Here is a 72,089-nt window from a genome sequence, read left to right as displayed (position 1 = left end):
CCCAAACTGTTCCCACAAGGTTTGGAGCATGAAATTGTCCAAAATGTATTGGTATTCTGACAGAGGAAAATTTAGCAGCATGGAAATTTCATAACTGGACATGTTGCACAGGTGGAATTCTATCATGGAAAGCGCCGAGCTTCTGAAAGCAATCCAAATCTTTTACAAATATGAAGGTGCTTGATTTTATACACCTGTAGCCATGGAAGTGCTTGAAAGACCTGAGTCCAATGATTTGGATGGGTGAGTGAACATTTTTGGCAATATGGTGTGCACACTTTACAAAGAAAACAAAGGGTCTTCAAATTTTAAGACACTGAATTGTACACCAAGCTAATGAGAGTAATGCTGGCAGCTCTTAATTCTGAAATGGCTCAAATAACAACTGCTCAAGATTGTAAAAAATCTTAATTTCACAAGTTGGCTGAATAAAAATGAACATTTTGTTTAATTTAGTGAAAAATATTAAATTAGAGACAAAAGAGACAAACAAAAATGAACTGAACTGAGCAGAACATTATCTGTATGACCACTTTTCCTGCTGCTTCAGACCAAACTTATATAAACACCAAGTAAAAAGCATCAAGAGCAAAATAAGCATTCCTTGAATCTTCAAAAGAAAAGGAGAGAGGGAGCTGTGTTTTAGTGCACAACAGGATTAAAGTCGGCATAAATGCTGAGCATATTTCAGGCTTTGATATGAGAGGTGAATTAAAACTTCAAGAGTACGAAAGTGGAAGTAAAACTCTCACCCTACTGCTGTGGGTAGCTTTTCATGTTTGTTCCTGTATTTGAGGTTTTGCTGAGACTAAAAAGAAAGTTTCCCAACCTTCCAAATCATTTTCTATAGCTGCCCTCTACAGACCTCTGAAACCAGCTTCAGCATCTGAAGATTACAGTAAACACACCCTCCCTTTGAACACCTCAAAATATTACCCACAATATTTTCAGTGAACTCAAAAATGTGTGTGTGTGGGGGGCAGTGTTGGTCAAGTTACTTGAAAAAAGTAATCAGTAACTAATTACCGATTACTTCCCCAAAAAAGTAATCCCGTTACTTTACTGATTACTTATTTTCAAAAGTAATTAATTACTTAGTTACTTAGTTACTTTTTAAAAACACGATTTACAACCTGAATAGGTGATAAAGCGATAGATCTTTCAGCCCAATTCTACTTTTTCTACATAATCCATCATACAAAATGTAATCAAATGAAAAAGTCTCTTTTTAAAACTTGTTTTATTAGTTTTAACCTTTTAACTTTATGCATCAAGCAAAACTTTAATTATATGCAACATTCTCTGACTGGAAGAAATTTGTTTAATATTTAAACCTATTTTCTGCACATTCTAGCACATAATTTTTTTTGTGTGTGTTTACACTCAGTCTTTCAAATAGATGCAAGTAAAACACAGCAGAAAATAAATAACATCAAAGACTAGCGGTCCTGTTGCTCTATTTTCACCTGTAAAGCAGGAGTAGGGTAGGTGGAGGTTTACCCTGGTGCAGGTGTGCCGCAGCGGTCAGTGGAAGAATCCGTGAGTTTCTCTGTGAATTTCCCATTACTTTGTAGCACACTCGGTGCTTGTTTAGGAGTTTTTTTTTCTGCTGTAAAAAGAAGTTTTCTTCCCACGTACAACGGACACTAATGTTTTTGTCACTTTTTATGGAATCAAACTTAAAATAAGGTCAGTACTTCCATGCTACTCATTTTAATTGAATGACTGTTACTTTACTCAGTTGTGTAATTCAGTGAGTCAATGAAACGCTGCGTTGATGCTGATGCAGCAAACCCAGAGCAGCTCCGCACTCCACCTTTTCTTACTCTTCGTCTTTGCCTCCCATTAAAGCAACATGATGAAATCACAATATCTTGATCTCCGTATAAATGAGAACATGGTGTGCTCAGCAAGTGTCCTTCCCAACATGAATCCCGACTTTTATCTTTAAAAAACTTTTGTGTTGTTCGCCCACACCACACACTCCCAGCACCCACATCTTTTATACGAACCAGCAGAGTCCTCTATCCCAAAGCACATTTTTAATACATCAAAAACATCAGAGGCACTCCTGCGGGTGACATTATATCCATAACTACCTGTGCAACAGAGGAAAAAGTTTTTAAAGTCTTTTTCCTCCTTAGTGGGTATAAGAAACAATGTGGTCCAATTCTCTAGATACAATCAAAGAGTTCTGCTTTTAGAGCAGGCAGATGAACAAATGCACTCAGACAGAGGATTTGGGACTCCTCTGCCTTTGTGTGAAATATTACAGACCTGATTGGAAGTGACACAGCTATAATTCAGCAGTGTGAGAGGAACCATAATTCAGTGAGAAGAACACACACACACATGCATGCACGCACACACACACTCACAGAGACCATATGGGCACTTCTAAGGTACAGATAATTTTCTCCTGTTTTATTCAGTATATCTTTATACAGCAAAATCACTTTAAAATCACTTTACAGCCTTCTGGCAGGATGATAAAGAATGGAAATAAGAAATAATAAACGGCAAATATTAAAGGCAAACAAAAACATTAGATGATGGATGGACTCTTAGATGACGTTTGGTGATGAATTGGACTAAAGCGAAAGAGGACTAGTGTGTTTTACCCTTTAAGCGCATTTAGATTCTTTTTTTTGTTTGTTTGTTTGCTTTTTTAAATTTTTTGTTAGAGCTATGAAACACACAGTTGATCTTAAAGTACATTGTTATTAAACTGGACTATATGGAAAAAAATCTTTTGTGGCAAATTGCTGGATTGACGACCCAAATGCAGACACATAGAGGGAGACTGACTAACCAAAAGCTAACTGTTTATTAAAGCTGATGCTAATGTCAGAATCCAAAATGCATACTGTTAAATCCCAAAGGCATCAAACAGAAAGAACAGGTGCTGAGACAAAGACTGAAGGGAAGACAACAGTATTTATACACAAAAAAAGTAATCAGGGAATTGAAGGGTAAAAAGACGCCAAGACCATTAGACAGGATGGGTAAGTAAAATTAAACATAACACAATACAAACAAATAACTTCAAAATAAAACAGCAAGTGAGAAAAGTAACCACAAGGGGTAGTGAAGACACACAAATGAACTACACATAAAGGAGCCGACACAGGAAGATGAGGCAGGATACAGCGCAGGAACTTTCTATAACTAGAACTGAAAACTCAAAATGCTAGAAATAACTGAGAATTCAACACCAAACATCAGATACAGCTGGGAATGAAAGACTCACAATAATATCAATAACCTAAAACTTAAAAAGAATAACTCACAAAAGCAGAACAAAGCCCACGGCTATGCAGTCTGCCTTTATAAATGTTTGTAAAAGAATGGCTTGTTGTAAAGGGCTCACTGTGTCCAGGTTTGGTAGTGTAACAGGACACCACCATCTCACCAAGAAGTTCTGAAATTCTTTTCCTCAGTGATATTCTACTATCAGCTGTAAGTGGTATTATAGCAAAGTGGAAGCATTTGGGATCCATGGCAACTCAACCATGAATAGACCACATAATGATAAGGTGCATATTGGGTAAAAGTTGCCACTCTGCTGACACACTAATGCAGAGTCCCAAAAGTTCCTCTGACATCAAGATCAGCACAAAAACCGTGTACCAGGAACTTCGTGGCAAGGGTTTCCATGACTCATGGTCTTGTAGGTGTGACGTGCAAGTGCGCCAGTGTGTTTGTCGATCTAGTGTATGTTGTGATTCAGGACATTTTTACAACCTTTTGGATGGACTTGCTATTATGAAACAAAGGCACTTTATGTGCATTCAGGGATCTACTTTTTCTTCATTATAGTAATACAGAAAAAGACCGACACCATGCTAATGTTCTTCTAATCTCCTTGGATTAATTGGCTTGTGAAATAGGCCAGGCCTTACTGAGTTTATGGATTATGTTGAAAGGAACATAAAATAATGATTTTCTGTGAGTATAAATATAATAATAGTATAAATTCCTGAACACAAACACATGTACACATGCACGCGTAAACCCACACACACACACACACACAGTGGACTAAAGCTCTCACGGAAGCCGCTCTGCAGAACGTTTAGTTTGTGAGTGAAATGTATTTCCCCGGAGTGTACATTTTAGATGTAGTTGGGGGAAATTTCTTTAATTACTGCAACCCTGAAGCAGTCTAACCAAAGCTTGAGAGGTTGTATGACTAAAGCAGGAGCAATAATTCAACGTAATATACTCTGCAAAGGAGTTAAATTGACACAGGGGATGATTTGTTTCATCCAGCTTGAGCTAGATTTGCCTGTAATTTTATTAAACTTGAATCTTGCTTCCGAATTTCGGTAGTGTCAAGGTTTAATTTTGTTGCATTGTGATGTAATAGCCTGATCCCAGAACAGCACACGTCACTATCAAGCACCTGAAAACACCTGTCCCCTTCTGTTCCGGGTTTTTTCTTTCCTCTAATCACTGTCTGAAGATGGAAACTTAAAAGCACAAGTTGCAAAGCTTGGTTATTTTAAATCACATGTGGAGGCAGTTAAATCATATTATAATAATGAATCCTTTTATCTCGATGACTCGGATAAAAGATTAAGTAGATACATATACCGTAGCTATTCGGTAGAGTAGGAAGTAGAGCGGAGAACAATTAGACTCTCACTGAGCATGTTCTTCCTTGTCATAAAATAGACTGACTTTATTATTCTGGGTTCTTTTACATTCTCACTTGCCATTTGAAATACAACTCACAATTGTCACAAATGCTAAAGCTTTCACTTAAAGCGTTTGCCTCTACTTCGTAAACCATCCAGCCAGTTATTACTCAGACTCTAATTTCCTGCCCCTCCTTCATACTTATTCCCCTGTACGTCACTCTTCTTTTCTTGTGCTGAAACAAAAACTGGCTATTAGCTCTTATCGTCTCATTCTGCAGACAATAGCTGCACTGAAATGAGTTCATGGTTCATGGTAGCTGTGCTTTTAATCACAACCCTGGACATTAGCCATTAGGGGAACCAACAGCTGTGCTTACACCCACCGAGCTCACAATAAAACCCAGATGGCTATTATGGGAGGTTCATTTGGCGAGGCTGAGGTTACTAATAAGGTTCTCTTATTAACATGGGGGATCAAAACAGGGCATTAGCCGGGATATGGAAGATAGTTTCCCTATCATTTTGACAAGCAGGATTATCCGGCCTTCAGCAGACACCCAAGAAGACACACAGGCGCTGAGTGTTGTAATTATCTTAGGGCTTTTGCCTGTCACATGTTCTCCTTATAGCAAAGACAACAGTGAAAACATGGTATTACATACAGCTTATTAGGTGTCCTATGACAATTTCATTTTTGTAAGTATTTCTCAAGCAAACTTTTATATTGGATGCTTACATTATTTTATTTTGCACACATAAACAAAGTTATTTCATAAAACCTAAAAAAATACCAGGGTCAAAATTGTTAGCCCCTCTGATGCTAATAGTAAATTGTGTATCCGTTTTGCTGGAGGACAGCCTGTAGTTGTTTGTTATAGTCTCACACTCATCTCCTGATCGATCCCAGCCCATTCTTCTTCTGTGACTCTATCAAGTTCCTCCAGATTTGATGTTTTTTTGGCATTGACCTTGGTCTTTAGTTCACCACACAGATTTTTAATGGGATATAATTCATCATTGGGGTTGCTGTCGTGTTGGAAGATGAACCGATGGCTCAGACCCAGTTTTGCTGCTGACTGCTGGAGGTTTTCTTTCATAATCTTTATAACATTCTCAGTTCCAGACACACTGATGCATCCCTAGAGTGTAATCCTCCCACCACTGTGGGTGTGGGTTGTCACCTCTCCAGTTTCATCTGATCTAACCAAAGGACATAGATCCAGGATGCATAATCTCACTCCAGGTTGACCTTAGTTTACTTCAGTCTGGCTTGGAGGTGTCCCTTCTCCAAAAAGTGTTTTTCTTGGTCTACAACCTTTTAGTTTGTTCCTGTTCAGCATTCCAGTGACTGTCTGCTTTGAGATAACAATTCCCAACATGGCTAAGTCATTCACTGGTGTCCTGGCAGTTATTTTGGGAGTGTTTAAACACGTGTCTCAGGCTACGTCCACACTAATGCGCTTTCGTTTGAAAACACATCATTTTCTCTCTGTTTCGGCCTCCTGTCCTCATTGAGACGGCGTTTTCCTCTAAGGAAAATGATGTGTTTTTCAAAACGCTCTCAAAAACGAATACATTTAAAGACTGTGCTTTTGCGTCGCAGTGTGGACAGTGAAAACGGAGACTCTGGAAAACGATGAGGCATGTTAGTCATATGATGCAGTCATGTGACCAATTAAACAAAGATAGCGGAGGGCATTATACAGCAGTTGTTTGCTCTCAATTTTGACAGCCCTATTAAAGATTAATATCACTTTGTACATGCTTCAGATGGCTTTTCTTCAAATTCTTTAATTCATCCGTTTCAATGTGGACGCGGAGCGTTTTCAGACGGAAACTCAGTTTTCAAATCTATCCAGGCTAGTGTGGACGTAGCCTCAGTAGTTTCTGTCCACTGTCTTTGCAGTCTTACACTTCCTATCTGTGCCAGGTTTGTCCTCATCTGTACGTATAACATCATTATATTAAGACACAACATTTCCTCAATTTAGCTTTCTAAATAGCACAAGACCTCTGAAGGTGCCCAGTTGCATCAGGCATCAAGATTCTATACTGAGTCATATAACGCTATATTGAGTGATATGTGAGATGGGGCCTGAAAAGATAGGACATAGATATTGGTCTTGGTGAAAAGGAGCTCTGCCTGAGGTTGCAGTAATGTTTAGGTGGTTACAAAGTGGAGCAGGATCCAGGTTTACTGAGAGAAAATGGTACATACCATTCTTCTTCGCTGGTTTTCTTCTTTCCATAGTGCATCTTGCTCTCATCTGTTACTCAGGTAAACAACTATGTTCCTGATCAAACCATTGTCCCTACTTGTGCTACCCATGTCCTACCTGGAATACTCCAGTACTTTAGGTCACGTCACGTTCTGGATACCTTGAAAGTCATATGTCAGAATGAGTTAGTGAGGAAAAACAGGATTTGTTTTTTTTGTTCTTAGTGGTGAATAGCCATTCAGGTATCCCTGGCAATACAGCATGATACTTATTTTGTTGCTCGGAGTTGTTGGCCTTTTTAAATGTGAAATTTGAGTTGAGGGAGTCTTCCAGATTCAAACTGACTGCAAACTCTGAAATTCCGACTTAGACTTTACATTTTTTTTCCCTAGTCAAAGGTGTGTAGACTCTTAAGCTGCATGTATTTCAACTGTTGACTCATGCCACTGCAGCAAAATAAGGTTTTTCACTTCACCTGCAAAAGGTTGTTGATTCCAGCTAGAGATACAAAGGAAGAGCATCTGTTGTGCAGCTCCAAATGAAAACATGCAAAGCTACGTCCCGTGGCAAAGAAATACCTGAAAGCAGCTTTCTTGTCTCGTTTTATTGTTGTGGCCAACTATCACCTGACCACCTGATTGTTACAATGTTTCCCATCCAATGTTTTATAGAAATGAAATATATTTATCTTAAAACTATGTTAGAAAAGTGCTGTGTCTCAGTTTTGGTTAGGAATACAGTTATGCTAGTTGTTCTTTCTTTTCCAGTTTTTATGCTAACCTCAAGAGCTGCTGATATTGAACCAAGAGTGATATTGATCTTTCATTTTGCCAAGGGAGCAAAACAACCTTTTTTCTCGCCGAAACTGACAGTTGTAGCCAGGAGAGGTTTTAGTCAAAACATATAAAAAAAAGGTTTAAAGAAAAGTGTAGTAAAGCTAATTATCGCTTTCCTTGCACTTTTAACTGAAAATTGATTTTCAAAACGGAACTAAGACTTGTGATGGAGGGCTGAATGCCCAAGAAGATAAAAAAAGATTTTCCCTTTCAACTTCTTATCTCCAGATCCAACTTTATTGAACTTTGCAGTTCTGCTCTCTGGCTCTCAGGAGTTGCATTGCAGTATCAAGCCTCTTGCTTTTTATCACCTTATGTTGAAACTGAACAAGTGTTAGAAGTTACGAGACCACAAAGCAAACATACACAAAGGATTACTTGAACACAAACAGGGATTACCCATCGAGGTCTTTATGTATCTGACCTTTGACCCTGATTATCATCTGTCAACATGTGGGAGAGTGCACTAGGAGAAATTGTGATGGGAGTAGTTGTTGACTGCATTGCACTAACAATTCGTCGTTGCATGGACAGACTCACTGTCTCTCTCTCTCCTTTCAGAGAGCCCCCAAAAAAAAGAATGATTATTGATTCAGTGCAAACAAACAATATAAAAATTGATGTAGGGAAAGTGAGTCTGGTTTTGTCACTCATTGATTTGCTTTTCAATGCAGGTCCCCGACTAGTAGCTGTAGTGTGTGTGTGTGTGTGTGTGTGTGTGGCAATGAAACAGGAGGTGCTGGACAAACAACAACAACTAGAAGACTGCTGTAAATCACTAAAATAAATATGAGAGGAAATTGATCAAAGCCATGAGACAGCAGTAAGTAAATACATTTCCTACTGTATTAATTGATGCTTTCTTCCTCAAGTTTGTATTTTTTTTTTTTTAAGTCCTTCTTGCCATGCCCTCAAGATCTGAGAAATCTCAGACAGAGCACGATGCATAATTAAGCATAAAAATGGCACATTACTCATGGAAAATTCACAAAAAGCTTTTTTTCTTCTCGCCTGATGTGAGCGCTTCAAAACTTCATCTCACATCAGCCTCATTTTCAAGTCAAATGTAACGCCTCATTGTCCCTTTGTGAGCACCTTGGTTTAAACTCTGCAAACCCACTTTGGTTTTTCTGCCATCGAGTATTGAAAAAAAATTTAAAAAGCGTGTTCTAGTGCTCATTAAAAAAGTAATTTTTTTTTTTATCACCTAACGTGACATGGTGCTTATTCTAATTATGCTGGGCCAGCTCAAAATGACCAAAAATTGGAGTGAAGGACTTAAAATTGGGAGCCTTAGTTCATGAATAAGCCATCATAGCTCAACAGGTAATTCTGCCATTAAAATAAAACAAATACCAAATGTAATTGTCGCACATGAGGGTGAGGTGGCACAGATGTGTTATATGTACTTAAATTAAAAATACTGCAAAAAAATAAACTTAATGATGTTACCTCCATTCAGATGGTCTTTCAAATTTTTATCTTTATTTCGGAGATTGGAAACAAAGTGTACCGGGGTGATGTGAGCCATTGTGATTTAGTGAACCCCGGACCCATTAGTTGATCTAAAATCTTACCTTTAGCTCTCTTGGGAAGCCCTAACATTTGAGGCAAAGTGTTTATTCAAATTTTATTTTATTTTGGGGGTTGAATTTCCATGCAGGAAATAGAAACAACCAATCAAGTGTTCATGCATAAAAACAATCCCTGACTGGGTCTCTTAGGTGTTCTTGTCTCTCCATGTTTTCCTTCTTTCTTCTTGCACTGTTTAATCTGGCATTAAACAATTTGTCTCCCAGATGTTATCTGGTTTCAGCATTAGTTGGCTGCACTGTAGGATTATGTTTATTAATGGAGATATCACAGGAGAAATCTGCACTGAGCACCCTGAGCGGTGCAGTAACATATTGATTTTTGTGTCCAAACCGAAATGTGTGTGCCTGAAACCTTTTCACAAAGGAAACCAAACCGAGGAAATTTTCTTATGAAGCAAACCACTGCCACCAAGTGGGAAAATGTTTTACATGCACGCTTTGGTGGATGTAGATCAGAGCTGTTGTTAAATGAAGGTGGCAGAAAACACATGATTATCCTGTGTGGCACGGCTCAGTTTTGAGTAAGAAAATGAAATCATAATGACTATCTGGTAATTTCTAAAAGTCATCAGGGTTGCAAAATTTTCAGTAATAACTCACTTTTTTACTTCCTTTCTTGAAGGGTCAAATGTCAGATTGCGTCTGAGTTCACATCACCATTCTTGTCAGAGAATAATTGGCAGAAAACTGGAAGCCTAAAGAGTCTCACAGGCCTGTTTTGTTTACTGATAAACCTGGCATCCTTGAGATGCCTCTCTGCTTTATCGCTCTGTCTTTCTGAGGCAACTGCAGTATGCTAATCCTTGAAGACTTCAGCTCCCACCTGCCAGCCCTCATTATTTTCATGCTATTTTTGAGATAAACAATGCAGAGTAGCTTAGTGCCAGCGAGATTTCCCTCCATCATACAGTAATGAAGATAGAGATGGCAAACAGGCCCAAAGGCAAAGAAAGAGACTTCATCAAATATTTGCTTATACCAAGGTCGGTTACTTTGAGTCTGCAGGAAGCCGATCACATTACTATATAAAATGAAAAACTTTTCAAATGTTTATGTTTAAGCTGAATTGCACATGTATTATATTCACCAGCTTCTGATTAGTGCTACATTCTGAATCATTTATTACAGATGCAGAATAAGGTTTGGAATCCACAGGCCCAGACGTCATCACCCACATCACTAAGGCTGTAAACGGCAACAATGGCAAGAACAGTTTTTTGTTTAGATTTCATGTAGGGGAGACTGGGGATAGTTGTAACGTGGGTCAGTTGTAACACTTCCAATTTCTCCAATCAGGGCTAAGTTTCAAATGATGTGATTCATCCTGTACATGCCCAATTCAGTTCTGCTATCACATGTGAAAAATCAGCACATTTTGTCAAACAAAGACAATTTAACACGAAAAAAAGTAATTTGTATGCCAAAAAGTAAGTTTTTCTACTTTATTTCAATTTCTAATAGCATTATCTGCTTTGCAGTTAAACTCATCAAACTTAAATTGTGTTATTTGTATGCCTATGGGGATATATTCTGTGTAGGTCTTTAGTGCTAATGTTAGCTAGTTCATGGCTATAGGAGTCTGGGTCAGTTGTAACAGCAACAGTCTGGGTTAGTTGTAACAATAATGCAGATGTTACAACTTATCACACTATTACTTTAACTTATATTAAACAAGTTGGGGATATGACATCAGCAGAGAGAGGTTCACTGGTCACCTTTGTATATGCGGTTAATGCCATTGGCGACACAATTCCTCCACTGTTTGTGTTCCCACACATACATTATGCAGACCACTGTGTCAGAGATGGACCAGTAAGAAGTACTGGTAGTGGAAATAAATCAGGATGGGTGCAAGAAACAGATTTCCTCATCTTTCTGAAGCACTTTGCAAACCACACCAAGGTAAGCCATGATGAAATGTAATGGAATTGTGATGCTGGTGCACAACTACATTTTTTCAGCTTCAATGTTATGTTCAAAAGTTGGTGCAAGAGTTGTAGGTTATAATGCCCACTGAGCCAATGAGGCCAAACTCAAGGAAGACCAACCAAAATTAATGAAATATTCAGTTGCAGAAAATTCCATAATTTGTCTTTTTTGGGGGGGTTAGAATATGTTCAAAAGCTAGAATTCTGCATTCTGTCACACACACACATAGCTACATAAATGGCTCTAAGTGCATTCATGTGTTGAATAAAAAAAGATTACATGTCAATATTTTGTCAGTACCCTTATTTCATTGTGTTACATTTCACCCCAGGATATGTTACAACTAACCCAGACTATGGGGTTAATTGTAACATTTCACTCTTTGTGTTTGAGACCATACCATGCAATGGGTAATTGTGCTGCAGAGAAAATAGCTGCACTATTTAATAGCAGAGACATGTAAATACTTTGCATTACAGTTTGAATCCACTACCTTAAAAGAGCTCCAATTTACAGACAGAAATGTCAAAAATGTTACAACTATCCCCAGTTTTTATAAAGCCTTGTTAAGCAAAACAAATTGTTTTGATTCCAGACTTGATGTCCAACCACAGGGCAAGTAAAAAGAAGAAACATTACGCTGGAAACTACCTATTTACAATAACTTGTGAATTTCTACTTGTAGTAAAATTGCAGTGTGGCATCAGCTATTCATTACAAGGGGTTAAATGCTGATCTTTAAACACAAAAAGCTACACAGCTTCTTCCTTTTCATTACCTCCATCCCTCCCCCAAACTCTTGGATCTCTTGGTCTGATCTCCAACACTTTTATCCGCATGCATACAATTACCCCCTTCCCCCCCTTTCGCCCTCACACTTATGACCATTAACATGAGCACAATAGCTAAAACAGAGAGGAGGCGGCAAGCAGAAACCACAAAACCAGTCTCAAAGCTCATTGTTATGCTTTAGCCACTGGCTCGGTTTGACCTGCTCGTCTGCGGTTATATAAAGGGATTTCGTTCTTTATTTTTGCCTTGCTTATGTTTTGCACAGCATGCAATTTGTTAATATGAATATACTGCCCATGCCTCACTTCCTCTGGGTCATGACGCACTGTGGAATGAACAATTTCACCTGTTAAATGGTCCAATTCATTCTACCAGACAATCAAATCAGGATTCAGTTGATGGAGTACAAGATTAGATATGCTCAGAAAGGGGTTGTTGGTATCCATCCAAAAACATGGAAGGATGACCAAGTTATTTAGAAAAAGTAGAGGTATTCAACTATTTCCCAATCTTCCATGTGTTTGCAGTAAACAAGGGGTGGTTTTAATGCTTTGCACCAGGTAACCCGTGTTCATGAGCTGACATAACGCACTGCACTTCTTAGGATCATATGCAGTTAAAAGAAGCAAAACCTGTGCTGAGAAGAAAAAAAAACAAAAACATGCCAGCATTCTTAACTGTACACTTTTCAGACGTAACGAAAAACAAATGCTCAGGTCAAATTTAGACAAAATTTATTATGGGGAATACATAGGGTGCACAATACAAAAGAGTAGCTTATGAAAAGACAAATCTTCACAGATATTTCACTGATGTAGGTAGTTCTAAAATTGTGTGCACAATGACACGTCTTCATACATTCAATTTTTAGCTTGTTTTTTCCCCACAAAATTAGATTCAGTTAAAAACAAAAACAAAACAAAACAAAAAAAAAGAACAATAAAATAATAAAATACTCCGAAGTACATACTCAGAGTGTGTATCACATTCTCATTGCTATGGATGTCAGATACTGCCACAAATCACTGGTGTGCCAAAAATATGCACAAGATGTCAAGAGAAAAGTTTCACCCTAAATGGAAACCTCCTCCGATTTGGTCTGTTAAACATGATTTTTTAGCATACAGGAACCTTTTTTAAGGTGGCCATTTAATCTAAGAATGTCAAGATCATTTCCTCGAAATCTAACCCAGCAGTTAAATGGAGTGGAAAAGGAGTCAAGGTCTTCTGGTTGACAAACCAGTGCTGATTTACACCACTGTCACTCCTGCCTCCAATGATGCATGGAGGCAGGAGGTGAAAAGGACACCATGTGGATATTTCTGCAGCATCACTGGCCTATTAATAACATGGCAGTAACTGACATGCTGGGAGATGGAACTAGATGGTTTAATGGCTCAAGTAATACATCCAACAGTGTAATGGTACTATGAGCTACTAAGTTCCTAAACAAAAGTCAAGCCAGCATGTCGAAATCTTAAGATCATTTAAAAACTACCTAAATTGTCAGCTCACCAATTCGCTCGCTAATTTGTATTACAAAAAAAAACAAAAAAAAACAACAAAACAACAACAACCTGAAAGGAAAATGCAACCCTGTTTTATTCATAACAAAAAGTAATCTTATCTGAAAACTAACACTGTTGTTTACATTCAAAGAAATAAAAAAAATTTAAAAAATTTAAAAAAAATCATTAAATCCCCAGGCCAATTACAGTGAAAGACATACACTTAAGCATTAAGAATTAAAGAAAATAAAAAGTTAAAGAAAGTAAAATAAGGACACCCGAATTATACAGTGGGGATGGGGATTAAAGGAGAATGTAGGAGACGCGGGTTCAAACAAAATGACACAAAACAAAAGCTTTGAACTGCCTTTTGCCTGGGGGGGTAACATGCAGGGTTTAAATGTTTCTTTTCACACATGTACATGTGCAAATGTCCAGGAGGGAGGAATGACCTACTGGGGTGGTACTGGGGGGGGGGGGGGGGGGGGGAGGAAAGGACACAATGCATTTAAATGCTAAGCCCATGTATACAGTCTTTTAGAACATAAGGCAACAATGTGTAGGTAGTTTGTTTACAACAAAACGCTGAGCTATGAACGTGACATAGACTAGCAGAGCTTTCATTTTGCTCCTGAATGCCAATTTTTTAAGTGGCATAAAAGCTTTTAAGTGTGAATTAGTGACACCCCGTGATGCAAGGCTCGCTTCCACATGTAGTAGGTCGAGCGAGGGGTGAACGGGAAGTAGGACCTGAATTCTTTAAATGTGGGGAAGGATTTCTCCTCAAAGCGCTGCTGTAGGAAGAGCTTGGCCTTTGCCTTGAAGTTGGCCAGAGTCACAACATCCATCGGAAACATCGGCTCACCTACTGGTGCCTTTCTGTGAAGGATGTGGGTGGGGACAAAGGGGGTCATGGTGGGCCTTTCTAGAAATTTAGGGGTCTCAACAAATGGGGCTACATGCTGACTCTCCACCCTGCTTTCAGTGGTCTGGTTTTCTGTATCTGTGCTCTCCAGCGTCTTGAGGACATTGGCCTCTGTGTTCTGGGTGACCATTTTCTTTTTGTGGTTCTGGCTACTACGCCACAGCCAGTAGAGGCAAGTTGACATGGAGGGGAATTTCATCTTAAACTTTGCCAGCGACCATTTGGCCTTCTGGACGTGCAACTTTGCAGCTTCTCTGAGCTGTTTTTTGCTCATATATGCAAGCCTGTAACTTCTGTGATTTTGTCTGTAGATTCTCATCCTTGGCTGGCTGATATTGCGCAGCTCTGGTGACAGACTTTTAGGGCTTTGACTCTTGTCTGAGCTATCCTCACTGCTGCCAGTGCTGCCTTTGTACCCTCTGTTGAACAGCATGGCTTCTCTTCTCCAGTTGTAGTAGGTTGATCTTGAGATTCCTGGAAAATTTCTTTTAAAGATTCTGAAGGGCAAGGATGTGTTCATGGCAATGCAATTTTGCAGGCAGCGCTTAGCTTCCTGCATATGTGCCACATTGTGAGCACGTTCTGCATCCAGCTTGCCAAGGTTGAGGCCAAACATACCGGCAACGCTATCATTAGGATCCAGCTCATCCTGCTTTGCATCAGGTGATGACCAGGCTTCCTGCTCTGTGCTATCTCCTGAACTTGTCTCCCCAGTCGAAGAGGTGGTGGAGAATTTTCCTCCAGATTTTATGAGCTCGTGCTTCCAGTTGTAATAGGATGACCTAGAGATCTCGGGGAAGAACTGTTTAAACAGGTGCAAAGGGATGAGCTTGCCTGATAAGTAGCAAGCTTGCAAGAAATGTTTAGCCTCATACCTGGCGGCAGACTTTTTGCAGTGTTCCTGCGTCTGCCTCTTCCAACGATAGAAGGTCCTCTTGGTGATGTTGTACTTGTCTTTCAGACTGGGATAAGAAAGCTGGGGGTCCGGAATTTGCTCGTCACTTTTAATGGCTGACACACTCTGTGTGCTGTTAGGGCTTTCAGATGTAAGCTCATTTGTGCGGACTAATGCCACAAAATGATTGGGTCTGAATGATGATTCGGACTGCAACTCACCAGACCACATAACGTGGATGGTTTGGGGCTCAAAGTCTTTTGGGCAGGTCCTCGGGCGTATGATTCTGTTAAAATAGGGCCTGATTTTCAGATTGAACATGGGGTAGATGGAGTAGATGTTGAACTGAAGAACTGATGACAGGGCATACACATGCCACATGTTAGCATAGGTGCCAGGGAAGCAGGAAGCTTTAACATCTGCATCAAAGATGGCCTCCAATACTGTTCCAGGCAGGTTTACCATGTCCTCAGACTCTTCAGCACACAGACTGAAGCGAACAGCCTGCAGCATCATTTTAGAATCTATCATCCCAGACAAGTAGTAGCTCTTCCACAGCGCCATCTCCACTGTGGTTCGTACCTGTGAGGGACAACAACAGGGACAAAGAAAATTTTTGTTGTTGTGCTTCTGTTCACCAATTTTAAAATTCAAGTGTAGACTTTCAACTTTAATTCATGGGGCCATTTTGCATTAACTGCTGATGAATTGCAATTACAATTTCTATACGTAGTCCCCATTTTCACAGGCTCAAAACTATTTGGATAAAAGAACTGACAAGTAGTCAAAGGAGCTTGCAAAGAAAAGCGCCTGGACTTCTTTAAGTTACTTGAAGACGTTTCACCTCTCATCCGAGAAGCTTCTTCAGTTCTAAGGTCAAATGGTGGGGAGTCCCAGATATAAACCTAGTGGGAGTGTCCCCCCACAGAGGGACAAAAGGACCTCTAATCGCCTGAGCCAAGGTGTGGAACTGGGTGTGGGTCCCAATCAGCCAAAGTTTTGACCTTAGAACTGAAGAAGCTTCTCGGATGAGAGGTGAAACGTCTTCAAGTAACTTAAAGAAGTCCAGGCGCTTTTCTTTGCAAGCTCCTTTGACTACGATGACCTGGATGACTGAGAACCTTCACAGACGAACTGACAAGTACTTTGATGGCCATGTGAGTTTTTTTGCTTGTTATTTCATGACAAATGGCAGATATAATTTTGGAAGTATTTTTCATTTTGACTGTAATTTTAAATATGACACCCAAACGACATGTCAGTACAAGTGAGAGAGGCTAGTTTTGGGCTGAAGGAAAATAAAAGGAGTGGCCAAATCAACAATCTGGTCTATTCTTTACGAGAATAAATGTACTGGTCGGCTCAGAAACACCAAAAGGCCTAAAGCCTGTATTATACACAGTTACGGACATTGTTAGCTGGGGACCCAGCAACCAAGCAGTCATTCACGTTATACTTCTTTGAAGTCCTGGGTTCATGCATAGTTGGAAGACTGTTATGTAAATTCTCCACTGACGAGTCTGTGCAATTATAAAAAATAGGCAGGCACGCAGACATCCACATAGACCATTGCTCTAACTGTCTGATGACAAAATGAAAATGAATGTATGAATGAAAAGTATGATCTAGGGGTGGGCGATATAAACGATATACGATAGAAACGATATAAATTTGGCCAACGATAGAGATTTTGACTATATCGCTCTATCGCGATAGCGCATGTTGATGATGTCATCAAGCTGTGCCTGTTTTGGTCGAAAGCATCGCAGAGGCTAAAACCATTATCATCTGCAAATTATGGCGAGCCACAGTCATAGCAAAGAGATGAAGCACTTTTGAAATATGGGGAAAGCCGGAAACTGCCCTTCCTCCACTTCCGTAACATTGATTCATTAATGTTGAATTCTCTTAACTCTTCGCGTTCGTTTGACTTTGGGACCTGAAGCGGACGGAGTTTTGGACCCAGATTACTCCGCGAAGCTTTTCACTAAGGCAGCCGTAATGCTCTGACAATCCATCAAGCAGTGCGACTTACCAAAGTTGTACTAAAACATTTTTTAACAGATTTCTGCAGCCCAAATTGGTTCGAGGTCAGTAAGCACAACCAGAATTCATACATAAGGCACACTCTCGATTTTTGAGAAAAGGAAAGGATTTTTAGTGTGCCTTATAGTGCAAAAAATACGTTATACAGAAGAAAAGAATATATCGTGATATATATCATTACCGCACATGCTTCAAATTATATCGCGATATGAATTTTAGGCCATATCGCCCAGCCCTAGTATGATCCCCACCTAAAAGAACCTGCATGGCGTCAACTTGCTAACGGAGATTTGATTTGTTAATCCTGATATTAGAGAACTTTTTTTGCATGAAGCAAGCCTTAAGGTTTGGTCACATATCCTGGTCACTCACTCTGAACCTTAAACGAAACCCCAAACTGCTTAGATTATATCCTTTAAAAAAAAATGTCAAGACATTTAAGGACCACTCGTTTCTTATGAAGCTTCTGATATGATCCATGCCAAATGAACTCATTCTCAGTTTGGAATAAAAGCTATACTTCTTTAGAGTTCTCTCACTGCGTGGACATTAGGACTGCTAGCAGTCAATAGCCTTACACTGAAGCACCTGAGACACTGATTAACAGTCATTTCTCCTGCTGCACAGATTAAATATTCTTTTCACAGTTGGCATCATATGATTGAGAGCATTTCTGAGTGAGGATGATTGTGGTTCTTACTCCAGGATGTTTAAGAATTTAAGAAGTGGTCTTTTAAATACAGACTGCACTCACAGTCGATTTGTTCTGACAGCATTTTATATTGAAATGATTTCACAATGAAAATTAGTTGCTAAATGCAGACGAGACTAAAGTTTGAGAGTACAAAAGATCTGAAAATGTTATGCTGACATTGATGCAATGCTGACACCTTTGCAAGTGCAAGTGGAAAACATGATTAGTGGGGGGGGGGGGGGGGGAGAATGCCATTTGCAATTTTTTTTATAAAGATCAGTAAAATTGTAGGTTTTCATCTTCAAACTTTTTTGAGATATCCATGCTCATTTTCATATTTCAATCTGAAAAGAAAGAGGCCTGAGAGTAGGTGGACAGGTCTTTTAAAAAATATATCTAGAAATGTATTTGACATATCATTGTATATGTCAAAATTTTAAATACAAAATTTCTGGCAAATTGGTGGTTGTTTTAACAGAGATGTTCTAAAAATATGATGATTTGAGATGGAATAACCTGATCCCCATTCGCTGATAATGTTGATGATTTTTTATCATGCATTCAATATATGACTGAAGTGCACAATTTCAAGTGGTTTTATAAGAAAAATTGGAGTACATTCCTTGGAATTACAGCCATTTTTATATATAGTCCCCCATTTTTAAAGGCTCAAAATTGATTGGACACTTGACTGGCAAGCAGTTTCATGGCCAGGTAATGTCTTTTTAATTGTTATTTCAATTGAGGGGACATAATAACTGAAAATTGATTCAAAGTGTTAAATTACATTTTACAGATTTTCACTGTAATTTTAAATTTGACATTCAAAGACATGTCAGGGCAAGTGAACAAGCACACCAGTCAGCTCTGCAACACACACACACACAAAAAAAAATATCCCAATGATCACAGAAGGCAACTAAAAGTACAAGATGAGAGAATTATTTGAGTGTTAAGAAAAACCAGGTTGAGCATTTCTAATGAAATCAAGAACACTCTTAAGGAGCTTGCTACATCATTTTAAAAGTATATAAAAGAGATACATTAATGTCAATATGAAAGGTTTACGATGAGGTGCAAAGCACTGGTTACACTGAAGAACAAAGGGGCCATATTAGACTAAAACAATCAAAAACAAAAAACTCCCATTATATGTCAGACACAGTGGCAGTGTTATGGCCTGGGAGTGTACAGCTGGGAGTGTAACGGAGTCACTACAGGATCACCTCTGAAGTGTACAAAGCTGATCAGAGTGCTTCAAAGTGCAAAAGAATGATGACAGTGATTAAAGACAATCCTTATATTTAACATTACATAGCTTTGCTAATTAAATGAAAATGTGAGGCTGTGTATAGAAATGACTGTAGCTCTTAAATGTTTTCCCTTCCACGAAATTAGCGCACACGATCTTGCTTACCTGTAGCTCCAAGCTCAGTGCAGTGTTGCCCACTAACAGCAAGCTGATTGCATCGAACAGTAAGTTGCCTTCTCCATCACAGTTTAGAGGCAGGAGGCCCCTGGGTGCATCAGCTGGGTACAAACCATGAGCGGCATCGTCAACTCCTGCCCACTCAGGGAAATCCTGACAGGTGGTCTTGGGCAGCTGAAAGGCAGCGAGGACTTGCTCCACCTTCTGGGCCACGTTGGTCACTGCATCTAGGCCAGGGCTCTCTGTGGCCTCCTGGAGCTCTCCCAGAGCAGACAGCATGACCTCATCCCTCTGAACCATACCTGTGGATCACACTAGAGCTGCAAGGAAGGAGGGGGAGATAAGACCAAGACCAATTCCAGATCCCAGGAAAACTGAAGATTATTTAATTATTTAAACTGTTATCTTATCCCAATGCCTTTAACACAAGTAAACTACATTACTGAGATTACTGTGGCTGAAACATGTAAACGCAACAACTTTAATCCTGAGTTACCAAATGCTGTAAGTAACAAATAACTTCACACCACCTCCTCCTTAATTAAGGAAAGGCTAACCTGGAAATTAAAGCATGTCTCTACTACTCATCTGAGCGAGTTTTATTTAAATGTAAAATTATTGTGTTTTCAGCAGAAGCGCAGCGTATTCACCTGATAAAATGTTGATTATCAATTATAAAATTAAAGGGAGCCCAAAATATTGCTAGAAGCTCTCACCTGCAGCTAACAGGCCTGACCCCTCCTACAGTGAAGCGCGTGGGTCAGCACAGGTACCATACAGTTACATTACAAACACTAAAATCTCCTAATGCGTCAAAGCTAAACCAAAATAAGACTGGATTAAACTAAGCAGGTCCTATGCATCTGTGAAATAACACCTTTTAATTATATATTATAATTTAGATATAGTCCCGTTAATTGAAAGAAGAACAAAAAAAAAACACACGTTGTTTTAACTCAAATGAGTGCGTCACACTTCCGTACATTTACATTTCGCCTAATAAAAATGCAATCAAGAAAAAGTCTGTAAAATTGGCCTGGGTCATAGTGGCCCGTGATGAATATTATTTTTGTTTTTATTAAAATAGAGAAATTGTTAGCTACATTATTTAAAGGACAAAAAGAAAGAAAGAAAATAAATCTGAACAATTTCAAAGTCATTACCTAGTATATGGCTCAATTTGCGCTGCGTCATGGCCTGTTTGTTTTGGGGGGTTTATTTACCCATTTTTTTTTTTTGTTTTCTGCCAACACTTATTGATTACTTTAAAAAAACAAAACAAAAAAAAAACCATACCACTGACGCCTTCTTAGTCACCAATAAAAAAAACCCCAAAAAACCTGAACGAACACCGAACAGTAACACCACATCACAACCCAAAACAATGATGGAAGCCATTATCTTTCTTACCTGAGCGCCCAGTGACCTAAGATGAGTATCAATGAAAACCACGTACTCTTACTGGTATCTTACTGGAGGGTTTCACAGATCATAGATTGCGTTCACGCTGCGAGTGTTTTAGTCCATTGCGTCCGTTTAACCTCTGGAAGTCCTGTTCTCCGGTGTGCAGTTGAGATGTGGACATCGATTAGCAACACCTCCCTTCAGGAAACAGTCCACGGACGACCCTGGACGCCTCTCGCCCTCCCTCCCCGCGAAACACCTCCTCCTTTTCTCGTCTTCCCCGCCTGCTCCTCCTTACGTCGTGCCAGGGTCAATTTCAAAGTGAAGTGTTAACAGGAGCAAATGTGTTAGGGGCCATAAGAAGAAGGTACTTGTAGTTTTTTTCCTCAACGCGTTTTGGCTTGTTTTTGTTCACACTGAAAAGTTCATTTTCAAGGTTATTTGTCAAGTGCTCTCGGGTTAAGAGAGCAACAGGGCCTCATTTTTGCTTCATTAACTGACCAACCTTACGTTTATGCTGCATACAAATACACGTTGTCAGTTTATTTTTTTATTATATATTTCTTTCCACTCAGAAGACTACAAATCAGTTTTAGGTTGTCCAGGGTAGACAGTAGTGTAAAGTGCTGCTTAGTTATTGAAGTGTAGACAGGGTGTGGACATGAGAGTAGAAAAAGGCTCCAGAAGCCCAGGTCAACTTGTTTCTCTACTGTATCACTTTTAACACCTCCTCTCCTGCCTTTTGCAGGATTTCAGGGATCAAGGCCTTTTGTTCCACACACACAGAGACACCCCCCCCCCCCCCCCCACACACACACACACACACAATCCCAGTAACTCTACCCTAACCCCCCACAGCTGGAGGACACCCTCTCTGGAGGACTTTTTTTTAAACCTCCAAAACTCCCCCATTGCATTCACACACCAGGGGACAAGAGCATTTGTCCCCCCAAAGATCTGTGCACTCCAAGTTCTGAGCAGACTCACTGGTGCCTGAGTTCACCGGGGTTCAAGGCTTTGGTCTGAAGCTTATCAGCTAATTGGTCAATGTGTGAATGTGGTTGCTTGTGTGGGGGGTTTACAGTAGAATGGGTAGATTTTACACTTTGGTTTGTATAGTTAACACTGCAAATAATGCATACAAACACCCACTTGTTAAAAAGTGCAGCTCTAAGTGTGTGGACAATTTCTTTTCCTTCCTTTAGATTTACATCCATTGTCTTAGTTTAAAGTCTAAAAACATGTGGAAATCCACAGAAAGGGTTCACTAATCACAAAGTGAAACGGGCAAAGAAGCTTTTTAATACGCCGCCATATTTATTTATTTTTTTGCCTGAATAATCTATAGAAGGAACTGAAACTGTCAGATCTTGATACGACAAGGGAGTTTACCCATATGGAAAAGAAATAGTAAAAACTTATAAAAGGCTTGCATAAGATGTGGCCTACTTCATATAGTGAATCATATAAGGCTTATATGAGAAAGTGGCCACTTTCTCATTACTTTCATATATTGTTTCAGTAAGTATCCAAAACATACACGTTTCATTTATATAATTTTTCAAGGGATCTTACATCTGTTTTCACTCTTGTATGCTTTTCATCCAAGTTTCACACAAGACAGATACAAACTTTGTAAGATTTATATATATCTTTTCCATATGGGTAGGTTGGTTTCAAAAGCTTGAGAACAATAGTTCTTTTTGCCGATAAAGCTACTCTGAAATTCATTTGAAACTGAATCTTGTTTTTCTGTAAGATTGCATATGAGTTGGATTTTGTCTTCCCTAGCTTGTACAGTGTGGCAGTGCCATTTTGGCAAGGTCCATCTGGAAAGGGTGATTTTTGATCTCAGGAAGGTTCCACTTGGATGAATAGAGTGTGAGATCATCATTACAAATTTGACTGAAAAGTACATTTTATGTAGCTCTAGTTCAGTAACATTTTAAAACATATTCATCTCTGCTCTTAAATTTCATCTGTACTTTAGTGGCTTTCGGTCAATTGGCAGAAAAGGTACTCTATCCATCTTCACTTCTTGCATTCCTATGTTTGACATTAAAAGAAGCGTACGTCTTCAGAATCTGATAAAGATATTTTCTTCTACTTAACATTGTATGGAATAAGTGCCTTTCGCCAATTCCAGTAAGGCTCTTCATGTGTATTCATGCCACCTTTCTTGTCAGTGTTTGTGTCTTCACCATCTCCTCAACCCCCGCAGACTCCTGGCTTTAGCCTTAGGTGTGTAGATTAGCTGTGCTGCGCTGCACTGTGAACACAGTAGTGGGCTGGCTGCAAGTATTTAATATGCAAATAGGGCAGCACCGGGACCGACTCCGGGAATTTCTTACCTGCTGTGGATGCATGTCTTTGTGTAAGTGTGAGAAAGAAGGGACAGAGCTTTAGATTGCATCTAACATTGCACTCTATACAAATTTAATTAACATTCATGGCACAAATTGCTGAATGGTCAGTTTCTTGAACTCCATCACTTGCATGAACATGCAAGTTAGACTTGTTGTGCTTGTTGTGCTTTTTATGTGTTATCAATCCGGTGTTTTGTTTGTGTACATGTGCTTCAGTTTCTTCCCAGTTACTCCACCTGGTTTGCAGAGTGATTAATTCAATTTAACAAGTACTATAATTTGCATAAGAGTGGCCAAACGTGGAACTGATTTGCCTAAATCTAAATATTTTTAAATATTTTAAAAATTCAGTTTTCAGTGTTTTTGAACTTGAGATTGTACAGCCAGATAATTCTGGAACTTAACATATAAAGCATACAGTGATTAACAAGTTATTTGACCACCACAAAATGTATCGTTTACATGTTGGAACAGCCCAGTACTGTGTTTTATCTGTTATGCTTCTGTAATGGTTAATCCACCAATATGCCCAGGCTCTTTAACCAAATTGTTGTTCTTATTGTTAAAATATAATTACTGTTGCTATCAATGAATTATTTTTTTTTTAAATATTGTTTAAAAAGCACATTATTATCTTTGATTAAGTTTTTTACTTGCATTCCTAAACATAAAAATTAGTTTTAGAGGTTGAATGTGTTGAATGTGCTGGTTTAAAAACATCTACTTACATCTCTTCAACTTTCTTCTTTTTCTTATCTCCCTTCTTGCCTCATTTTCTTATCACTGATCATATTTCCCAGCTGAAAGTTGCAAAAAATTCTTAATCTGTTTCCAATGACTTTCACTTTTTTGTCCCTTATAGTGCCACTTCTACCTGCTTTAAATTCCGGGTGTCTTTCTTTTGTTGCACTACCTAAATACCCTTGCCATTGTTTAACATTAACATGTGTATTTCCTATGCTGACTGACTCGTTTGGAGCTTGTCTACTGTCCCATTTCAAGGGATTCTTGTGTGGTAGTACACAGTAGTTGATATATTAAATCTTGGTGATTTCTCACTGCTCATCATTTAAGAGCTCAGCCCCTACAAATGAACTCAGTGGATTTTTTACTAGCTTTTCTTTTCTTTTCTTTTCTTTTCTTTTCTTTTCTTTTCTAATAATCACCCAAGGGTTTTTATAACATCCAGACTTGCTCCAGACTGGCTGTTATAACACTGTAGGACAAAGTTAAATTTGATTTGTTCTGCTACCTGCGTCCTTTTTTAACTGATACTTTTTTCAACAAGCCTACCTTTTTGCTGGATAGCTTTCTTTACCTGACCGTTAGTTCTTCCCTACGGAGCCACAGTGGCATTTCTAATGCCTCAAGCATATACTGGTGTTGTTTTCATTGCCCCTAAGCAAATCCTCAGAGACAAGCCTGAATAATATTCAGGTGTGACGATGCCGACTTGGCTGCTGAACCATATCCCACACATTGATTTCCTTTTTGCCCAGACAATCTATGCATTCACTAGGTTATCTGCTTTCTGCCGACTTTTAATAGTGATTTTTTTCCTTCACATTTAGAATCTAATTCAGTTCCCCATCTTTCCACTTTCCACCAATTTGTCGACTTTCCTATCATTTTTTTTAAAATTATATCTTCAGTATATTATTCCATTATATAAAGTGTTAACCTCATTCAGTGCAGTTTGATCATCAAACTCTTATTTCTCACCACTGCACACGGTTTCCACATCAGATAACACTGTAGCTGCTGCCTGTTAATTAACCTGGGCAGAAGAGGTGGTCCAGGGTGGAGCCTGCTTTGAAGAAGAGGCCCAAGAAAAGAATTAAAGCATGAGACTTAACAAACAGCATTTTGGGGTGGGGGGTCTTTTTGTAACGAATTCTAGTCATTGTCTGTATAGTTTCCCCTTTTTGCTTGTAGACCGGTGCATTTCCTATATGCTGTTTTTGTTAAGTCAGTTAGACGTGGGTAGGCAGAAAATCTCTTTGTCCAGAGCAAACCAAAATTTGCTATTGCCGCTGTCACTTCCTTTACTGCGAACCAGGTGTCATCACCAAATCTCTCAAGTTAATAGCAACCATCCATGTGAGAGTCTGACTCTGACCTAAAGCACAATTATCATCCATCTGAACCATGCTAGCACAGCCATGTTTATCATCTGTGTATTTTAGATTTAAACACACTTTTGCACCTTAAATTTTAAACCTTAAATTACATTTACATGTTTAAGAAATACACACAAGCAAAATCACTGGATTAAAACTTCAATCTCAAAAGAAAGCAGATCTTTTTTAATATATCAAACACATCAATACTGAGAATATAGTGATATATAGTGATATTGAACACATGGCAAAGGTTTTCTTTTGTTTTGTACAGCATGCTTTTTGTGTTTGACACGGGTGTATTGTGTGGATTCGCACTCTTGAACCCACAGTGTGTCTTAGACTGCAGAGAGATTATTGTCTGCATGCATCACATCATCTACATTCCTTACCTAAACAAATAGACAAATAGACATATTTATTCACTTTAAAAGCAGGTTAGCAGTTTACGTCCTTTGAAGACCTACATTGATGGAAGTAATTGCGTTAGATGGGTCATTAAGTAACTGAATTCCTACAAAAATAAATAAATAAAAAATACATGCATTCATATTATTGATATGATTGCATGTATTGTGTCCTTTGAGGTCTGAAAATAGTGATTAGGTACTTTTTAAATGTTGAAATAATGTTCTGCAATGATGAGAAATGTTCTTTAACACCACATCTAATCTTAAAGAATAAGAGCTAGAAAATTAGCAATGCTGATATAGTGTCTTGGTCTATTTCAGCTTTACTAGGTTTTATCATCACTATTATAATCAGATCACTTCTAACTAGCTCTCTTTAATTGGGTCTCTTTAAGCGAAGTGTGAAAAATTAGTTTATCTTATGGCCAAAAGTAATTTAAACAGATTTCTGCCAAAAAAATAAATAAATAAAAGTGAAATACACTGGTTGTCTTTTGCTGTACTTGGGATGATGCTCACAGGTGTCTGAGCTGGTAAAAGCAATGTTTACAATGCCCAAATGGTGGTTTTAGAAAAAAAAACCTCAAAATAATATATAGATCTTGCTGGATTAGCTGAAATATGTAAATGAGGATTATAAATTCACATATGCAGAACAAACCTTTTTTTTTATTGTATATGAATAAGAATAAATCTGTACTTAGAGGTTCAGGTTCTTGATCCACGATAAAGCCTCTTTCTCTCCCTTTCAGTGCTACAAAAATACATTTGTTATTATCTTTTCTTTTAGTTTCGGTGTGTCAGAGTCTACTGGTCAGGGTTAACAATTAAACAAACCTGACACCCTGACCCACAGCTCCACTCACGTTTTGGCTTGTTCATCCACAATCACCCAGCACCTGAATTTCTTGTTTTGGGGACTTTGAAGAGTCACAGAGTTATATCACAAGCAGTCTGCTGCTTAATCTGATACTGAGCGTCCTCTTGTATTTGAGCACCAGTTTCATCCACCCACGTCTGAATGATCAGCTTTTGTTGCTGTTTATATCAATGTTTTTGCTTCAGGTAGGTGAACAGAATATTCTGTAGTGACAATGTTTCATCGGGCATGAGGTTATGAGAGAAACAAGAAAATGTGTTCATTGCATAGATTCGTTACTCAGGGCTTTCTCGTTATTATCCTACAAAAAGGCTTTCATGTTGACAGTGCTTGCTGATGTGAGGAGAGTGACAGTGGTGATGTCCAGCATCTTTCACAGTGAGATCTTTGATTCTCAGAGTGCATTTTGACTCATCATCCTATGATATAGATGCCTGATGACTCCATCTGGTAGTACAGCATTGTAATCAGTTTCTATTTTTTATGCCAAAATTTTACACAGCAAGGAAGCAGATAAAATCTTTTGCACATGGAAATGTAATATTATAAAGTCGTTCTTAAAATATTGAACAATCTTTCCCAGTTACACCTGTGGAAAGAGGAACAAGAGGCTCTAAGATCCTGGAAATAAAAGATTAGATTATCAGACTGAGGTAGCATGATGAGACTGGGTTCATTTGTCTCTCATTCTTTGTGTTCTGATCAAAGATAAAAGCAGCAGCCACATAATAATATGACATTACCAACCATCCCGAGTGTGAATCTATTCACGAAAAATTCAGGTTTGCTGTCATTGTGCTTCAACTGAATTCAGTAGAACGCTGTAATACAGCCTTTTGTGTAATTTCTGAACATTTATATTTAATTTAGTGTGTTCAGTACCTATATAGTATATAAATACTTTATGAGTACAGGAGAAGTGTCACGGCGAGTGAGATGAGCCGTGTGGAAAATAAAGGAGGATCCAAACGCAGGCACTTGTACAGGTGTGAGGGTGGTTTATTAAACACAAAAAGGAAATGGACAAACGGCGAACGGAGCAAAGACTAAACTAAACTGGGAACAAACTGACTACAGAACACGAACCTGGACATGAATGAGAGCAGGCGGAAACAGATGCCGTTAGACTGCAGGGAAACACACAGATGAAGCAGGGTGGAAACACAGACGGACCAGCAACTACAAACACAGAAGACACGACTTAAATACACTCAGAAAATCACAGGGAGATTACACACAGGTGGGAGACACAGCTGGGAGTCATTAACGAGACGAGAGGTAAAACTGAACACACTCACATGAAACGCAGACCTTCACAATAAAACAGGAACAAGAAACCATCACACTAAGACGCAGACTCGACATTGAGAGACAGACAGAAAATGACACATGGAACTAGACATACTAAGCAGACACAACCGAAGAACAAATCCTAAACACAAATAAACAGAAACATGAAACTCTAATAATAAACATCATAATCGTCATCATCAACACAACAAGAGAACAAGAAAACAATCCCCGATGGAAAATTAAACCAAAACATTATAAACTCAAAATACTGGGTAGAAACTGACCCAGAACCGTGACAAGAAGAATGGATTAACAGGTGGAGATAAAAGAAATAAAATGATACTCTGCACAATTTGTCTTTCCTTTGTAATGGATGTAATCCATGCAGTTGGATTCTCTAAGCACTAAGATTCTCTCTAGCTTTTTATAAATTCTGGTTCACACTTTACCTTGAACTCATGACAGTGTCGACTGAGGTCAATAAAAATTAAAACATCCAAGGTTTTTTTTGTTTTGTGTTTTTAACTATAACATCACAAGTGTGCATTTTGTGTTTTATTTTGTATTCACTTTTGTGTCTTTAGGTGTTTTGCTTCCCTTGTTACTCTTAAACTGTGGCTTTCATTTAGTTTTATGTATTTGTTTATTGTTTTTATGTCCGTGGTATAAGTAGATCTGTTCTGGATAAAAAATTATGCAAATACCTTTAATATGAAATTATATATTTCTACCACATTCTACTTAAATAAATATACAGATGTTATTCTGTAATGATGTATTAGTGCTAGTTTTTATCAGCCATTGGTTTGGTTTTGTTAAACAGATGTGACAAAACTGTTTATGATGGTTTACTACGGTGTAACTGTTTCCTTGTTCAAGTTTTAGCTCCTCATCCACAACCTTGTGTCGCCCTCAGTGTCAGACGGTTAGTTCAACTTCTCTTCTTGTTGTTATCCTGAAATGTAATTTTCTCTGCATTTGGTAATCGGTTAGAGTTTAGATATAGTTTGAAAAACAATGTGAAAGTTTAAATTAAAATATCCATCACTGCATGATTTATGTGTCATTTATAGTGTAACACTCGGGCGTGAAAGTGGACTGGAGGGATTTGAAACAGAGTTTTAAGTGCTGATGTCGATAAGTTGTGGTCGTGGCACTTCAGCATCCAACTACCACTGCAGAAGAGGAGTGAGTGCAAGCAGAGCAACAGATATCAGGAAAACAAACAAACTTTCTGCAGAGTTTATTGCACAATGTGTCTGCTAGCTAAAGGAACAGATGCTGAATTTATAGAGGTGCAAAGTAATGAAGTACAAATACTTCATTACTGTACCTAAGGAGAATTTCCAGGTATCTGTACTTTACTTGAGTATTTAATTTTAATTTCACTCCCTATATTTTTACACAAATATCTGTAGCTTCTACTCTTTACACTTTAGGTTTAACACATTTTCAGGATGTTTTTATTGAAGGATTGAGCCTTGGTGGTTCCTGAGTAGTTCCTGAACATCCTAATCAGTTTCCTCATAAAAGGATGACAGTCTGGCTCTATAACCTTGGCAAAGTTACATCCAAATAACTTCTAATTGCAATTGTTTAAACTGATGATCTTGGAATTTACAGTTGTTTAGAAATGAAAGGGACCTTTTCTAACTTGTTTGTCTTAGATCTTCACAGAGTTCCTTGCACTTTCTTATTGTTCTGTCTATTGGTCAAAACAGTCCTTTTTCATGCAGGCAAAGAGACGCTACAACTTGTACTCAATCACGATCACTAAAAGGTTAATATGCATCAGCCCTGTCAACTTTATTGACTTTGTTGAACCTTCAGCAGGGCTGGAATGCCACAAAAATTGGCCCTGGCATTTTGACTAGAGACCGGCCCACCAGGCATTATAGGAAAAACAATAAAAAGCCTTTGAATGAAAAAAACAAAACAAAAAAAACAGTCTTGTTGGCATATATGTATGATTTCTATACATTTTACATCAGATAATTATTTAATAAAAGCTAGACATTTTAAATAAGAATAAGAAAGAAAAGTATTTCTTTGTGCCCCCCTTTCCCTGTTAATGCCCTACCTGCCGCCCTGGGAAAACTCTGCTAGACACGCCCCTGCACAGTTACCAGCTGTCAGCTACTTAGAAAAGGATCCTGGTGTTATTTGTCTCTCAGAAACAATTCATAACTTCCCTTCAACTCATTCATGTCACCTAAAAGATAAACCTGTTTCTCCATCACCTGCTCAGCTCAGTAAGGACATCTCCTGGTTTCATCTTCATATTTTCCTCTCACAAGACATCAAAACCGATACTAGGACCAGCAGCGTTTACGGACATGGGTCCAGCAAACATCAGCTGATACTAGAAAGTAATATAAAATAAATTCTAACAACAGCTTATCAAACTTAAACGTGTTGTTTAGCGCGATCTCTGCTGGCTTCCTCTTTCTGACGCAAAGCGGGCGATAAACAAACAAGACATGGGCATCAGAAAAGCCGATCAGCTGATCATTGATCAGTAGCAACAGGAGAGGGATGGGGAAAGACTGAGAGAAGAAGACAGAATAATTCAAGCACTGTCTTATTTTTCAGTCTAGCTGAAGTACGGGACAAATCACGTTCCTTTTCACCTCAATACCATTTTCTTCTGTTTGACTGTGATAAGACTGCTTTCAGCGCCCTTGGCCAAGCAAGGGGGAGGGTCCTTGGCTGTTCCAGCCCAGAGTCGATCAAGACCAATTGCCCAATCCACCACATTTCATTGTTTATACCGCTACAAAAAATCACCATCGGGCAATTCCCCGGAATCTTCCACGGCCAGTCTAGCTGTGACCTTCAGCATCACTTATTAAAGATTTAGGGGAGGATTTGTATATATTTGAGCCCGCATCTATACTCTTGATCTATTGTGGATTAGAGAAATCCCAAAATAAATTTGTGCACCCAATTCTCGTTTTTTAGTTTTTCTGGAAAAAAGAAAATTCAAAGAAATTTAAAAAGAAAACAGAATTACATTCATGCACAGATGAGTGGATGTAAACTTCTCAAAACAAAGGTAGGTTGTCATCTAGTGACGAGTCAGTGTAAATGCAGGTTGTTGTCGTTGTTTTTTAATTCAACACTGAAGCCTGAAAGAATGTGTAAAGTATTTGTTGTTGTATTTAATGTAGTAGTATTTCAATTACACTTTGATCAAATCGGGTTTGGCCCTTGAAACCTATATCTCCAACTCAAGTAAAGAAGAGGTGTGATTATTACTGTTGAGAAAATGCATATGTGCTAATCGCACAACACACAAGCAGTATTGTCTGGTTGTCAGGGGTCTATTATTGTAGGGTCTTTACCTTACAGTATAAAGTATCTTGAGGTGACTGTTGGTGTAAAGTAAAGATGAAAAACTGCATTAAGAAGACTGAGACAAAAGAAACAAGCAGCTATTGAAATTATTTTTATTTACCCAGTTGTACAGATCTTTATTGCCAAAATAGACAAATACGTTCTGCATGACAAAAATATCACATCTCAGTTTTTTTGTGAAAATACACCAGGTGCCTTAAACTGATTAAAGACAGTTTAAAGTTAAACATGGACATTCAAGGCATTGCACTGCATTATTACTTTAGAATAAAAAACATATAATATATATTTAACCAGTCACTTCAAAACAATCCTGCATTATCAGATTTATATCCTGTAAGTATTGCATCTTTCAAAGAGCTGGAATAAATAAATTTAATATTTGTCATATAATATGCTTCAGATGTACTTTGTAGCCCCAGATAACAGTCGCTGTTTGAGAAGTTGAATATAGAGTTAAACAAAAGCAACTTTTGCATACATGGCAATCATGCTTTCATTCATCACTGCCACAACACAACACAACACAACTCTGTTTAAGTGAAGCATCACTGAAGGATTCCCCAAAAATACTTAAACTCTCAAAATAAAAGACCTCCACATCAAAACAGGTGTGTTACATTCAACAAACGTGGAATTAGTGCAGCTGCAGGTAAGTAGATTGTTTTAATGCAAAACACGTTGGGTTTAATTTGCTGCCAGTGTGAGAACTTAAAAGCTTGAAAAAGCTTTGATTGGAGTCTGACAAGACTGACAGAAAAATATCCCCTTATTGAGAAGAAAACCTCGATTTCATAGCAACGTTTACATTTAAACATGAACACTGATCCAAAATTTCTTCTTTTAAATGTGTTTGCTTCATTCAGCAAAGGATGTTACACCACCAGAGCTCAAAGGCAGTTCTGGTTAAAGAAATCTGGATCTGTTTTCCCTGAAACAAGACAAAGTCAGAAGAACACCAAAGTGCAATAAATCACCTAGAGCAGGGGTGTCAAACATAAGGCCCGGGGCCTAAAATTGGCCCAGCAAAGACAGCTGGTCTCTGGCTGACTTTAGAAACTATCACGAAGGGCACACATTTTTGGATTAACTTTATTTTTTTATACGTTTTAAGCCTTTCCTGCTGATAAAGACCTCCCCCACAGTCATTCATACTATACCAAAGTAGTTAAGTAATAGCTAAACAATTAAATAACAGAGGTTCCTGTTATAGAAATTTCAGTTAAAACAAAAAGAATTTCATTAATCAATAAAAGCTTTAGGTTTTATAAATACGGTACAGTGTGTTCAGTGAGCTACCAGAATGTTTTCTGTAATTTGCACATTTACAACTTAGAAAAACAGGTTCTGTTGAAATTGCACTTCTTTATTTCATATTAATATCTCATAGATTAAATGTGCAGTTAAACAGAAAGTGGAGTGTCACTTGTCCGGCCCATTTAATATGAAAGTGGACTGCGTGTGGCCCTCAATGTAAAATGACTTTGATATCCCTGACCTAGAGTAAAACATGAAGCCGCACGCCTGCAGTAACACATTCACACGAACATCCTCAATCTTGTGTTATTTGTTGGTTTCAGAAATGCAATTCTTTGCAGATTTCTTTAAAGTGCCCCAGCATGAATATCTGGCCTTGAATATCAGGCACACACTTAAAATCACCTTTAAAAAGAAGATAATGACAAACACAATAGCAAGGTTTTATACTAGACCTTTAACACAGCAGTGAGTAACAATAATAAAACTTGATATTATTTGGAAGAACACAACACGCACAGGCAAAACAATAAAACAAAAACGGCGACCGCAATCTCGATTCACACCCAGACGTTTTTCATTCGATCCCTGAAGAGCTGTTAGACCTGATGCTTTTTGCTTGCATCGATACTGGCATGTGCTGCACGGGCTAATCGTGCAATGGATGAGACCGAAGCTGTGATGGTTTTTGGTTTGAAAGCAGTTTAGATGTGAAAAGTTGTGCACGCTTATCACACGCTACATTGGCTCCCTGTTACTCGCCCAAATCTCCAGAGGATACACTTCAGGTACAAACATGTGCTTTAGCTTCCTCACACAAAGAAAACCCGTTTTATAAGGCAGGAGAACTTCTTTAGATCTACATTAAAAAAAGATTCTCTGGAATATTTAAATCCAGATAAACGCTGCAAATTTGAAGATATATGTAAATAGAGATATTAATTTCCAGTGCCTATACCATACACACAATCTAGCCATACTGACAGGTTTGTGGCTAAGTAACAAATCCTTTTCTTTTATACAAAATAATTCAAAGGATGAGGTCATTTCAAAAGCTGTCATGAATCTGTCAGCTTCTATTTCCCCCACCTTATTAGAGGTATATCAACTTCTGCATCTACAGAAGCAAACACTAAACTTAAATTATTGCTAAAAGTAAAGATGTTTTGCTCTCCTTTTTGCTCCATAGAAAATAAAAAGTGCTGATATAAAGTATAAGTATATTTGGATTCAAAACAAGGAATGGCTGATGTGATGCGAAACCAAGTCAGAGTAACAAAAAGTGTGAATATATATTTTGTTTTGGTGTATTCTTCTAAAGTGCCTGGGTTGAGGATGAGCACTGTATGCTGTCACAGGTTGGTGGGCCGGGTCAGCTCCTCTGTCTGTGTCGGGGCCGGCTCACAGTCTTTAGGCCTTCTGTCCTCACCTTGCGCGTACATGAGGAAGAGGGTGACGGTAGCAAAAGTGGCAGCATTCACAGGGAAGGCTCTTAGCAGTGTGGGAGTGAGGCCTCGAGTAAACACCATGTAACCCTCTTTTCTGACACTCTGCCGGATACAGTCAGCAATGCTGCTGTACTGGTTCACACCACCCACCCCATCTGCTTGGAGTCGTGATTTGATCACATCTACGGGATAGTTGCAGACCCAACACGTGACGCCTGCCATACCCCCAGCAAAGAGCAGTTTGGGAATCAAAAAGCGGGCATCTGGCTCACAGCCGAGGCTGCGAGTCAGCAAATCATACGACAGGAAGTAAACCCCGAAGGCAGGTGTTTCACGGACAAGTGTAGTAACCATGCCCCTGTTTACACCCCGCAGACCCTCGTGTTTGTAAATGCGTAGCAAACAGTCAAAGGAGTTCTTATACATCTTTTTATAGCCCGTCTTTACCCCAGTACCCTGCATTTGCATGCGGGTTTTGGCCAGCTCCATGGGGCAGCAGACCACAGTCTGGATGGCTCCCGCTGTAGCACCAGCAAGGAACTGGTTCCTTGGGGTGTCTTCCCCCAGCCATCGCATTGTATTTCCCTGAACACCAAACACTATAGCATTGATGAATGTAAGGCCCATGATGGGGGATCCAATGCCTTTATACAAGCCAAATACCTGTGGTAAGGGTGAAAGATAAGACATACAGTAACACATCACGATAAAATGAAATCAGGGTAAAAGATAAAAAGGGTTTTAATGAAACAGTTTCTGTTTTTTCCTTGTTACTTAATTTTAAATAGCATTAATACCCAATAATAATTTTAATAATCATTAAAAAAATAAATAAAAAACAGGTTAACTCGCATGTTCTGTTTTCACAGAAGCCCATATACTTCAAGCTAACACTATAAATTAAAGCCTATATGTATTCTTGATAGCTTTTGCATATCCCAGACCTATAATATGTTGTTCCTTCATCACAATGAGGAACTTATCTACACTTGTCATTAGGGCTGGGTATCGTCACTGATTTCTAGAATAGATTCAATTCCGATTCACAAGGTCCTGAATCGATTCGATCCACGATTTGATTTAATTCGATTTGAATCTGGGAAATTTTGACCGTCAGAAATATTATAATTCAGATCAGTGCATTTACAAATTTTTGTATCTATAAAAAGGAAGCTGACACACGCAAGACTTTATCAAAGGTGTGAGCGTCAAAGCAGATGCCTTTGTGTCAAAGTAGCTGAAGATAAAACACAGAAAAACATGAAGGTGATTTTCCTGGCCTGTGATTTTATAAAAATATTCTGCAGTACATCAAAAACGAAAGAAAACCATTAATCAACACATGAACATTACCTCTGAAGTTACAGCGGTTTTATTAGAGACTCGGCTAAGCGTTTTGCATTTTGCATAATTTAATAAATAAAAGTTTAAATTGGTTCAGTATTGAACGGCAAAAAATAGGTTTTCTTTTCGGAAAATTGTAAAAGGGAAAAAAAAACAGCGGCCGACAGCCTGTAAACAACGGTAGACTTGTGCGTAACAAGCAAGCGATTAATGCAGAAAACAGTACAGAGAGAGAGAGAGAGAGAGAGAGCATCGTGGTCGAAGCAAAACAGTAAAAGTCAGAGGGAATTCATGACGATGTTTATGTGAAGCGTAGTTTGGAGATATTGTTTGGAGAGAGATCAAACTAACAGCTTTAGAATCAGCGCATAAAGGGCGTGAACACAAAGCGCGGACCCGCCGACAGATCAGAATCAGCAGCTGTCGGCTTTCAGCCCCGACCGTGAGAAAGGCGACATCTAACTGATTCTGATCCGCAGGTCGCGCTGTGTGTTTAAGTCTTTGTGCAGAATCCGTGTTCCTGCTCTCATTTACTGTCTTAGCTGTTTGGTGGTTGTTGAAATTTTGTGAGATTTCACCAGAGATTCTGGCATTTCGGGCAAAATAAATTTATATTAAAAAATCGATTCAGGATTTTAATGAATCGATTTTACGTTATCCAAGCCAGAATCGATTTTAATCGATAAATCGATTATAAAAACCCACCCCTACTTGGCATTACTTCCCTGATCTCAGTTTGAACAGTTTTTTCTCTTTGACAACCAGAAGGGTCAGAATAAAAAAATGCTACATTACATCTTATAAAGTGATGGCAAGAGCCATAAGTTGCTTTATCTTTCAAGGCAGTTAATTATTTTCTACATCCCATTCCCTGTGATAAAGCAGCCTGCAGAACCACATTGAGACTGATAACAGGCATTTGCATAACAAATCGTATGACCATTTTATATATATTTCCAACAGTATCCTGAATCCTAAAGAAGAAAATATGATCATTTAGGGAAAATCTGTGAAGTAATTACGGTGAAAGTAAAAACATAGCACCATTCTGATGGGAAGTGTGGTTAAAATGGCCCCTAAAACCAAAGCCATTTTCAGACGTGTGTGTTACCCAATGGGGCCAGTGTCTCTTGCTGTGTGTTACACGTGAGAAAGTGCACCTTTGGACAATGACCCACTCTGGTTCTCCTAACACTGCCTGGTGTTAATGTAGGGATGGGTATTGATAAGATTTTCACGATTCCGATTCCATTTTCGATTCTGTTTAACGATTCAATTCTTTATCGATTCTCTTATCGATTCTTATTTTAAAAAAAAGAGATCACAAAGGTCGATTAGCTTAGAACTTTGTTTTATATCTTCTCTTTGAACAAGATAAAAATTTAGGAGTAACATGGCCTTACAAACCCAACAGTGACATCTTAAGAGATCCACAGCCTACAGCTCTTCAATGGGGTGTCACAGGGTCCCCAGGAAAAAAAATTGTAAATGTAAAATAATAAAATAAATATTCTTCTGTAGCAATAACAAAGTATAATATAAATTATTCTGTAGCAATTACACAAGAATATCCAGTAATGTCCCTGCCTACAATTAAACACATTCACTTACCGAAAATCAGGGGCATCTGCTGTGGCAAATGGGTGCAAACCTTTGACCACAAACTTAGTCACTGCTCGGTGACATTCGTCTATCCTGGCCTGAAAGGAGACGCTACCGGTAGACTGCAGCGAGAACTGCCAGCATCTGAGCCAGACTCTGTCTGTCTCTCTCATCATGGTCACCTAAATGCACAGTAATGGCAGGTTTTGTAATAAGGCAGATCGCGCTAACATAATATGCACTGTTAGTTGATTATTTACCTGCCGCATTAACGGGAGAGGACGTGCAAACGTTACCGCTGCTGCTGGGTTGAGATTCACGAGTCCGGAGCGGAATTAAAAACACGACATTCATTTAAGGTCATCGCGTGTTTTGTGAGCAAATGCTTTTTCATATTCGTAGTGTTTCCTCCCTTAAATGAAATATCTACTTTGCAAGTATTGCAAGCTGCCCTGTTGTCATCCGTTCTCGTAAAGTATAACCAAACTTTTGAGCGTTTGAGCCGCTTAGGCGCCGTGTTTCCTGCCAGGTAAATGACGCTCCGTAACGTGGTGATGTCATTCGGGGCGACTGGAATCGATAAGGGAATCGTTTGCAAAAATGGCAAACAATTCCAAGGAATTGAAACAGTGGGAACCGGTTCTCAACAAGAACCGGTTTTCGATACCCATCCCTATGTCAGTGTGTGAAAAAGAATCAAGCATCACTTAAGTCTACACATCACTTTGACTTTATTGACTTTAATCTAATAAGCAAACCTATAATATATAACCATGATCTCTGTAATCATATTATTACTGCATACTAGCATTAGATTGATCTGTAAAGCAATCTGCACGCCCTGCGATAGATTGGTAACCTGTCCAGCATGTTCCCCGCCTCTTTCCCTATGAGAACTCAGGTAGGCTCCAACCCTGCACTGGATAATATGAAGAAAATGAACGACTAAAGAAATCCACATACCGACTCCTGACGTATGATGGACTGGAAGCAGTGGAAAGTCCCACGATATAGAGGTTTATCAGCACTCTGGACCTGCAGTCTTACCTGAAAGACAAGATGTTTGGAATGATCACCTCAACACTGGAAGACTAGAATCATGCACGTTTTACACATTATAAGCAACTGATTTCATTTTTAAAACATGCAAGTAGAGAGAGTGGGGGAAGAAAAAAAACGGGAAAAAATGGCAAAAACGTTGTTATTACCTACCTTTACTGTGTCAAATGGGTGTCCAACCAACACTCCAGCCGCACCTGCAGACAATGAAACAATACTGGACTAATCATTTGGTTTTAATCTGGAGCAAACTGGAGCAAAAATAGGAAACCCTGAGAGAGGCCCTCTCTGATTACACATGAGATATCCTGCAATTCATATGTAGCTATTCATTTATTATTCATATGTTTCTATTTAAAGCAGTCTTTATAACCCATATGGCCCACTTGACCAGTTTTTGAAGCTCAAAAACTCTTGCTGCAGTTGCGTCATTTTAGAGTCTACTGCCATCGCCTCTTCAGCGCCACCTCTATGAGCATCAACACTCTCTAAAGCTTTCTTTAGCATGCCTTTGAATGTTGCATAATCTGGGCCTGTAAAGCACATACTAATGTTGTGATGCCAGCTTGAATTTTTCACCTGAGCCTATGTTGTAACACGTGCTGATTATATCTCTTGAACTGGTGACAAACATCATTCAGTTTTAATATAGGAAACCTTCACTAGATAACGTACCTGTACAGCAATCCAAGAGGGTATCAGTAAAAAAAAAAAAAAAAAAAAAAAAAAAATTATATATATACATATATATATATATATATATATATATATATATATATATATATATTTTTTTTTTTTTTTTTTTTTTTTTTTGGGGGGGGGGGTCCCCCCTTCACAAAATATAAATAAAAACATATACTACTACATGTTCATCTATGTTTACATATATATATTTTAAGTCAAATAACAAATGACATATCCCATCTCGTTTTTGCAAATACTTGCTTATTCTATGGTTTGAGATGAAAAAAATGCAATTGAGAACCAGTTTAGCAAACATAATACTATAATAACTGTTTAGAAAACACACATGTATGTTAATCAACCATGTGTAGCACCGTGGTAAACAAACAGAGTGTACTAATCCTGCATAATCACCTGCTTTGTCACTTGACCTGTTTGTAAAACGAGCTCCTGGGAGCTCAGTTCCAGTTGTAAGCTGGGAAACGCACCAAATCAGACATAACACAATGATGAGCAGTCACTGACCTCAATGCAACAAGAATATTAGAAAACAAAAAAACAGTAGGGATGTGTTCATAGTTTTAGCTTTTCTTTCCAAGCTCCTTAGACTACGATGACCTGGATGACTGAGAACCTTCACAGACATGCAGATATTATCTTTTTTTTTTTTCAGATAAACTTGAACACAAACATTCTGAAACTGCAGTAGCCAACTTCCAATTTGTTTTTAGATGGCTCCCTAAATATGGGAAAGCACATGATCTTCCACGTGACTCACTTTAAACACAACAAAAAATAAAATTGGACTGTAAAAGGTTGTGTATGGTTTGGAAACAGCCAAGCCCTTTTTAGCAGGAAAGACTGGTGGAGCTTGTGGCACTGCTTGGGTGCTTGTGGCACTGCTTGGGTGCTTTCACTTCTCACTGAGCTAAACAAGTGGCACAAGGGAGCCATAAAGAAAGTTGGCATACATTTATAACTAGAATTTACTTGCAGCAAAACGACAAATGTTTCTCTGTCTTTCAAGCCTCGAAAGGTACAGTATATTTCAGGCAAACTCAATCACATTCTGCCATACATTAATTAGTACAGAAGAAGTTAATTTAAGCTACTGAATAATAATTCTGGAACACACTGAAGTGAGTTAACCACATCTACATCCATAAATGAACCCAATCAATCGGTGGAAGAGGCATTAATAAAATGAGGCTCAGTAATGCAGTTTCTACTTAGAAGCGAAGGAAAACTTCAGTGTCATACCATTAGTGAAAGTGAAACTACAATATTTAGTACTTCACATAATCACACATTATGTGTGTGCATGCACACAAACAAAAACATCATAGTAAGTTAGTTTTTTTTAAATGTATATATGCATTTTTTACACATGCACACACATCACAGTAGTCGTTTCTAAATACACACACACACACACACACACACACACACACAGATAGATAGATAGATAGATAGATAGATAGATAGATAGATAGATAGACAGATAGGTGTGTGTGTGTGTGTGAGAGAGAGAGAGAGAGAGAGAGAGAGAGAGAAAGAGAGAAAGAGAGAGAGAGAGAGTATATAATCATATCTTTTTAAATACGTTTTACATACACATGTGATTTATGTATGATAGTTTTTTTAGCTGCTTGGTGTTTTGATGGTTTGCTACCATGACAAATATCAGGAACCACAGTGGGTATCTGACACGGTAATAACGAACAGAAGTGGTGAGTGACTTACCTCCTAAGCATCCAGCAATGAAGTCCATCAATAATATCTAAAGCACACCAGAAGGTTCTCGATGTATTTCTTTCTTTCTCAGCTTTTCCCCAAACAACCTTTACTTTAACGTTTCCAAAACGTGTACCTAAGCGTTTTATCTAGCTGATGGATCACTGCTAAATGATAATATCAGATAACGTTTATCTTAGCTACCATTAGCTAGCTTGTAACGTGCCTCTCTCTGTTACAGTCACGAATCTTGCTAATAGTATTTTCTCTGTTTGTGCTGGTAAACCTCTCCTGTTGACCTACGCGCTACATGAACCCTTGCGACGCTTACAGTCAATGCAGACTTCATCCACACTGTGTGTCTGTAATTCAGAAGTTCATTATATATGTATGTCAAAGGAGCTTGCGTCACAGGAAGTTGCAGGTAACGGTAGGACGGCCCGCATAGAATTGCTATCCAATCAGGGGAACAGACACCAACGCGTATCCTAACATTTAGAAAACAATAAATAAATGAATACACACTACAGCTTGATGCTACGGGTGATATGAAACTATGTTTTTACACATGTGGTATATATTGCACTTTGCACATTTTGAATGCTCTTTCGTTGAATAAAACAGAATTTCTTCTTTTAAAATGTGATAAACACGTTAAAGCACGGTTTCCCGCATGGTAAGTTTCATCCACAGAAACTGGCGTTATCCGAGTTGGTACTAGTCAGCAAGATTTTGATTTACAGTCAATGCAGACTTCCTCCTGAATTTTGGCTAACTGGGTTTTCTGTACTACGAACGTGGTTCGCTTCTTAGCGAGGTATATGGTAACTTATGTTGTGACCCAACCTGCTCCGGAGATGTTCTCCAGAAAATAGCGTCACCTGTCCTGGAAGGTCCCTCGGACCTCTCCGAGGACCAAAAGTCTTTTTGCTTGTGTTTCTTTCTTTTTTCTGTTAGATTTTTTTAATCGCATGTAATGTCTTTGTGTTTCCCCTTTGCGTTTTAGTCGTAAATAATATCATATTTAGACGCAACTTTATTCCTTATTTCGTTCTATTTGCAGCAAAACAACTTCACAACAGTTGCTCTTAATATTTCATCCTAGAACAGGACTCCTACACTGTTCTTGCTGATCTCATATCAAATTTGTATACGTATGAAGTTTCATTTCTGCTCTTATGTTTCGTTTTTACTCTCTAAGCCTTAAATGCCGCAGTCTGCAGCGAAAAGAATAAAGCTGTCAAGTTATTTTCCGATTCCACTTTCGCTTTCAAATCAGCCGCAAGCGCTACGTCTACATTTATTCAAATAAAGCATGTTTATTATAGATTCTTTGCTCTGCGAATACTTTTTACATGTGCGGTTGCCCGGGGCGGCATCACGGGCATCGGCAAAAAAATTAATAAAAATTGCTCGTACTCATGCTGCCCCGACGTCATGCCACCGCATATTGGGAATGGCATAGACACTGATCGATTTTCTATCGCCCATTTGCTGGGAGTAAGGGCGCACTCCGTTTGCGAGGTGCGCCTGCTGCTTGCGGCACAGGGAGGAAAGGGCGGGGCGGCGGGGGAGTCTCTGGCTGGAGCAGCATCTGATAACCAACTCGCAAAATAAAAACAAACCAACAAACACGAAAACACCAGATATTATGATACAGACTTATAATTTGCACCAATGTTTTTTCGAAATCCTGTACGCGAAAAGTGAGCGCGAGAGCCCTCGGTGCGCTTGCTTGCTGCTGAAGTCAAAGTAAACTTTATTGTCATCTCCGCTACAGTCCAGTAGAGTCCAGAGAGACGAGACGACGAGGCTCCAGTTACAGCAGTGCAAGTAAACAAGCAATAAATATAAGAACAGTAAGAAAATAAAGGGGTAGGGGTAAAGGGATCAGTTTGATGATTCAAAGTCTCACACACAAGCCGTCGAAAGGGGAGGGGCCGGCTGCTTCCAAATAGAGCACATTTCATTCATAATGTTGTAAATCCAAGCCCATTATGTATTCATGATTTGAATCCTGGGTTGTGTGATATCTCAGAAATGCACCCTAGACAAAGTAATTATGTGAGCTACGGTGTAGGTCTATTAGGTTATGTTTGTGGTGATCCTCGGGTTGAGGGATGGGTGTTCATACTGGAGTGCAAAATTAAAACCAATGGAAGATGGACAAGAAAAGTTCAAAGCCATCAGGTCCTCAGTTTAGAAAAAGGAGAAAAGAAGAGGAGGAGAAACGAGCAAAAGATACAGGTAAGCAGATGTGTGATTGGATAATGGCAGGTCATCCTGAAACAATCAGAATCAGAATACTTTATTAATCCCTAAGGAAATTATGTGGGTTATGTGGGTTGGTCCAAGAAGAAATGGTAAAAATAGCAACAGTAACAGACTAAACTCCAAACAATACATTATGTTACAGATTTTAATATTAATTAGTCATTGTCAATTGTTGATTTGTCCTGTTCTTATTGTATGACAAATTATGATGGCTGTTTGGTAGCCGTTTGCATACTATGCATACTCTCTCTCTCTCTCTCTCTTCATATGTGTGTGTGTGTGTGTACAACAGCTTAATGTTAATGTACAATACTTAATATGTTTTGTGTGTGTGGGGGGGGGGGGGGGGGGGGGCGTGTGCCAGAGGAAGTGTTCGCCCGGGGCGCCACTGCATTCACTAATGCGGTTTCTAAACTGTGATGAATTATGAATTCTGAGTGAAACTCTTCCTCTGCAGATGATCAGTTAGCTGTTTTGATCAGTCTCTGTTTTTGAGGTAGAAGGAAGGAGTCCTTGAAATTTAAAATGAAGTTGAAATGTAAATGAACGTATGAAGACACGTACCCTGAGTGGAAGGGTTTCAGTTCTATTCAGTCAGAAAAACTCCAATCATTTCAAGGTCACCAATTAATTCTGTCAAGTCTGCTGTGGCAGACGTGTGGAGTGGAACACATGGTGAAAATAATAATAAAAATGAAAGCAAAACTAAAAGGAAAAAACCTGCAAAAACATTCATTAGGCCGCAAAGGCACACAAATCCAGTAGGATTAAAATGCAAAATAATCTGATTGATGTACATTCTCTATTCTTATTATCATCATTTTTATTTATCTATTTGTCTGTATATCTATCTATTTATATCTCTAGATGGATCTGCCTACATTCACACATACACAAAGTACACAGCATGTACTTGGATATGCAAGATATTGTACACATACTCTAATTACATAATATGTAATTATGTATGTTGTTTTGTTTGTTTCAGTCTCTGCCTTGTTCCTGCCATTTGTTTTGTTGTAAGTTTGGTGTCATGTTTCACTATAAAATAAAAAAATAAACAAAAAATGTAATAAAAGAAAAGAATTGCTTTCTGTTTATTTGTTTCAAGCAGTCAAAGCGACATATTCTCAAGAGGTGGGGTATAGGTAAAATAAGTATTGAACATTTCAACAATTTTCCAAAGTGCTATTGACATGAAATTTTCACCAGATGCTGATAAAAATCCATATGATCCACACATACAAATAAATCAAACAACAGATGTCCATAAATTGATTATGTCTAATAATGAGTCACAGGGAAAAGGTATTGAACATGCTTAAAGTAATTAATTTAATACTTTGTCACAAAGCCTTTGTTGGTGATGATAGCTTAAAGACACCTCCTTATGCCTCCTTATGGAGGAACTAGTCATATGCTCTATTGGCCCATTCTTCCACACAGTCTTCAGATCTTGAAGGTTATTTGTGCCCCTTTCATAAACTCTGAGCTTTAGTTCTTTCCATAGATTTTTAGTTGGATTCAGGTGATTGGTTGGGCCATTATGACAGCTTTAATTTCTTTCTCCCAAACCAACTGAGAGTTTCCTTGCTTGTGTGTTTGGGATCATTTTTTGCTGAAACGTCCACCCTCATTTCATCCTTATCCTCCTCGTAGACGGCAGCAGATTTTTATCAAGAATGTCTCGGCACATTTTTCCATTCATCCTTCCTTCAGTGATATGATGCATGCCAGTGCTGCATATTGAAACACAACCACACACCATGATATTTCTGCCTCTAGACGTCACTGCTGGTATGGTGCTTTTGGTATGACATGCAGTTCCCTTTCTTCAGCACACTTTAAACATGATTCAACATGGTTTTTCTTTAGCAATGGAGTCTTGCATGGTGAACGTGGCACTTAAATAATTAGTACCTGCTGATTTCAGGTCTTTCTGTAGCTCTCCACATGTGGTCGTTGACTCCTGGACAACCCCACGTACACTTTGCCATCTAGACATGCATTAAAAGAACTAAAGAACATGCTGGGGAAAAAATATGAAGAGGAGAACAAGGTCAAGACTAAGCTGGAAAACTTAGAAGGAGTAGCCTGACTATGGACACATATCTTGGAGTTATTTGCAATTATGTGCTTGACAATGCAGACATGGCTACAGTAGTTTCAGTAGTGTTGCCCTTCCCTCAAGATGACACTGCTAAAAACATTGCAGCTGCTAATGATAATCACACCCTTCTCTAGTTACACAAACATCCCCTTTCTTTACTGCATTACATAAGTTTACAGAATCAACAGTCCGAATTACCAGTCAGTCCACCTTTCCAAGATTGTATTTATATAATTCATACAAACCCTATTTACACTCAGCGCAAGATTATTGAGTCACCGTTTTGATGTCTTGTGTTTTGCCACTAGATGTCATTGAAACAAAGCTTTCAAGGATAAGATAAGATAACTCTTCATTGCACAGGTCCTTCAGGGAGTGAAGAGGATGTCCCTTGACCCTTTGACGTGCCTTTTTGTGTGTCATGTTGCAGCTGAGAACCGTACAGAGATGCAACATGTCAGCACACTTTCAATGAAGCAACGGTAGAAGATGATCAGCAGCTCCATCTTCAGGTACATTATTCTGAGGATTCTCCGAAAATGTAGATGCTGTTTGTCCTTCTTTAAAACCGCTGAAGTGTTTGAGATCCATTGGAGGTCTGTGTCTATGTGCACACCCAGGAATTTAAGGCTGGAAACCCTTTCCGGGCACTCTGTGTTGATGCTGATGGGCTGCAGCACGATCGTCCTCCATCTGAAGTCGACTCAGTTTTTTTTTTGTCTTGGTGGTATTGAGGTCCAAGTTGTTGTCTGCACACCAATCCAACAGCCTCTGAACCTCAACTCTGCATGCTGCCATTGTCTGGGTGGGTACTGATGCAGTCATGTGTGTACAGAGTGTACAGTAGGGGACCTGGTACATAGCCTTGTGGAGAGCTGGTGTTAAGACTGAGGGCTGAGGACCCACTGTAATTCTCTGTACTGAGAGGAAATCTGTGATCCTGCGGCAGGTGGTAGAAGGAAGTCAGAGTCCGAAGTTTTACTATCAGTCTATCCAAGAGTATCATATTAAAAGCAGAGCTAAAGTCAGCAAAGAGCAGCCTGGCGTAGCGCCCCTGTTGTTCCATGATGACTTGAAACTTGAGTGCAGACTTTCTCATGTAGTTTTTGGTCCACACACAAATCTTTTTTACGCACACACAAATTCTTTTTACACATACAAATCCTGATTTACAAGTACAAAACTGATTTACAAGTACAAAATATTTATGACCACAATTTGAGCCCATAGACTTTCCATGCCTTTTTGCACCTCCCTTTCTTCATACGTTTAATACTTTTTCCCTGTGTCATTTCTCCTTATTACATAAAATGTGAACGTCTATGCTTTGATTTGCTTGCATGTGTGGATTGAATGAGTTGTTACTAACATAAGGTGAGAGTTTCAGGTCAGTAGCACGTTTAGAAATATATTTTCTTAGAACATTGGCGATCCGTTAAATAGTTATTGAACTCGCTGTACACACACACACACACACACACACACACACACACAGGCACACAATTTTATATATATATATTTTATTTTATATAATACATGGACAGTGTCCTACATAAAAGCGAACTGGGTTCCCATGACTCTTTTTGGCATTTATAAATGTATCAAACTCTGTGTCGCTAAGCTCAGTTTGGCCATTTTGGCTAGGTTCAGGTAAAGTCGGAAAAAACGGTTTCCCTCGTCGGCATCGGCGGTGACGTTTCACTGGTACACAAATTGACGTAACAGAGCGACACAGTCAAGGTTATGTAGCGCATTCAAGAGGCAGAATGGGCTCACATATGGCATATATTTGTCGGTCAGTCACCAAGTGACAGGATGCATTTGGCTGATTTCGTGTCTGGATCATTTGCAGGTGCCGGTTTACATTAATCTATCATTTTATAAATGAATGTAAGCTAACGTTAGCTGAGGAATTTGCTAATGAGCTAGCATGATATGAATTTGGACACCCTCTATAATAACAGCATATTAGATTAATACTAACGCTTGCTTTGATCGCTATGTTTTGCCGTAAATTGTTGAAATAAATGAGTCCTGTCCTCACTAGCTAAACCGTCTTCTGTCCTGGTAAATGTTACGATCGTAATAATCATTAACTGATATGTTAACTAGACAATTTAAAAAAGATATAACGTGCCATTATCATTATCATCATTATCCACAGCAACTTTAAATTTTCCATGTCTAGCAGTTTTATTGCCACCTATGACAGAAAATGTTTACCCTGAAAAGCCTGTCAAGGTTACTTTTTTAAATTACACAAAAAATCCGATCAGTAACTTCTCATTTCTGACCTTGCTGTCACCGTCCCCCATTTTTAAGTGTAGCAGTTAAAACTTATAACCTCAAACATGTATGTGTGTGCTATGTACTTGCACTATTTTCTTGTAAACAAACAGGGGCATGTGGAGTTGCAGTGGGCTACCCTCTGGACACTGTGAAGGTACGGGAAATGATGTGTCTCAAAGCAATACAACATACGTAATTTGTTTTTGCTTTTTTTTTTACGAGATATTCTCAATCTCTCCAGGTTCGAATACAAACACAGAAGCAGTTCACAGGTGTATATCAGTGTGTAGTGGAGACATTTTCAAAAGAAGGGGTAAGTGGAACTTCTATAGCCTAACCATAAATGCCCAGTAAAGGTGTGGGTGTGTGATCTAATTCAAGCTAATGTGACAAAATCCAGGGATTCAGGGGACCAGCTCAGCTAATAGAATTGTGGAAAAGCAGCACATGTGACAGATCAGTTTGTTACATTAAGTGTGCACAGCTACAGCTCCAGTGTTGGTGAAAATGGAACACTATAGTTTTCAGGTCATTTAAACAACATAAAATGTATCAAATATGGGCAGCTTGGGAGCGCAGTGGTTAGCACTTTTGCCTCACACCAAGAAGGTCCTGAGTTTGACTCCACCATCTAGCCAGGGCTTTTGTGTGTGGAGTTTGCATGTTCTCCTGTGTTCGTGTGGGTTCTCTCCAGGTAATATGGCTTCCTCCAATAGTGCAAACTTAGTTAGTGGGGTTAGGTTAATTGATGATTTTAAATTGAATTGACTGGCTCTCTGTGTTAGCCCTGCGGCAGACTTATTCAGGGTGTACCCTGTCTCTTGCCTTGTGATAGCTGTGATAGGTTCTAGCCCCCTGTCCTGATAAGAATAAGCATGTATCTGAATGCAAGGCTAAAAACAAATTTCAGCCTTTATTTTGGGAGCTTATAGCAACATATGCTGTCAGCCAAGACCTTTCTTTTTTTTTTATTATTATCTTTTTTATTGGGACAGCTGTTGAACATAACAGTAGTTTGCCTTTTTACACTTTCTTTGCTGTCACATTTTAACTTATAATTGAAAAATAAAGAAGACATAAAAAGAAGAGAAAAGAAAAGAAGAAGAAAAAAAAAAGAAAAAAAAAACTAGGGTTAGGAGGCAGCAGGGCAGGTAGGTTTATGTAGTACTCAGGGTTGTAACATCATATACAAAATCACACCTCATATGCTTAACATTGTCTGTCCATTTAGACCAGGGGTGTCAAACTCAAATACACAGTGGGCCAAAGTTCAAAACTGGAACAAAGTCGCGGGCTAACGTTAATATTTATTGAAATATATTTATTCCTCCAAATATAAGAATGAATCTTTTCTTATGGACTCAAACACGTTTTGCTGAATCACTGAAGATGGAACAAGCAAAGCTTAATATTAAACAATATATATATTAGCTGTTTAATACCAGTAGGCCAGCTCTAATAGTAATTTGGTATGGCTTCGCGGGCCAAATGTAATTAGGCTGTGGGCCAAATTTGGCCCGCGGGCCAGAGTTTGACACCTATGATTTAGACCATATTCCGTAGAAGGAATCCCTCTGAAGTTTAAGAGAAAATGACACTTTTTCCATCATATAGATCTCTTGTACAGAATGTATCCAGTCTTCTATCGTTGGTGGTTCAGGCTTAAGCCATCTTCTCGTAAGAGGCTTTTTACTTGCGGCCAGAAGGGTATACAGGAGTCTTCTGTCGTTGGAATTCAGTTTCTCCACTGGTACATTGCACAAAAATAAGGTCTCAAAAGTTGAAGGAAAAACAAATGAAAAAACATTTTGTAAATGATCATGGATTAGAGACCAATACTGGCGAATAACTTTACAGTCCCAAAAGATGTGGAAATGGTTAGCTCCGTCTCCCCCACATCTCCAACATTTATCACCAATTCCTCGATATCTTTGTTGAGCAGGGGTAATGAAAAATCTCATAATGCTTTTCCAGCAAAATTCACGCCAAACATTAGACCCAGTGGTAGCCCACTGTATCTTGCATGCGTGAGCCCAACACTTCTCTGTAATAGGCAAGACCTTTCTAATAAGATTACAATGGTATACATTCATATAAAAAACAAAAAAAAACTCCGGATGTTAATTGTTTACCAACTGTAATCTTAGATCATTCAAGATTGGAAATGTACGTTTAGCTTTCAAAACTACAACTGCTTAGTCATTTCCATTTTCTGTTTCCAAAAACGTTGCATCTGGAGAATGTAGCTTAAATATACTCACCACATGCAGCTATATTATTATTAACCCATTTTGAATTGAGAAGAGGTGACGTAACCCAGTGGGAAAGAAGAGGCGATGCTACAGAGTGATAAACGTTTTGAAAATGTGTTGCTGTGTGTAATTCAGCATTAGCTTTCTGTGTTAGCGTTTGATATTTTTATCAATAACATATAGGGGTTAAAGATTTACAAATAGCTGATTTCTGATTTTATTCATGGAGTTACCTGATCAGTGGTTTCTCTTTTTATTCTCTAATCTCATCAGGTGCATGGCTTCTTCAAAGGCATGTCCTTACCCATTGCCACAGTCTCTATGACGTCCTCGGTGGTGTTTGGCACGTACCGGAACTGCTTGCAGTGTCTGAGCCAGGCACGAGGAGCTTGTTGTGGTCCAAACACCAAACTGGAAGTCTTCCTGTCTGGAATGGCCAGCGGTGTAGCTCAGGTAATGGAGATTTCAATAACGTTTTGCAGTTGTACAGATTGTTTACATCAATGCTAACATGCAACATTTTTTTTTTGCTGAAGCTCTTGTGATCTGCCAACCAACAGGTATCAGTGATGTCTCCAGGTGACATCGTGAAAGTACGTCTGCAGTGTCAGACAGAGTCCAGGCGAGCATTAACCAAGACGGCCACGCCAAAGTACCACGGTCCAGTTCACTGCCTGCTAACCATCGTCAAACAGGAGGGACTCCTGGGGCTCTACAGAGGAGCTCTTCCTATCATGTTAAGAGATGGGCCATCATATGCCACTTACTTTTTGACATATGCAACTATCTGTGAATGGTTTGCAGGTGGCAATAAGAAAAAGTTAGGTAAGTTTTAAATATGTGCAAATCTTCTTGCATACTCATCTGTGTCAGCTGTATCAACACAACCAGCAGTTGTGTGGTGAATTTTACAAGAACGATTTCTATAATTTGCTATATATAATTCTATAAAATTTTTATTCTATAAAATATCTGTTTTAAATGTGGCTCCACTCCTGAAACGAATTCAAATCCCTGTAGAAAATGTTAACCCGCTCATATGAGGAGCCTAACTAGCATTTACTTGATAATAAAAGTTGTGTAATGTTTCCTCTAGATTGGTATGTTGTGATGCTGGCTGGGGGAATAGCAGGAATGGCCGGTTGGACTATAGGAACACCCATGGACGTCATCAAAGCGCGCCTTCAGATGGATGGAGCAAGGGAGACAAAGAAATATAAGGGCTTTTTACACTGCATAGCTGAGACCGCAAGAGTGGAGGGAACTGGGGTTTTCTTCAGGAGCCTAGGCATCAATTGGCTGCGTGCATTCCCTGTAAACATGGTGGTGTTTTTTACATATGAGGTTCTGACTGGTTTTTTCCAAGCTGGAGATGAAGGCGTTGACCCGCCTCAGTTAGGGTTAGAGTAATATTTGCCAACCTCAAGGCTGAGGGCTTGACATGTAATAGCATTCGACTGCTGTATGCATTTTTGTATTGCATTGCAATATTTTAAAAGAAAGATCATTTAATTGGCACTGTTACATATAATGCATGTATTACTAAGTGATACAATACATTTTTAGTGTAAAGTTTAAGTGTCAAGCTACCAAGAGTTTTTGGCATGATCCATGTGACCACTAGATGGCCTCCCTGACCAACTTGTCACATTTTGGCCTTTGTTTTTCAGCTCTGCCTAAAAGTAAGAAAACAGTCTGCAGAGTCATTAAAGGACTTTTGTCAGTGACCGTATATTTGACTTTATTCAAGACCGTTGAGGTCTTCAGCTTAAAATGAGCCGCAGTACGCACAGTTTACAGCAATCATGTTACCTGTCCATGCCATGTATATATTTTTAGTTAGTGCATTTTTATTTTTATTTTTTTGCTGTTTCCAATAATGTTACATGTGGAGAATGTGACTTAAATATACTGAACATTTGAACTAAATTATTTATTAATTGAATGACTTTTTAAAAATAGACTCAGGATTACTTTCTGCATATCACCAAATAGGACTTTATGAGTCCTATTTAAATCTTTAAAACAAGTTATCTGTTTCTATAATATAATATTGGAGCCTATCTACATTAACTCATACATTTCTGTTTTTCTCGATTTCCCCTTTCTTTCTCATTTCTGAAAATACAGCACAATTTAACTCCTGCTGGCTATGGTTTTATTTTGAGGTCTTGTGGGTGCACAGAAAAATCAGGGATCTTCAAACACTAGGAATGTTGCAAATGATGTATCTCCAGCAATGTGTTTGTACAGGTATTATGAGAATGTTCAATGTGCTTTCCACAATAAAGGAAGTTTGCAGAAAATTTGTTTTAAGTGTTGCGTCAGTCTCCTCATTAATGCTAGTAATTAATTTCATAATTAAATGTTAAAAGTAAGCGAAAGCAATTATTGCTCTGTCGCTCTGGTTTATTTACCTGTTCAAAATGTTGCTGAATTATTTAGTTATATTTTTTTTTTTTTGGGGGGGGGGAACAAAAACACACATATATTCTCACCTATAAGTAAAGATATGTCTCTACAAGTGGATATTTTCCAACTACTACACTCTAACAAGACTAGATGTCAGATGTCAATATGCATAAATATTTAAAGATGTGTACTATAAATACTGTCAGTTATAACAGGAAACCAATTCAAATAAACAACTATCCAAATGAATAAAGTTACCATAAGTATTAAAAATTTGATTGAATTAGATTGTGGATAAATGGTTCATGTTACGTTTCTTCCACTGAAAACGCTACATCCAGATGAACAGAATCAACTTTTGGAGACATCCTGTCCAAACTGTGTCTCGCCATTAAACAAACACTCATGTACCTAAAAAAAAAAAAAGCTGTAAATTAGCCTTTAATTTTATTCAAACTTAGAGGAAGCTTGATATTTATTACAATAATTATATATTGGCATTATTAAATTGAAACGAAATTCATGCTTGAATGGACAAAAGAATGAACTTTGCATGCAAGGCACACTAACACAGCTTTTTAAATGTCCCCAGTTACTTGACAGAGTTCAAGTTTTTCAGTATGAGCTGTTCTTGAATTGGACACATTTAGCATCTACCAAATAATTATCTAGAGACCTATACTACCAATTTAAACAATGCTTACTTGCTATTATTGACCACAAAGTGTGGCATAAAAATATCCCCCAAGCTACAACCAGTCTTGCCTGTTTATACAAGGCAGGATGGAGTCATGTTTCGTGTTGTTCATGCACATTCTGACCCTATCATCCTAATCAGTGGTTGATCAGTGGTTGTTGATCAATGGTCATGAGAATTTGCATATTAATGATCAAGGAACTGACCGCCGAGCCCATTGTTTCTTCAATGGTGCTAGTTTTAGACATTATGGAAATGTACAAAGAGCTTGGACAGAAAAGTGTCTGGACTTAAGTTGATTGAAGATGCTTCACCTCTCACCTGAGCAGCTTTATCAGTTCTAAGGTCAAATGGTGGAGACTCCAACATTTAAGCCCTATGGGAGAGTCCCCCCAAAAGGGACATGGACCCCCTAATGATCCTCTAGTTCAATTCCCTCACAAATTGGTACAGCAGCTGCACTGCAACCAATAAATTAAGGTCTGTAGATGTTCTTGAGTTTTAGTCAGAGAAAAGGAAAAATTAAAAGCAGGCGAGAATCAAACCTTCCTACCAAGAACCCCATGTCACAGAGTTACATCCATTTCAAAAGCTTCTTGAATGCAGCTGGCACCTCTTCTATTCCCTTCAAAACTGAGTTAGGGGTATAAACAACACTATTGTTTGATGAAATGATTGGCTCAGTCAGGGCGATCGTGGCTCAAGAGTTGGGAGTTTGCCTTGTAATCGGAAGTTTGCCGGTTCGGCTTGGACAGTCTCGTCATTGTGTCCTTGGGCAAGACACTTCACCCCTTGCCTACTGGTGGTGGTCAGAGGGCCCGGTGGCGCCAATGTCCGGCAGCCTCGCCTCTGTCAGTGCGCCTCAGGATGGCTGTGGCTACAATGTAGCTTGCCATCACCAGTGTGTGAATGGGTGGATGACTGGTTGTGTAAAGTGCTTTGGGGTCCTTAGGGACTTGAAAAGCGCTATACAAATACAGGCCATTATCCCGCAAGTAATATCAAGTGGAATCCTGAAAGCATTTTAAGAGCTGAATGAATGACCACGTCGAGCAGCCCACAGACACTATTTCTGCAATAACGCCATTAATCATTCTCTCACTCTCCTTCTCTCTCAGGGTGCTTGTTGTGTGAACTGCTAATTATTCCACATGAAGTATGTGTTAAAGTGACGGTTTCATCTGTTTTACATCTGTAAATGTGTGTGGCTCATGCGTATCCACAATGGGTGCAATAAAGGCCTATTAGAACTCAACTGTAATGATTTAATCGCAGTACGAATGACAGATTTATTCAGTGAATAAAGTGAGATCATGCTGGGTGAGACCCCAGGAGTTCTGTTTTCACTTGGGCAGACCTTTGGTTTACATCCTGCAAACAAATGAACAAATAAAACACAGACATGCTTTCCTGTTGTGAAACTGCATGCATGTATTTACAGACAAGTCATTACACTGCCTACAAAATCCAGTCTTAAACATGGTTGATAACCAGAAAAGTTTGCAGCCTCCGTTAAAAATGACCTAACATAGCAATTATGCAAAGTTATGTGTAGTTCAATGCCTTTGATCGGCCACGGGTGAAGAGTTTGGCCAAACATAAAAGAAGGTTTTCTCAGTCTATAAGCCTTTATCTCAGTTCCAAGCCAGAGTGGGGATTCATAAACCAGGCGTTTCCACAATGAGATGATTGCTAAAATTCTAGGAACTGCCTTTCGTACTGTGAAACAAGAAAACCAGTCATGTTGTCTTTGTTAGCTGCTTTTAATTAAACCAGGCATTTTCCCCTCATGCAAAAACAACACACAATTATGCAAGGATTTAAAGATCTCCTTCAGTAAAGCTAGGCTGAATACTGAGTGACACCTTTTTCTTCTTCTTTTTGTGTTGCTATCTTTCAACCGCATTGAAGGATGCAGGCTTAGGATATGCTGACATGACTCGATTATCGTATTTGTCAGTGATTAAAAGAAGATGTTTCTAACCTGGATTTTCCATTTTTGGATGGCACAGAAGATAGCATAACTTCTTATGCACAAAGCAGAGCATGCAAAGAGAATATTGTCCTGCTGCCACTTTACAAAGCTAATCGGTGAGTTAAGTTCTAACACATGACTCATGGCAAAGGAGAATTTCATGTATTTTAACTATATCAGAGCACATGTTATGTTTCTATGCTGAATATTCAAGAATCATAGGAGCATGGTTTGTTTTTATTACTAGAACCAAATTATTAAGCAGCAAGTTTACTTTAATAGAATAAAGTGAATTGTTTCGAAGCAAAATCTTAGGAACTTCCAAAGGGCTGTAGAAGTAATGCCTAAGTGCAATGATTAATCAGCCAGTTGTGTGGGTGATTCATTAAATGATGCGTGTTCGCAAAATGTCTTGAAAGCTTCATTTTGTTGTCAGAAATGGTCCTTGGTAACTACCACTTGGGCCCCCTTTAACCAATTGCTGTTTGGGTTATTTTGGGAGCTCTGCGCTCCCCTGTTAGTGACGTGTGCTGCTGGGTAAATTTGCAGCTCCGGCGGCCTGGGCCTGCAACCTCAGATGGCATCAATCGGGAGGAAATAGAGGGGTGGGAGGGATGAGAAGAAAGGGTAAGAGCAAAGATACTAGAACGAGAGGAGGTGGACCGAAAAAACTAAAAAATACAAATACTGTGAGATGAGCCGAGGACAAGAGAGGGATGTTAAGTGAGATGCAGTTCAAAATGGGGAAAAAATACAGTACACAAGATAATTAATCAGACAGAAACACTTTGGAAAAAACTAAATTATTTTTAATTGAATCTGAGTCATTTTAAATTAAGCGTTGGTGAAATTCTGTTTGCATGAAAGGGAAGAGATGAAGAACGCATTCATGAGGAAAAATCAACTGCTCTCAATTCTTGATGACTAACAAGTGCAGGGAAGAGTCGGGCGCAATGATGGAGGTGGAGGAGTGGGGGCGCTATTGTACTTCTTATTTGTTTGGAAGAAAGGATATACTGAATAAATCCCCTTGATGTTCAGCGCAAATTCTGTCTTAAATCATGCCTTTCAAGATCCATTTGTGGTACTTTTGCTTTGTTTCTTGCACTGGGTAGACTGGGTAATTGAAACTGCATTTAAATGAGAAAGTTTTCACAATCCTTTTGCTAAAAAGTAGACAAGGAGAGTATTGTATATTGTTTAGCGAGTTCTTTAGGTTTGAAATTGATTTTAATTCATGACAGTAGTACAACAGATACTTCCACTGGCCTTACATTAGTGTCCTGCATCACCTTCACCATCAGATACTTTTATCTTAAAGAGGGATGAACAGCAGTCCGTAATAAACATAACCATCTAACATTTTTCTTCTTTGACTTTTCCAACAGCAATACTGGAAGCAGCTCTAGAAAGTGCATATAAATAGCAGAGAAGTTCATAGAGTAGATGACAGGAGACCCAATATTGCTCCTTGGAGGACACCTTTCTTTTGTTTGATTTGGCAAGAAATCACAAAAACCATAAATTTTACAAGTGTGGAGGAACTTTTAACAGTAGTAGGTCAAAGATTAAATCCTGGTAGTTATAATGGACAAAAAAGGTTTGTGTTAAAGAATGATTCTAGGATTATAGTGAAACAGCAATGACATCATCAGATATTTAGGCCACTAGTGTTACCATACCTTTACAAAAAAATACAACTTTATCTGATTTCCACAATGAGACAATTATCCCCAAACAGAGTTTCAGTCAGTCACGCAATTGTTGTAGACATTATAATTAATCAGTGGTTGAAGTTTGTTTTAATTCCTTTCAAAAAAATTGCCAGTTAAAGCAAAGATTTCTCATTCCTTTAGTCATTTCAGTTTGGATATCTGTTGAAATCAGTTCAATCAGAAACATAAATTCAGAGGATCGATAAGTCGACCATAAATACCTTATCTCCTCCAGAGCTTCACTAATTGCAGAGGTGGGGCAATAAACACCCATAATCGCATTCCCTCGAGCACAGATGTCCTCAGTAACCTATTCAAATTCCTCAGGCTCTGGGAATCAGTACACAGCCCCCTTTCTCCCTTCTGTTCCATCAAAACACAGCTACTGTCATTTAAAGCACTGGCACAGAGCCAGCTTTCCATGCAGATAAACATCTGGTGCTGTTTTGTTTAACATCACATGCTTAAATTCCTCTTTTTTATGCAACAGTATAAAAGTGAGTTAGAATTAGTTACACCAGGAAGCGTGGGTTAAATGTCATTCCACCCATTTCCTAGAAATATTTGTACGCGGATTTCGTAGCATTGTAAAATCTTACATGAAGAATGTTCATACTTGTTGGTCCCACCATCCCCCCTCTTTTTTTAACCGAGAAGTTTTCGCTACTGAAGTTTTGCTAATGTTTAACAGATTCATTATAAGATCGTTGCATTTAATTTTTTTATTCGAATATCTTTGTAGGTATACAGAAGCCCACTTTTTTAGCGACAGCCAGTCCTGTGTTTGATATGAAATTTTGAGTTACTTAATGCAAGTTTATCATATTAATTGATCAACAGAAACCCCCTCTGAAAACCGCTAAGGCGAAACAAGGGGGGTTTCTACAACTGCCTTTTTGACAAAAGGATAGCAGTAAGCAGGAGAAACTTTACAAGGTGATAGAGAGATGGGAAAAGGAGTTGGCAGAGCTGAATGTGATTTCAGTCACTAAGCATGTTAACAGGTAAATCATCTATTACCTACCATCTTGGCCAATGTGATGCAGAGGATTTAGGGTGTGAAGAAGTTCTCGTTAACCCCTTTAGCATGTTAGCAAAAAAAGCTTTGATGATGGAGAGTGGACATCAGCTGCAGTGTCTGCTGGCAATGCAAATTGAGCCTGTTCAGATTAGCATCTCTGTTGAATGAATCAGCACAGTGTAAGAAGTTGTTTTTCAGTATTTTTCAGTAATATTTTTAACCCCACTCCATGCCCAGCTGATACATGCAGTTAATCATGACACACAATGCTAAGGCCTTTTCTTTCTGTTGAGATTTCATTTAATATATTTAGAATGTTTTTTCAATCAATCAGCTGTTTTCAGATATATGTGGTGTCACGAAAGCCACTACAAATACGATGTTACAGAACATAAATCCATTGCTGGAGATCGAACAGATGTAAAGTACTTGATATAAGCTCAGTTTTGAACATTTCCAACAGTAATATTAATCCGTATAACACTAATGATGCATATTCTTCTGTAGAATGGGCATTTACTTTTGATATGTTGTGTACAACTTGCCAGCAACCCATTTGGATGTGTAGTGAGGTGTTTTTATACTGTTTTATTGATGTCACAGGATGAGTGTGTGAAAGTAAAATTAATTTAACCAAATGACTGTCTGTAGGGCACTTGAAAAAACAGGAAGAAAACATTTTGCAAGAGAAGAAAATTAGTAGGGAAAGATGGAGAAAAATAAAGAGAGAAACAGCAGAAAGCAACAGACAAGGGGAGGGAGAAGAAAACTGATAAGATATAGGAGTAAGGGTGGGTGAAGAGAACTGTCATGCAGTTCTTTTTTTTTTTTTTTTTTTTTTTTTTTTCGCCTGTCCCATTTGGTTCTTTAGCCGTCAGAATTGTTGTCTGAAGACCAACAAGGATACCCAATGGATTTATTTTGCCAAATGGATCATCATGGCATTGCCGTATTGGTCCATTTGATCGACCTTTGTTTTTATTATTTATTTTATTTTCAGTTGTTACAGACGGGACAGACATGAGTGAGGGATAGGAAAGGGAGAAAGAAAGAGGAAGGAAAAGAAAAACAGAAGGGGAGAGGGACAGTGAGAAAGGGGGGAAGAAAAAATATCTCCGGGATCACCTGTTGAGAGAAAAAGAATAGAAAACAAGCAAAAAAAACAAAACAAAACAATGCAACATACTATACACAACACCATCGCATTAATCTAGCTAAGTGAAAACAGCAGTAAATACTAAATATTGAATGTTGTTGTGCAGCACGCAGGACAGACAGCGCACAATGTGCTTTGAAGTAGCAGCCAAGAAAGGTGTGATTTAAGTCTACGAATAGTGAACACCCATGTGCACACCTGTGTGGATCGGCGCGCTTGTATTCAAATGGTTTCCCCATGTAATGGTCTGCTAGAGGATGTAGAGAGCCATAGCCCCGTCCCCCAGGGCATGAAGCAGGCATGGAGGAGATCCAGGCCCCAGACATCCAGAGGCCCCAGAGTGCAAGAGCCCAAGGAGGACCACCGGAGGGGCATCCGTGCCACCTTCATGGGAAGGGCTGAGGATCCCCAGATGAGGGGTCACCCAGTAGCCACCGGGCAGAAGCTAGAGGGGGCTGCACCGGCGTGCCCGCCGGCTCTGCCGGCAGCCAGCTGTGCCAGAGTGAACCGAGCCGCAGGCACAGAGGCCGGAGGCCCGAGGGCCCCCCGCGCCCCGGAAGAGGCCTGACCGAGCAGCAGGCGCCAGGCCCCGCCAAGTAGTCACCGGGAGTGAGCTGGTACATACCTGAGCGCCCAGCCCCGGACACCAAGAACCACCAACGCACCGACCCCTGAGGGCATCAGTCACCGGCAGGGAGTGTGGTGAGGGGAGATAGGCCTCCACACTTTGGAGGGCCTTGGAGTTCCCAGAGAGGTGAAGTCTAAGACCCGACCTGACATATAGACACAGACAAACAGGCACACACAGACACAGACATGCATTCCCACCCTCATGCACACATATACAAACACTCAGCACTCACCCAACGCAGGAATAAACGTAAATGGACATGTACACACAATCACACTCCCCAAACATACTCTATATCCCGGGTCCAGGTATCCTCACCCCCAGAGATGGAAACGGCACCCAGACCCAAGAGATGTTACCCTTCCCTCCGGGGTGGAGGCAAGCAGACCGCCCCAGGCTCCGCAGCAGCAGGGAGGCCAATCGGACAGCCAGCATCTCTTCCCAGCCCCCCCGCCCCGATGGCTAGCAGAGAACAGGGGTGTGTTTAAGACCCCATACCTCCCTCCTCCCGCTCAAGTGTAGTGTTGCTGCGTGTTGCTCTAAAGTGTATTTAAAACAAGGGAGAGCATGGTGCTGCTGCCAGAGAGCAGCAGGTGATAGCACGGCCCCTCCCGAGAACCCTCAATGTCTACATGGATTTAAAATTGAGAGGTGGGCACCGGCGCCAGAGGCAGGTTTGAATACACAGACCGTCTACTGGACGCCGTTAACGTGCCCACCCTCAAGGCCCTATATATATATATATATATATGTGTGTGTTATGAGAGTGTAAGTAATGTGGATGTCTAAGTTGTGAGATAAAATTGAGGCACAGGTGGCCAGAAGAGGACAGAGGGGGGGGGAATGTCTCCCCTGCACCCTGGTGACACACCCGCACCCCAAAGCCCTACCTGTGTGGGTGGGTGTGGTGGAGCGTGAAGAGGGAGGCAGACGGGGATGGGGAGGAAAAGAAGGGAGGGGAGGGTGTCCCTCCCTAGGGCCAGCTCCCCCGCTGACCCCAATATGCACCCCCGTCCCCTGGTATCCACCAAGGCAAGGGAGCCCAGGCCCATCCAGACCGGGGCCTACGGCAGCAACACCGCCAAGCCCCACAGGACCCGGGGCAGCCCACTCTACCCCACCGCAGAGGAAACTGTACCCACCCCAACATTCAATCATCTCCCAGACTACACAAGACACAGACACCCAGGTTAAGTTTATTCTCCACCTCTCCTATGTCTCTCCCCCACCTGCAGAGTGGACTCCTGCAAAGATGGAACAACCTCCCTGCCAGTTCAAGAGCCCCCCGGTTAGGCCGATGCACAAGAGGCCCCCTGCGCCAGGGCTGAGCCCCCGTGCACCCACCCGCCCACAACCTCGGCGACACACCGACGAGGACCGAAGCCCCCAAGGCCCAGCCAGAGCCCCAGCACGGAGGCGAAGCACCCCCGAACCCCAAACCCCCACTGTCATGCAGTTCTAGAAGAGAGCCTTACAGCAGCCTTAGTGTTGGCATCTCTGATCATTTACTCACTCTGACAGCTTGGCGTCATGGTAGAGGGTTCAGACCAGGTCAGTCATCAGATGACAGATTATATTCAAAGCACATGTTGACCCAGATATTGGCCGTGGATAAATTCCACACCCCCTTATTAGTTTCAAATGTGATCAAACTTTATAAGTTAAGGACTTTATTGCATCTTCCCTGCAGAAACTGCAATAGAAATAGGACTGTCATACCACACCAGGAACACTTTTTTTTTTTTTTTTTTACATAAAAAGCGCTGATAACCCTCCTGTAGGCCCACCACCTGCAAGAGGTGCTGAGGTGATTCCCCGGCTACCAGGACTAGTGATTGGGACATGGAACATGACCTCTGGAGAAGTGGCCTGAGGTGGCGCGTGAGATTGAGAGGTACTGGCTAGATACAGATCAAAAGTTTAAGACCACAACTAAAAACATTCAGGGATAGATGGCAAGGGAAACACACACCACTTGGAGAAATGTTCCCATGCACCTCATGGAAACGCTTGCATCAAGTATGCCACAACAAATTTTTTAAGTGATCAACAATAACGGTGGGCCTACTCAATACTGAGTTTGTGTTTGGAACTTTGATTTCTGTTTTGGGCGGGTTTACAGGTCTTTTGGAGGTGTGGTCCTTTTGATCAGCTGCAAAACAGCCTGTTTCAGTTTAAGCGTTGTTTTCAATAAAGTGCATGCTCAAAAAATGTTTTGTCTCCCTCCCATTTCTTCTTGTTGCATGTTGAAACTCTACTTGGAACCTTGTTGTTTTTTTTGCCTTTTTGCCATTTTTCAAGTTGTCTTAAACTTTTGATTGGGACTGTATAAGCAGGCTCACCTCAATGCAGGCCTTGAGCTCTGGAACCAGAATCCTGGACAGAGGTTGGACTCTGTCCAAGTCTGGGGTTGGAATTTGGTGAGAGCCGGTGGGCCTGGGTGGGTATCTTAGTCTTCCCTCAACTTGCAACTCTGTACGTTGGAGATTTTCCTGGTGGACGAGAGGGTTTGTTCCCTGTGCCTTCAGATTGGGGAAATGGTCCTGACTGTCATCTGCACTTTTGTGCTGAATGACAGTTTACAGTACCCGTCCTTCTTGGAGTTCCTGGTTGGGGTGCTTGAGGGTGCTCTACCAGGGGACTCTGTCGTCTTACTGGGGGCCTCCACGCTCATGCCGGCAATGACAATGAGACCTGGCAGTCCTGAACCCGAACGGTGTTCTGTTATTGGAAATCTGTGCAAACCACAGTTTGTCCATAATGAACACCATGTTCGGACATAATGGTGTCCATAAGTGCATGTGGCACCAGGACACCCTAGGCTGCACATTCATGATTGATTTTTTAATCGAGTCATCAGATCTGCAGCCTTATGTTCTGGACACTTGGGTGAAGAGAAGTGCTGAGTTCTTTTGGGAGGATGCTGAAAAGACCTGGGGCACCTAAACATATAATGAGGGTGTGCGCCGAACACCTTGCAGAGGCCCGGTTCACAACATCTTCAACTCCCACCTCTGGCAGAGCTTCAAAAGCATTCTGAGGGAGACTGGGGACATTGAGTCCGAATGGATCATGTTCATGTTCGGACCGCAGCTTGGGTGGTGGCTGAAGCAAAAACTTGGGTGTGGGAGGAGTTCAGAGAGGCCATGGAAAAAGACTCTCAGACTGCCTCGAAGAGATTGGAACCCCACTGGAGTGGTTCACAGCTGAGTGTGAAGCGGCAGGAATGAGGATCAGCACCTACAAGTCTGAGGCCATGGTCCTCAGCTGGAAAAGGCTGGAATACCCATTCCAGGTCAGGGACAAGTTACTGCCCCAACTGGAGGAGTTTAAATATCTTGGGGAACTTATTCATGATTGAGGGGAGCGGGAGATTGACAGACAGATTAGTGCTGTGGCTGCAGTGATGCGAATACTGCACCAGTTTGGTGTGGTGAAGAGAGAGCTGAGCGTAAAAGCAAAGCTCTCGAGCTACCATTCCTACCCTCACCTATGGTCACAAGCTGGTTGGCCTCTCACACCAGCACACCACTACCCTTTCACCCTAGGGTGAAGAGTTTGGCCATCCAGGAGGGGCTTAGAGTAGAGCTGCTACTCCTCCACATTGAAATGAGCCATTCGAGGTCGTTCAGGCGTCTGACAATGACGCCTCCATGCCTCCTGGGTGAGGTGTTCCAGGTATGTCCCACAGGGAGAAAGCCCAGGGCAGACCAAGGACATGGAGAGATTATCATATCTTTCGGCTGGCCTGGGAACGCTTTGGTGTTCCTCCAGACAATGGAGGAGGTGGCTGGGGGGAAGGAGGTCTGGGCTTCTCTGCTTAGGCTGCGCCCGAGACCCAACCCTGGAAAATAGATGACTAGATGGCTGGATATACATAGATATATAGCTATATAAAACTATATATATAAGATTAGAGATTATAATTACTGAATATATGTTTTAACTGTGCAATGGTAACCCCATGAAAAGAATGTCATCGATGTTCTTTTACATACGTTGATAAGTTATGTTTCTTTTGTGTTGAGCCTGCAAGTCTGTACTAGTTCCTGTGGTAATATGTCTGACTGATAAAATCAAGATATATAATTAGTCCACAGCTGCTGCTTCTCATTGGAAGGTGGTCCTAATTAAATGCACTTGATTAAGTGGTAATCAGAAAATGTGGCCATCTATATAAAACCAGAAATGTTGTCACTTTGCTGACCTAGAGCACTCAGGTGTGTTAACACAGTAACACAACATTCCCAGCAAGCTCACCCCAAGGTCAGGACAGTTGTAAGAGAAATTGCCAAAAAGTCAAGAACTACATCTCAAACTCTACAGGCTTCAGATGGCATCATATATTTAAAGAGAGTATAATTAGAATAAGACTGAACAATTATTCTGATTATTCTGAGCTTAAATTAGCAAAGTTAAATCTTAAAAAATTATAAGACTTCTGGAACAATGTCCTTTGACCAGACAAGACCAAAGTGGAGATATTTGGCCATATTGCACAGCACAATGCTTAGCAGCAAACAGCATATATAGAATTGAAATCCCAATGTATTTCTTTGTCTATCTAAAGAAGTATTATTAATGCTAACTTTTTCAAAGACTGTTTGAAAGTATGTGAATAAGACCATAAGAAGCATATTTTTCTATTTAATTACAGAAACTGTACATTTCTCCTTTGATGTGACTCTCATTTATAACAGTGGCTCATAGTGAAACTATATTCAAAACCTTCAAACTACTTGCGTATAAACAGGGGTATAGTAACAATCTAATTCTGTCCCAAAAGGTACAGTCTACACAAACGTACCATCTAAGGCTAATTGTTTAACTCAAAGGGAAATATGTGTACCTTTTATCAAAGGCCAAAGATGTACATTTACAATTTGAGGCAGTACAGTACAGTTTCTTCTAGATTTTAAGATATAATATCAGAAGACAGCCTGTGCTCAGTTAGAAATTACATAAAATATTATGGTGTGGGGGTGCAGCTTTAGCACTGTCACCAAAATGTAGGAAGGTTCAGGGCTTGAACCACCCTGAACCTTCATTTGTTCTTTCTGTACCAACATTTCCGCCAAGATTTTAAGGCTATGTATATTATGTCAACTGGTAATTCTAAGAATTACCTTACCTTAGTTTTGCATTTTTAAAAGGTACCCTTAGATTTGAGTAAAAAATTGTCACCGGAGGTTCTCGACTGGCCTCTGTAAAGTACATATAGCGAAGATAAGTACAAGTACCCCTGAGGTTCAATCAGGGGGTACTGCCACAGATATTGCCTCATTAAGAAACTGTTGTAACCAAAGGTCAAACAGTTATTTATTGTCTGAGAGTGTAGAGCAATATTTAGACAGCGTGCAGTGTTTAGTTCTAAAATGTTGTTAAATAAATGATCAATATCAGTGCAGGAAATAGACAAATAAAATATAAAGTAATTTCCATTTGAAGCTCCAATGCAAATGACAAGAAACACTCAGTTTATGAAACATAAAAACTGTAACAGCCATAAACTACTGCAAACTAAAAAATTACTTAACAATTGTTCTGTGTGAATGTGATTTGACCATAATGTAAAATAAAACACAATCAGATTAAACATCCATTTCTTCGAATGATTTGTTGTGTCTGTCCAGTATTTCAAATTGTATATTACTATATATTTTTTAAATATAACAAATTATGAGCAGATGTGCAAATAGACAAGTCAAAAGTGAAAACATCTTAGGAGGGATTTAAGCTGCCCGTCTGAGTATATATTTCAAGCACTTCAAGCAGACTTTTCAGCTCTTAATTGAGTAACTGAACAGATAATAAGAGAAGATGCATCAAATTCTGTGAGATTCATCTGATAATTGATAGCAGCAGGTCTTGAAGCTATGAGAAAAGGAAACGTTGTGGATATTCACAATTTGTGAAAAGTAGAGACAAAGATCTCAGTCTTTCAAAGACTTTCTTTCAAAGTAAGTTGTCAGTTTACCCAATAACATCTGCAAATAGTCAAAGTTATCTGGCTGGATAGGTAATGGCAGTGCTTACATTAGCAGCTCGGTGTTGTTTACACGAATGACTGTAATCAGACAGAAAGCTTGATTTTTCTAAAGAGCTTTTTCCTAATTTTTAACAGCTGAAATCTAAATTTGAGTTTTTGATTGCATTCAAGGGTGCACCTGTTCATTTGCAACTTATGCAGCCATCTGAAATGTGAAATGCAGCAAGAGCTTTCACACACTAGCTCATATATTGTCTAACCCCAATCTGTACTGGGGCTGAGATATTGTGTCCTCATCACTGCTAACACAGAGAGCAGCGTGTTGCTCAGTTGTTAGAATTGTTGCTTCACAGTGAAAATATTATAGACATTCTTCACAATGTCTGTGAAGGTTCTCAGTCATCCAGGTCATCGTAGTCAAAGGAGCTTGCAAAGAAAAGCGTCTGGACTTCTTTAAGTTACTTGAAGACGTTTCACCTCTCATCCGAGAAGCTTCTTCAGTTCTAAGGTCAAATGGTGGGGAGTCCCAGATATAAACCTAGTGGGAGTATCCCCCCACAGAGGGACAAAAGGACCCCCTGATGATCCTCTAATCGCCTGAGCCAAGGTGTGGAACTGGGTGTGGGTCCCAATCAGCCAGAGTTTCGGGTGAGTTCATTGTGAAACCTGGCCCCACCTTATCATGCGAATTCCTGAGGTCAGATGGCCCAGGATGTGAGTGGGCGTTAAGGCGTCTGGGAAGGGATCTCAAAACTGGATTATAGATGGCAGAGAGTTGGTGTCGTAAACCACCGCCTCTGTTCAAAGATGGTCGCTCACAGTGGACATACAGTGGGGCAAAAAAGTATTTAGTCAGCCACCGATTGTGCAAGTTCCCCCACTTAAAATTATGACAGAGGTCAGTAATTTGCACCAGAGGTACACTTCAACTGTGAGAGACAGAATGTGAAAAAAAAAATCCATGAATTCACATGGTAGGATTTGTAAAGAATTTATTCGTAAATCAGGGTGGAAAATAAGTATTTGGTCACCTCAAACAAGGAAAATCCCTGGCTCTCACAGACCTGTAACGTCTTCTGTAAGAAGCTTTTCTGTCCCCCACTCGTTACCTGTATGAATGGCACCTGTTTGACCTCATCATCTGTATAAAAGACACCTGTCCACAGCCTCAACCAGTCAGACTCCAAACTCCGCCATGGCCAAGACCAAAGAGCTTTCGAAGGACACCAGGAAAAGAATTGTAGACCTGCACCAGACTGGGAAGAGTGAATCTACAATAGGCAAGCAGCTTGGTGTGAAAAAATCAACTGTGGGAGCAATCATCAGAAAATGGAAGACATACAAGACCACTGATAATCTCCCTCGATCTGGGGCTCCACGCAAGATCTCATCCCGTGGGGTCAAAATGATCATGAGAACGGTGAGCAAAGATCCCAGAACCACACGGGGGGACCTGGTGAATGACCTGCAGAGAGCTGGGACCAAAGTAACAAAGGTCACCATCAGTAACACACTACAACGGCAGGGAATCAAATCCCGCAGTGCCAGACGTGTTCCGCTGCTGAAGCCAGTGCATGTCCAGGCCCGTCTGAAGTTTGCCAGAGAGCACATGGATGATACAGCAGAGGATTGGGAGAATGTCATGTGGTCAGATGAAACCAAAGTAGAACTTTTTGGTATAAACTCAACTCGTCGTGTTTGGAGGAAGAAGAATACTGAGTTGCATCCCAAGAACACCATACCTACTGTGAAGCATGGGGGTGGAAACATCATGCTATGGGGCTGTTTTTCTGCTAAGGGGACAGGACGACTGATCCGTGTTAAGGACAGAATGAATGGGGCCAAGTATCGTGAGATTTTGAGCCAAAACCTCCTTCCATCAGTGAGAACTTTGAAGATGAAACGAGGCTGGGTCTTCCAACATGACAATGATCCAAAACACACCGCCCGGGCAACAAAGGAGTGGCTCCGTAAGAAGCATTTGAAAGTCCTGGAGTGGCCTAGCCAGTCTCCAGACCTCAACCCCATAGAAAATCTGTGGCGGGAGTTGAAAGTCCGTGTTGCTCGGCGACAGCCCCAAAACATCACTGCTCTTGAGAAGATCTGCATGGAGGAATGGGCCAAAATACCAGCTACTGTGTGTGCAAACTTGGTAAAGACCTATAGTAAACGTTTGACCTCTGTTATTGCCAACAAAGGTTATGTTACAAAGTATTGAGTTGTATTGTTGTTACTGACCAAATACTTATTTTCCACCCTGATTTACGAATAAATTCTTTACAAATCCTACCATGTGAATTCATGGATTTTTTTTTTTCACATTCTGTCTCTCACAGTTGAAGTGTACCTCTGGTGCAAATTACTGGCCTCTGTCATCATTTTAAGTGGGGGAACTTGCACAATCGGTGGCTGACTAAATACTTTTTTGCCCCACTGTAGATGCCTTGCTCCTCTCGTGGGGAACACCCCACACCACATCAAGAACTCCACCGACTTCACTGACAAGGTCCAGAAACTTACCCTGGATCCAGATGAAACCATGGTGTCCTTTGATGTAGTCTCTCTCTTCACGTGCATACCCACCACGGAGGCAGTGGAGACTGTCAGAAAACGACTACAAGAAGACAGCTCCTTGGAGGACAGGACCAACTTCACACCCGATCAGATTTGCACACTGTTAGACCTCTGCCTCACCACTACATATTTCAAATACAACAAAGGCTATTACAGACAAAAACATGGCTGTGCCATGGGCTCCCCCGTGTCACCTATTGTAGCCAACCTTTACATGGAGGAAGTGGAAAGGAAGGCTCTTGGCTCTTTCAAAGGAAGAGTACCCAGCCACTGGTACAGATATGTAGACGACACCTGGGTCAAAATCAAGACACAAGAAGTGGAATCCTTCACTGCGCACATTAACGCTGTGGATAAAAACATCAAGTTCACCAGGGAAGACACAAAGGACAACTGTTTGCCTTTCCTGGACTGCGCTGTGCACATTGAAGAGAATGGCAACCTCAACATTGAAGTTTACCGGAAGCCCACACACGGACCAGTACCTCCTGTTTGACTCCCATCACCCTCTGGAACACAAACTTGGAGTAATTAGGACCCTACACCACCGGGCAGAACATGTTCCCTCTAAGCCTGAAGGGAAAAAGAAGGAACACACACATGTAAAGGCGACCGTGGCTCAGGGGGTTGGGAAGCGTATCTGTAACCGAAAGGTCGCCGGTTCGATCCCTGGACTCTCTGTCCTGGTCGTTGTGTCCTTGGGCAAGACACTTAACCTACCGCCTACTGGTGTTGGCCAGAGGGGCCGATGGCGCGATATGGAAGCCTCGCTTCTGTCAGTCACAGAAGCGAGGCCACAGTGTAGCCACAGCTGCCCCAGGGCAGCTGTGGCTACAACTGTAGCTTGCCTCCACCAGTGTGTGAATGTGAGAGTGAATGAATAGTGGCATTGTAAAGCGCTTTGGGTGCCTTGAAAAGCGCTATATAAATCCAATCCATTATTATTAAAGGAAGCACTCAAAACGTGCGGCTATCCTAAATGGGCATTCTTAAAGTCAGCAAAGAGGCACAGAAAAGAAGATCAGACACCAGCGAGGGAGGATAAGAAGGACAGACGCAACAACATTGTCATCCCCTATGTAGCCGGTGTATCAGAGAAACTCAGGAGGGTTTTCTCCAAGCATGACATCCCGGTGCATTTCAGACCCAGCAACACACTCAGACAAAAACTGGTTCACCCGAAAGACAAAACGCCAAAACACAGACTTAACAATGTGGTGTATGCTGTACAGTGCAGCGAGGAATGCCCAGACCTCTACATTGGAGAGACCAAACAGCCACTTCACAAGCGCATGGCACAACACAGAAGAGCCACCTCCACAGGACAAGACTCAGCTGTCCATCTGCATCTTAAGGATAAAGGACACTCTTTCGAGGATGCCAATGTTCACATTTTGGACAGAGAGGACAGATGGTTTGAAAGAGGAGTGAAAGAAGCATCTATGTCCACTGTGAGCGACCATCTTTGAATAGAGGCGGTGGTTTACGACACTAACTCTCTGCCATCTATAATCCAGTTTTGAGATCCCTTCCCAGACGCCTTAACGCCCACTCACATCCTGGGCCATCTGACCTCAGGAATTCGCATGATAAGGTGGGGCCAGGTTTCACAATGAACTCACCCGAAACTCTGGCTGATTGGGACCCACACCCAGTTCCACACCTTGGCTCAGGCGATTAGAGATCATCAGGGGGTTCTTTTGTCCCTCTGTGGGGGGATACTCCCACTAGGTTTATATCTGGGACTCTCCACCATTTGACCTTAGAACTGAAGAAGCTTCTCAGATGAGAGGTGAAACGTCTTCAAGTAACTTAAAGAAGTCCAGACGCTTTTCTTTGCAAGCTCCTTTGACTATAGAATTCAATATATTAGAGATTTCTATGTAGACTTTCCTGACACCTGTGTGAGTTCTACATCCAGTGCTGTAAAATATTTCCTGAGTTGTTAGTTTTTTTTGCATATTTGTCACACTTACATGTGTCATAGTACCGCCCACTCAAGGATCTGGCCACTAGGATGTGAAGGGTGTGGGCTGAAGGACCTCCAGGTGTATTAAATTGCCCTCAATGAAATGACAGGGCAAGTGAAATGCACCTAAAAGTTGTTTGCCAACCGCCATTAAAATGCTTTCCTCCTCTTCTTTAGAAATTATTATTTCATTTATATCTTGAAGAGCTGTTCATAGGGTGAAAAACTGTGACTATGACAAACTCAAGACTGATTGGACCGAGTGAGCTGGCCCAAATCTCTGGAGCAAAGACTGGGCGAGTGGAAGCCAGGTTCATGACTTTACAGTGTGGGTCGTTTGCCTAATGACCCTGGAGCCGTCCAGGTAAGACCACACTTCTTTCCATCCCTTGCAGCCAGTATCTTGTACCTGTTATGTGCAGCATCTCTCTGTGATTGCCCCTAGAGTGATGCAAAGCAAATCTTTATGGACATGGCTCGACGACAGTGAGACATGCTTCAGATCATGAAATAAATTTTAATATTAGTCCAAGAAAACCCGATATGCAAAATGGGGTTTTTAAATTATGATTTCTTTTATTATGGAAAAAAAGGTCCAAACTGTGGAAATGTGAAAAGTAATTTTCCCCTAAACCTAATATTTTTTTTAGTTCTTGAAGTTCGGTTCAATTCAGTTTTACTTATATAGCGCCAAAATTACAACAGGGGTCTACAATAATGCAGAGAAAACCTCGACAATCTGATGCACTTGGTGGCAGTCAGAAGGAAAAACTCCCTTTTAACACAAAGGACCCTCATGGAGGGGCAGCCATCTGCCACAACTGACAAAAGAATCACTGTGGAGGGTGCCAGAGATTACTGATAATTAATGATCAAATGCAGAGCAGCATATAAACACAGAGTGTGAAAAGAGGTAAATGAAAATAATTTGGTTGAGTCATTAACAATGACCTTAGCTGAGGCAAGTGAGGCCTTCAGGTCTTTAAATGTTGTTCATGGTTCTTCTGTGACCTCCTGCATGAGTCACAAACTCTTGGCCACTCCTGGGAAGGTTAACAGCTGTTCCTCAATTCAGGGCATTTTCAGACCTATAGCTTGTTTACTCCAGTCTGAATAATCTTTTTCTTTTTGTATAAGTTTGTGATCTTGGAGCTTTCCCCCCATGATTTACTTTCTTTTCACACAGGCAAAAATCCAAGTGAAACACAAGTTACTTTTCACATAGGCCCAGGTAGGTTTGGATAACCTTTTCATTAACAATGAAATCATCATTTTTAAAACTAGAATTTGTATTTATTCAGGTTATCTTTGTCTAATAATAACATTTCTCTATTTCTCCACACCTTTCAGCTCTGTACTAATAATAAAATTAAATAAATAAAAGGAAAACAAAGGGAAAAAAACAAAAACACTAATGACAGGAGGATTTATAGAGCAAAACAAATATGTTTGGCACAACTGTGCTTTCAGATGATGATTCTGTTTGCAAATGCTGCCAAATGCTGATTTATAAAATAAACAAATAAAAAGTAAGAAATTTGCTTGATCATCTGAAACATGTGTGACAAATGTGTAAAAAAAACCCTCAAGAAATCAGAATGTTTTTCACAACACTGCACATCTGACACTTGCAGGATCTAAAACTATGCGATCTAGAGACTTCAACACCTATTTATTTAAATAGCACCCTGCTGTTTATCCGTTGTTTGCTAGGAAGAGCTCTAATGAATATAATACTCTGTAACTTGCATTCTTATTAAATGGAAATAAAAGTAGAAGGAATTTGTGAATTTGTGCTCGCACTGGAACGGTTCGCAGCCGAGTGTGAAGCAGTGGGAATGAGGATCAGCACCTCCAAATCTGAGGCCATGGTTCTCAGCCGGAAAAGGGTGGAGTGCCCACTCCGGGTCGGGGATGAGTTCCTGCCCCAAGAGGAGGAGTTCAAGTATCTCGGGGTCTTGTTCTCGAGTGATGGGAGAAGGGAGCCGGAGATCGACAGACGGATTGGGGCTGCGGCGGCAGTGATGCGGACGCTGTACCGGTCCGTTGTGGTGAAGAGGGAGCTGAGTGCAAAAGCCAAGCTCTCAATTTACCGGTCGATCTACGTCCCTACCCTCACCTATGGCCAAGAGCTGTGGGTAGTGACCGAAAGAACGAGATCGCGGATACAAGCGGCAGAAATGAGCTTCCTCCGAAGGCCTCTCCCTTAGAGATCGGGTGAGAGGTTCGGCCATCCGGGAGGGGCTCAGAGTAGAGCCGCTGCTGCTCCACATCGAAAGGAGCCAGCTGAGGTGGTTCGGGCATCTGACAAGAATGCCTCCTGGGCGCCTCCTGGGTGAGGTGTTCCGGTCATGTCCCACTGGGAGGAGGCCCCGGGGCAGACCCAGGACATGTGGAGAGATTATATCTCTCGGCTGGCCTGGGAACGCCTTGGTGTTCCCCCGGATAAGCTGGAGGGGGTGGCTGGGGAGAGGGAGGTCTGAGCCTCTCTGCTTAGGCTGCTGCCCCCGCGACCCGGCCTCGGATAAAGCGGATGAAGATGGATGGATGGATGGA

At 40.1% G+C, this 72,089-nt stretch overlaps 3 protein-coding genes and 1 pseudogene across 6 annotated transcripts; 1 reads left to right on the top strand and 3 right to left on the bottom strand.

The window, feature by feature from the left end:
- Positions 1-12,718: 12,718 nt before the first annotated feature.
- Positions 12,719-21,432, bottom strand: vrtn (vertebrae development associated). 2 transcript variants are annotated; one of them, XM_085133264.1, is made up of 3 exons: positions 20,922-21,432; positions 19,500-19,813; positions 12,719-15,924 (listed from the first exon to the last, which is right to left on the bottom strand). In XM_085133264.1, exons 2-3 carry the CDS (start codon positions 19,809-19,811, stop codon positions 14,188-14,190), a joined length of 2,049 nt encoding a protein of 682 aa, XP_084989390.1. In that variant the 5' UTR covers positions 19,812-19,813; positions 20,922-21,432; the 3' UTR covers positions 12,719-14,187. The 2 variants fall into 2 exon arrangements, with proteins under 2 accessions (XP_084989390.1, XP_084989389.1); XM_085133263.1 differs by having other exon boundaries at positions 12,720-15,924; positions 19,500-19,831; positions 20,922-21,431.
- A 3,722-nt stretch (positions 21,433-25,154) lies between these two features.
- On the bottom strand, positions 25,155-27,441 carry LOC146501400 (uncharacterized; annotated as a pseudogene).
- A 3,974-nt stretch (positions 27,442-31,415) lies between these two features.
- LOC146501399 (mitochondrial basic amino acids transporter-like) lies at positions 31,416-40,901 on the bottom strand. 3 transcript variants are annotated; one of them, XM_085133266.1, is made up of 4 exons: positions 40,479-40,899; positions 38,205-38,248; positions 37,956-38,039; positions 31,416-34,709 (listed from the first exon to the last, which is right to left on the bottom strand). In XM_085133266.1, exons 1-4 carry the CDS (start codon positions 40,504-40,506, stop codon positions 33,951-33,953), a joined length of 915 nt encoding a protein of 304 aa, XP_084989392.1. In that variant the 5' UTR covers positions 40,507-40,899; the 3' UTR covers positions 31,416-33,950. The 3 variants fall into 3 exon arrangements, with proteins under 3 accessions (XP_084989392.1, XP_084989393.1, XP_084989394.1); XM_085133267.1 differs by lacking the exon at positions 37,956-38,039 and having other exon boundaries at positions 40,479-40,901; XM_085133268.1 differs by lacking the exons at positions 37,956-38,039; positions 38,205-38,248; positions 40,479-40,899 and adding an exon at positions 36,096-37,942 and having other exon boundaries at positions 31,416-35,029.
- Positions 40,902-46,545: 5,644 nt separating this feature from the next.
- Positions 46,546-51,618, top strand: slc25a47a (solute carrier family 25 member 47a). Its single transcript, XM_085133809.1, has 6 exons — positions 46,546-46,705; positions 47,253-47,296; positions 47,384-47,455; positions 49,668-49,847; positions 49,955-50,219; positions 50,491-51,618. The coding sequence occupies exons 1-6, from the start codon at positions 46,669-46,671 to the stop codon at positions 50,802-50,804; spliced, it is 912 nt and encodes a 303-aa protein (XP_084989935.1). The 5' UTR covers positions 46,546-46,668; the 3' UTR covers positions 50,805-51,618.
- Positions 51,619-72,089: the final 20,471 nt, after the last annotated feature.

Source organism: Neolamprologus multifasciatus, chromosome 15, assembly GCF_963576455.1.
Source record: "Neolamprologus multifasciatus chromosome 15, fNeoMul1.2, whole genome shotgun sequence".
NCBI lineage: Eukaryota > Metazoa > Chordata > Actinopteri > Cichliformes > Cichlidae > Neolamprologus > Neolamprologus multifasciatus.
Note: the sequence above shows the minus strand (reverse complement) of the source record. Positions and strands in the feature narration are given on the sequence as shown.

Excerpts from the sequence above, each read along its gene's own strand:
- slc25a47a (XM_085133809.1), top strand. The coding sequence starts at position 46,669 with ATGCATTTGGCTGATTTCGTGTCTGGATCATTTGCAG. Across the intron at positions 47,297-47,383 it reads ACCCTCTGGACACTGTGAAG|GTTCGAATACAAACACAGAA; the intron begins GTACGGGAAATG and ends CAATCTCTCCAG. Across the intron at positions 50,220-50,490 it reads TGGCAATAAGAAAAAGTTAG|ATTGGTATGTTGTGATGCTG; the intron begins GTAAGTTTTAAA and ends TGTTTCCTCTAG.
- vrtn (XM_085133264.1), bottom strand. The coding sequence starts at position 19,811 with ATGGTTCAGAGGGATGAGGTCATGCTGTCTGCTCTGGGAGAGCTCCAG. Across the intron at positions 15,925-19,499 it reads CACTGAGCTTGGAGCTACAG|GTACGAACCACAGTGGAGAT; the intron begins GTAAGCAAGATC and ends TGTCCCTCACAG.
- LOC146501399 (XM_085133266.1), bottom strand. The coding sequence starts at position 40,506 with ATGGACTTCATTGCTGGATGCTTAGGAG. Across the intron at positions 38,249-40,478 it reads CATTGCTGGATGCTTAGGAG|GTGCGGCTGGAGTGTTGGTT; the intron begins GTAAGTCACTCA and ends CATTGTCTGCAG. Across the intron at positions 34,710-37,955 it reads CCATCATACGTCAGGAGTCG|GTATTTGGCTTGTATAAAGG; the intron begins GTATGTGGATTT and ends CCCTTACCACAG.